This window comes from Branchiostoma belcheri, unplaced genomic scaffold (genome assembly GCF_001625305.1).
Source record: "Branchiostoma belcheri isolate BF01 breed outbred unplaced genomic scaffold, Haploidv18h27 scaffold28, whole genome shotgun sequence".
NCBI lineage: Eukaryota > Metazoa > Chordata > Leptocardii > Amphioxiformes > Branchiostomatidae > Branchiostoma > Branchiostoma belcheri.
In genome coordinates this window covers 2,196,084-2,266,295 of record NW_017803887.1, presented here as the reverse complement: position 1 = coordinate 2,266,295, position 70,212 = coordinate 2,196,084, and the positions used below count along the sequence as shown (strand labels likewise).

The 70,212-nt window shown below is 40.2% G+C and overlaps 6 protein-coding genes across 7 annotated transcripts in view; 3 read left to right on the top strand and 3 right to left on the bottom strand.

Moving 5' to 3' along the window:
• LOC109472564 (ATP-dependent RNA helicase DHX36-like) overlaps positions 1-9,501 on the bottom strand; it is a 25,386-nt gene extending 15,885 nt beyond the window's left edge. The window contains exons 1-16 of the mRNA XM_019772348.1: positions 9,215-9,501; positions 8,656-8,810; positions 8,053-8,183; positions 7,512-7,689; positions 6,971-7,218; positions 6,602-6,640; positions 6,343-6,417; positions 5,949-6,044; positions 5,484-5,563; positions 2,531-2,605; positions 2,112-2,213; positions 1,700-1,764; positions 1,438-1,519; positions 891-1,031; positions 330-432; positions 1-48 (exon numbers count right to left, since the gene is read on the bottom strand). The exon at positions 1-48 is cut by the window's left edge and continues 40 nt beyond it. Of these exons, the coding sequence (XP_019627907.1) occupies positions 1-48; positions 330-432; positions 891-1,031; positions 1,438-1,519; positions 1,700-1,764; positions 2,112-2,213; positions 2,531-2,605; positions 5,484-5,563; positions 5,949-6,044; positions 6,343-6,417; positions 6,602-6,640; positions 6,971-7,218; positions 7,512-7,689; positions 8,053-8,183; positions 8,656-8,810; positions 9,215-9,309 (1,713 nt within the window). The 5' untranslated portion in view covers positions 9,310-9,501. The remainder of the gene's footprint in view (positions 49-329; positions 433-890; positions 1,032-1,437; positions 1,520-1,699; positions 1,765-2,111; positions 2,214-2,530; positions 2,606-5,483; positions 5,564-5,948; positions 6,045-6,342; positions 6,418-6,601; positions 6,641-6,970; positions 7,219-7,511; positions 7,690-8,052; positions 8,184-8,655; positions 8,811-9,214) is intronic.
• Positions 9,502-9,545: 44 nt separating this feature from the next.
• Positions 9,546-11,473, top strand: LOC109472709 (U6 snRNA-associated Sm-like protein LSm4). The gene is made up of 5 exons (XM_019772562.1): positions 9,546-9,636; positions 10,102-10,143; positions 10,271-10,369; positions 10,687-10,858; positions 11,297-11,473. The coding sequence occupies exons 1-5, from the start codon at positions 9,634-9,636 to the stop codon at positions 11,359-11,361; spliced, it is 381 nt and encodes a 126-aa protein (XP_019628121.1). The 5' UTR covers positions 9,546-9,633; the 3' UTR covers positions 11,362-11,473.
• A 5,168-nt stretch (positions 11,474-16,641) lies between these two features.
• Positions 16,642-30,651, bottom strand: LOC109472622 (arf-GAP with coiled-coil, ANK repeat and PH domain-containing protein 2-like). 2 transcript variants are annotated; one of them, XM_019772444.1, is made up of 30 exons: positions 30,467-30,651; positions 29,267-29,324; positions 29,053-29,111; positions 28,735-28,795; positions 28,511-28,564; positions 28,258-28,316; positions 27,695-27,878; positions 27,267-27,311; positions 26,936-27,031; positions 26,516-26,590; positions 25,872-25,987; positions 25,715-25,766; positions 25,324-25,436; positions 25,105-25,165; positions 24,844-24,894; positions 24,626-24,729; positions 24,225-24,286; positions 24,013-24,076; positions 23,682-23,751; positions 23,436-23,530; positions 22,713-22,939; positions 22,156-22,233; positions 21,272-21,355; positions 19,701-19,823; positions 18,978-19,081; positions 18,515-18,624; positions 17,748-17,808; positions 17,421-17,470; positions 17,259-17,317; positions 16,642-16,902 (listed from the first exon to the last, which is right to left on the bottom strand). In XM_019772444.1, exons 1-30 carry the CDS (start codon positions 30,517-30,519, stop codon positions 16,793-16,795), a joined length of 2,538 nt encoding a protein of 845 aa, XP_019628003.1. In that variant the 5' UTR covers positions 30,520-30,651; the 3' UTR covers positions 16,642-16,792. The 2 variants fall into 2 exon arrangements, with proteins under 2 accessions (XP_019628003.1, XP_019628004.1); XM_019772445.1 differs by lacking the exon at positions 21,272-21,355 and having other exon boundaries at positions 16,644-16,902.
• A 10,707-nt stretch (positions 30,652-41,358) lies between these two features.
• LOC109472563 (protein polyglycylase TTLL10-like) lies at positions 41,359-49,713 on the top strand. The gene is made up of 12 exons (XM_019772347.1): positions 41,359-41,473; positions 42,030-42,222; positions 42,672-42,790; positions 43,167-43,287; positions 43,410-43,495; positions 43,676-43,847; positions 44,574-44,745; positions 46,407-46,547; positions 46,849-46,965; positions 47,895-47,988; positions 48,439-48,599; positions 48,991-49,713. The coding sequence occupies exons 1-12, from the start codon at positions 41,359-41,361 to the stop codon at positions 49,465-49,467; spliced, it is 1,968 nt and encodes a 655-aa protein (XP_019627906.1). The 3' UTR covers positions 49,468-49,713.
• A 2,686-nt stretch (positions 49,714-52,399) lies between these two features.
• Positions 52,400-53,551, bottom strand: LOC109472562. Its single transcript, XM_019772346.1, has 2 exons — positions 53,428-53,551; positions 52,400-52,680 (listed from the first exon to the last, which is right to left on the bottom strand). Exons 1-2 carry the CDS (start codon positions 53,549-53,551, stop codon positions 52,454-52,456), a joined length of 351 nt encoding a protein of 116 aa, XP_019627905.1. The 3' UTR covers positions 52,400-52,453.
• Positions 53,552-59,987: 6,436 nt separating this feature from the next.
• Positions 59,988-69,927, top strand: LOC109472561 (kinesin-like protein 3). The gene is made up of 12 exons (XM_019772345.1): positions 59,988-60,159; positions 60,829-60,931; positions 61,433-61,632; positions 62,154-62,299; positions 62,725-62,861; positions 65,287-65,452; positions 66,025-66,163; positions 66,492-66,684; positions 67,173-67,269; positions 67,408-67,456; positions 67,647-67,721; positions 69,835-69,927. The coding sequence occupies exons 1-12, from the start codon at positions 59,998-60,000 to the stop codon at positions 69,925-69,927; spliced, it is 1,560 nt and encodes a 519-aa protein (XP_019627904.1). The 5' UTR covers positions 59,988-59,997.
• The last annotated feature ends 285 nt before the right edge of the window (positions 69,928-70,212 follow it).

Here is a 70,212-nt window from a genome sequence, read left to right as displayed (position 1 = left end):
CTTACTGATCTGGTCCCAGCCTGGTAGAAACACCAGGATAGCTCCATCCTATAGTCAATATAGAGTTAGCAGGGACAAAACAGATTGTAGAATTTACATGTAAACTGCATGTTCAGGCAACATTCTATTATTCAAAATGGAGGAAATGAGATTTGATATACACGTAATGAATATTTTGCAACTTACAAACAAATAGTATCTTTAATTATTCTAAATCATAACGTCTTACTCCCAACTGAAGCAGGTTTGTTAGATGACAGAAACTTTGACTTTAACAAAAAGGGAAAAATAACTTGGCAAACAAACTGATGGTAGAAAACTGGTCTCACAGGCTTGTTGTAAGTGATGTACTTGATGAGCTCCATGGTCAGGTTCAGGTCCAGGTTCTGATGGTCCATCCTCTCCAGGGAGTCAAGTGTCCTCGAGGAATATCTGAGGAGGGTTCAAGGTCAAGAAATTAGGATATTTAAGTACGTTATTGTGTTCCTAAGGATACATTTAAAGTCTCTTAATAATATTTCAACTCCATGAGTTACATGTATCCTTTACCTTACACACATCTAATCTATAATTATATTGTTTGATAGACCTACAAATAGTGTAACACTTTTATTAGTTTTAATCTAACAAGCAAATTTTTCCTACAGACTGTTGTGTTGTCCCAAGCAACAAATCCTTCACACAATTAATTATCAAATTATCAAACAGTACAATGTATATCATACAGATTAGTCAGAAGTATTGGCTAAGGCATCTATTCGGACCTGTAAATTCTGTAGAATTGTAGGTAAACCGAACAAAAATTTTGGTACTTTTGTGATGTCTACTTACAATGTTTCATGCAATTATCATTTGATGTAATTGAGGTTCTCCATAAACCAGCATGTTACCTTCTAGATATGGTTTGTAAATATTCCCTCAGCTCCTGTCTTTCTTCCTCCTCTCTCTCCATCCTTTCTTCCATCTCCTCTCGTCTCTTCCTGCCATAGACTCTCCTCTGGGGTTTGGACTGGGCTTCAGGGGGATCATATCTGAAGAAAAACGTTCATAATCAAGTTATTTTTCGAGAAAAATGAGTGAAATGCACAGGATATGATAAAGCCACACCAATTCATTTTCTTGGTTTTCAAAAATGTACAAGTAAAGATGAGTCAAGGGCTGGTAGCAAAACTTGAACCAGAAGTTCAGTTGCAAAACTGTTTTACCAAGGTACAGACTTTTCCCTCAGACCCTGTTTCATGTGAATCCTTCAGTTCAGTATTACAAATAAGGAGAACCAACAAGTTAAATTTGTGTGGCCTATGGTCAGTTACAATAATTGTATTGAATATACACCAGACAGAGCACAAATTCGGAGATGGCCCAAAATCATGAATCTCGCACAAAAACAAGACACTAAACAGAAGGTCCTTGTGCAGGTGTTGTTCATACATGTACCTGGTGAGTTCCAAGACATCTTCTAAGTACAAGTCCTCTACAGGGAAGGTGAACCCGGGGATGTTAGACATCGGACTGTTTCCTGATGAAAGGTATAAAAATTTCTTATTAATATTATACTTAGTAATACATGTAATACATCAATGCATCACCACATGAACAACAGAATAGTTTCAATCAGGAATTCAAATCAGAAGAGCAAAATCATTATGATGTATAACAAAATTATATACAAAATGAGACCTTATTTTCTAAAGCTTACCAAAGTATGTGGAGAACTGGTCAGCATTCAGGGTTGCACTCATCAAAACCAGCTTCAGATCAGGTCTGCTTGGAGGAATATGAAATGATATTAAAAGATTAAATGAAGAAATGGATGAACAAATAACGGAAAGCCTGGAATTGTTAGAAATAGAATGCTAAATGTAAGCAAAACTGCAATTGAGTGACAGAGAAAATGACAAATTTTGGGACTGATCTATTAGAGTATGTCATGTGAAATGTAAATTGTAGATATCAGAACAGTACTATGAATCTGATCATCTGACTGTTGTTGTTGTTGTTTACCCATACATCGTACCTCGTACATTTGTTATGCAATTGAATTTCATACAACAAATACTAGAATACTATATCATCAAAGAACAAAAAAGAAGAAGCTGCTAAGAACTCACCTTTTCTGTAACAGGTCCCTGACAATAATAGTAAGGAAGTCTGACAGCAGGTCTCTCTCATGAACCTCATCTAAGATCAGGTGAGACACTCCTCCAAGGTACCTGGAAGGAGGAAAGGGAATTTTAGACAAGACCAGGTAACCAGGAAGTGTCATTTCTCCTTATGGGAAGATAAAACATTCAACCATTAACCAACAAGCAAACATACATGTATACAACTATAGCTTCATATCAGAGGAGATATACATTGTATTGTGTTTCATTTTTCTTATGCCTCTAATGCTAGACCAAGTATTCCTACCAAGACACAGAAATTGTTTTGGATAGTTATTATAAAATATACTTACAATGTACTTAAGTCTAAGTAGTGAGTTAAACACAGATAATTTTTTATAATTCAAAAGTAGCTCTAAACTCACGGATCAGACAGCAGCCTTTTGAGGATGATACCAGTGGTGCAGTAGAGAATAGAGCCTTTGGGTCGGGGTAGTTTACTGTGGGGAAACAAAGTTTAACTAGAAAGGCCAACATTTGCTTCGGAGCAAATGTAGGAATTTCACTCCATACCCTTCCCCAAACAAAAATGAGAGATTCTAAATAAATCATACTGCAATTATACAAGGACAAGCTGTTTGAATCTCGACAGGTATTTACAAAACTGGCACTTGGCAATTATCTCCCTTTTTTTTTACAAAGATACAACGACACTTTAAATCTCGACAGCTTTACTTTACACTTTTGACGAGATTGTAACTACTACTAACGGAAGCAAAATTTTCACGGCCTGAGAAAAATGGACATGTTCACGGAAGTATATATTCACGGTGGTGACAGTTGCAGGAAAAAGAAAGTCCAGGAATTATTTCCTAACTGTAATGATAAGTTCACAATACAGAGGTGACAGTGAAAACCGTGAACATTGACCCCCCGCTTGCGTTGCGGTACAGGGAAAAAAAATCGGGAATTGCAGCAATCAATTTACTGAGTATGTTTGCTTAGTTTCCAGATGTTTTGTACTTGTAGTTTTTAAATGAACGAAAACCGATGCGCGCACAGATGTTACTTTTGTGACAACATCAAAGTGATTTTGGTTTGTATGTTGAAAAAATACAAAAGACTAACATTCGAAGTTATTGAAATTCTTGAGTAAGAACAATCAGTTTTGGAATGTTAAAAGCAAAGCAATGGATATTAAAACGAAGATGTTAAAATTAAATGTTGAAATTGTTAAAATGTAAAATGGTTAAAATGGTTAAAATTGTTGAAATTGTTAAAAATGTTAAAATTGTTAAAAATTGTAAAAAGGATAATTAAAAATATCCAGTGTACCGGGGTTCGAACTCGTAATGTCTGGACTTGCAGCCCTGCGCGTTACCAACCGAGCTATCTGGACACGTTTCCATTACTCCCTGCATTGTATGTCATATAAAGTGAACAACATGGCGGTAACGATCGCTTCAAGTACTAGTAAGGGACTTTCTAGGAGATACACTCTACAATTTATCAGGTTCGCTTTTGAACCACCGGTACCTTGATGTAACGTAACTATCAATCCGGCTAGCAGAAGCCGCCGGCTCCCTGTCCAATCTTTGAAAACTGTCGGGCATGCAAGCCCTCAACGCTCGCTTTAGGAAAATTTGCCAGGAAGCCGTCTTGCGATGTTCTCAGCAACAACAAATGAACGCCTGAGTGTACACTCTACAATTTTGGTGATTCTTCAGAAATCGATAACAGAATATATAATACTAGTCGGTGAAGATTGTAGGAAAATTGTTGATACCGTGGCGCGCGCGCGAGCGCTACACATTACGTACCGTTGTTTACAGTACTCGCGGGGCGCAGGTCATTGACCTCCCGCTTGCGTTGTTCCAACAGAGAAGAGCAAAATATCTGCCAGTTTTTGCGTCAGATTTTCAGTGTTTGTTAAAATCATATACAGGCATCCATGCAGCTATAATTCTTCCAAGTAGTTCGTAGTTAGGTGAAATGTTTATAGGAATCACACGAATCGGTATCCAGTATCAGAGTATCATGGCCCACGGCCGAGACCGAGACCGCGTGGACCAGCTGCGCTGGTACGTGAAAATGGTAGTAAATAAATTAATTAGCCAACAGCCAATCAACAGCCACATCTGCAAACATGACCACACCTGCTTGTATGCCCATATTTCGGGCCTTCCCCCGAATTCCTTTCTTATTACGTCACGCGCGTACGCCCCCACAGTACTTTCCTATGGGGACCACTAAAAAGCAAATAAAACGATCATTGTAAAAGCTTGTATCAAAAAAATTAAAAAAACGCCTAAGGGTATTTACCCACTCTACCTCTATACGAAATTACAGGTAATTTCGCCCAAAAATGAAGGAGTTGAATCAATTTAAAGAAGTGGCAGGAGGAGGAAGGAGAAGAAACATCAGAAAAAGCAATATGGGTTCACCACCACTTCGTGGTGTGGTGAACCCATAAATACAAAACTACGACGTATTGCGGCAAAATACTAAGTTTGGCCAGTAAAATGAGGGCAAAAATGTCTAAATGTAAATGTAACAGTTATGTCTTACCTGCCTATTTGGCGGGTATCGCCGCTGGAATGTAACCCGAACCTTTTGTTGTATTGTTGATAGCAGTTTCGCCGTAGCGGGCATAAAATATGCATATTAACACAGGGTCTTTTCATGGGAGAAATTGGCTAGCTGGATGAAAAAAGCCCTGTAGCTGTAGCTAGATCATGTTTCCACCGCTTTTACAACACTCCTTTTCGCTGGCCAAACTTGTAAACAAACATAAGAATGTGCCTACCAGGCGTAGGTGGTAGAAAATAAATCAATTAGCCATCAGCCAATCAACAGCCAGATCTACAAAAATGGCCACACCTGTTGCATGCTTGCATATGCCCATATTTGGGCCCGCCCCCGAATTCCTTTCTTATTACGTCACGCGCGTACGCCCCACAGTACTTTCCTATGGGAACAGCTAAAAACGCAAATAAAACGATTGTAAAAGCTTGTATCAAAAAAAATAAAAAAACGCCTAGGGGTATTTAACCACTCTACCTTTATAAGAAATTCCAGGTCGTTTGGCCCAAAAATGAAGGAATTGAATCAATTTAAAGAAATGGCAGAAGGAGAAGAAGAAGGAGGAGAATCATCAGTAAAAACAGTATTTCCCTCCATACTAAAGCATGGAGTGAAATAACAAGATTAGACTGTAGGGTGGACAGAAAGCTTTATACTAGTCAAAATCTGTTTTCTAGAAATAACTGCAGTCTTGTAGAAATGTAACTCAACTACATACGTGTAGCCTACATAATGCTAAATATTACCGATTTCAAATTGACATTACTAATAAGAACAAAGTTTGCATCCACTCACTTCTCCAGTCGTATCGAGTATCCAGTACTGCCCCCCTCCCCACACCTCTCTCCTCTCTCAGATGCTACTCTTTCTGCAACCTGGAAAAAAAAATCACTATACATGTAATAGGTAACAGCCATTGTCAGGTTATTTTCTCCCCTAATTGACACAAAGACTTCAATTACTATCATATTATGAGGTCAGTGTTTTAAACAAAGCTGGACCACGTGACTGCCCTTGTCAGTAGCTGAAGAAAGAGTTAAATAAAGTTTTTACACTTTTACCTTGTAAGTTATGCATATAAATCCAGACTGACCAGTTATTATGAAATTTGTTATGATGATGAAAGCTGGACCAGTACCAACTCATAACACACAATCCGTACAACATAATTTTACAGAGATACATAAGAAAACATCACATTTCCCTAGAACTGAATGCAGGCCCTTTAGTTTAAATGGTTGGTGTTGTACACATACTCACCCCAACAGCACTTATTCTCCTGGGCTGGGTACAGATCACATGACACAGTGACCCCTGACCTCTCTCTATCATGTCATCCAGGATGAACTGAGCAACCTGAAAACATTTTTTAAATGATTTTTTAGAACTGTGTATTATTATTACATTTAACGTTACCTTTACAAGCAATTTACCTTCTACGATCTTAGAAGGGCAAACATCCCCTGGGAGGAGGCGGAGACAGCGGCTGCTGACAAAAAGAAGTGGAAGCTTGCTGCCCGATGTGCCACCAGGCACAGGAGGAACTAAGGTCTAAGGTAAGGTTAAAAGCAATTGAAAAAGGTCCTTGAAGGAGGTGAAAAGTGAAAAGGGAAAATCATAACTTTAAGGAAGACATCAATTTAAGATGCCTGACCTGTGTCGTCTTGCCACATCCTGTCTCCCCACTGATGACAACCACCTGGTTCTTGTGAATCAGCTGGAGAAGTTCCTGTGTGTAAAAAAGGCAAAACACTTATTTGCATCAGCTTAAAGACTAGAACTGCCGCTTACTGAAAATAACATTAACACTTATCCAGTCTAGTACGTTTATCTACATCATGTAAACAACGGCTGAATGGTGTGTGGATAAGACAGTAAGATTGTTTTACAAACTGGGACAACATAGAACCAACCTGTCTCATGTTGTAAGATGGCAGCTTTTCTCTGAATTCCTGTAAAGACAGAAAAAATTTAATTTGGCACTGACATACATGTGAATAAAATTGGAAGTTAGCAAGCACTGTTTACTACATGTAGCAGTTACATAAAAAAACATCAGCCTCGAGCTCCTACTCTAAACATTTCTAAGAGTTCAGAAGGCTGGTATTTGCCTTAAAATTGATGGACTACAAAAACAAGCCACTGCCTAGGTGTCTTCTACACTTCCTGAAGCAGCTAATTAATAATAGCTAAAATGATTATATATAGGCTCATGTAAAGTTAGTTGAAATTTTTGGTGACAAGAACTAACTACTAGCACATGAACAAACAACCCCTTTCACCTGCATCCTCCTGTACTGGTTGTTGTTGCTCCTTGTCTGGTCCAGTTCCACCTTCAGACGTTCATCCAGTGCCTCATCCCTGTTCTGTACAGGCAGGACAGCATCAGGACTAGCACAAGACTCCTTAGGATCACCCCAAGACGTCTCAGAGGCCCAAGACTCCTTCTCAGAGTCTTGAGGGTTTCTACCTGTTGGTGGCGCACTTGAGGAGTTCCGACCGCTGCTGTCAAATCTTTGTGAAGATGACCCTGTATAGAAACACAAAAAAATGATTTCACTGACCTTCCACCATCTTGAATTTGGAGGTCAGAAGATATATGTCTATGGATAAACTTGATTTAAAAAAAAATAAAATATGATGATGTGCAAAATAAACACAGCTCAGTTAACAATTCTATAAAATCAAAATTATAATAAACCTAATTTTCACATTAAAAGTGGTCATTAAAAGTGTTTGATTACATAAGGTAAGCTGGAGAGAAAAATACCAAAAGAAAAACATGAATTTTCACTAAATTGCAACTGAGGGAAATATAACTACCTGATCCTGAGTTATCTGCACCGTCCTGTTCAAACCAGTCCTGACCAGTTCTGACTGGTTGTTGGCTTGCCGCAGAGTCGTCCCTCCACCTGTCCCCAGGTGTATCATCTCGCCGCAGGTGTGTTAACAGCTGGGACAGGTGCTGTTCCTGACTATGGTCCATCTGAACCACCGAACGCTACAACAGTTGCAGAAAATTATTCATCTTGTTTGTTATTAGATAAAGGAATAAAAATACAAAAACACAACAAGCTTTACAGCACATCTTCAGTCTCTAGACTGCATCACATTCAAATGGGAAGCTTTTAGGCTTTATATTGTTGCTGAGTGTGTGGATGAAATGACAAAACTCTCAAGATTTAAATGCTATTTCATACTTCTGCATCAGCTTTGATAGTATAAATTATTTATTTATTGATCTTGGGCACATTTGGCTAGTCTCTTCAGATAAAAGGGGCTGAATTCCAAGAGAAGCCATGAAAAACAGAAGAATAAAACTAAGTTTTTTCCAGTCTATAAAATTGCGACAGTCACTGCTCACCTCTCTCTTCTCCCTGTCTTTGCTTTTTCTGGCGTAGAACAGTCCGATGTCCTTCCCTCTCAGGCCGGAGGGATGTCCCCTCCCCCTCCCTCCCCTACCCCCTCTCCCACCACCCCAGCCTCCAGATCCACCTGTAGGAAAAAGTCAAGGATGTATTATTATATTATTGTTCAAGTTTTCCATTGTGCAATTCAATAGTCAATAGCAGATAATGCTCCACAAGACTGGTTTGTTTGCACACTAGTGGAAAAAGACTGCCCAAACTTTTGGAACCATGCCAGTAGCCAGGATTTTGGCTGGGGGGTTCTAATCCTACTGTCCTAGGGGCCCAGGGATCCCCTAAAAGACTTGAAGGAAACGGAGCAAAAACAGTCTGTTTTCCTTCGGTCAGAACATAATTCTTCTTCTTCTTCTTTGGCAGTTCAGTCTATGATAGACTATCTGGGCGCCTCTGGTGACCTCTCATGTGGCTTGAAAGTCTGGCCTTCGTTTTGCAGACCCTGCTGCATACTCCACATGTGTGATGTGTGGTTAAAGGTGCAGTTTGTGCTGCAGCCTTTTGCAGTCTCCGTAATTACAGACAAACAAACAAACCCCTGGTACCTGATGAGAAGCTCCTCTCTTCCCCACCTGACCAGTGTGACCTGGATGACCCCTGGTGATGACCTCTCCAGCCACGATGACCACCACCACGACCTCGCCGACCGTGACCTCCCCTCTGACCTCCGTAACCTCCATATCCTTCCGCCATGACTGTCCTGGTAGAGACACAGTGAACCCACACATGGCATTTGGCACAAATTATAGCAAGGCATTTTAAAATAAGGTTTTACATGTATGTATAGACTATAGTAGCAAGAAGGTCAAGATGATTTTAAACCTCCTTGATAGTAGTTAAACCTTGGATATCCACTCATTCTCGGCCATTTTGATATATAAGAAAACTTCAGACAAATCTTTAGTCTCTAGGCCTGTCTTGTGCATCCTACTATCTTTTACTCGACGTAAAATCTGTACATCTAGCAATAAAAAAAAACTGTAGTCACAGTAGGTAGTATAATCTGAGTGGGAGGGGGGCATCATAATTTTTGGAGGAACAAAGCAAAAAAGTGACCCGATCACTGCTTCATTCAAAACGGATAGACCACAGAAATAGACTTACCCTCTACAGTTTGCCGACTTCGCTAAGATGTCTCGGAAAAGTCCCTTTGAGTAATTGTAGAGTCTTGAAGCTGAAGAAACTGAAGCTGTGTTCATCACATGTCAAATTTCGCCCAAGCCGTTTTGCTCTTCCTTCTGTAACTACAATATCTGAGTGCTGCTGTTTCCTTTGCTAACTTGAACTCTTAGAATGTGTGTATAGTAGTGTTATCTAATAAAAGGATTCTTGACAGATTGATTGTACGAAATAAAATCGACGTTTTTATCTTTTATACGCGAGAAACGTGTAAACTTTCGATAGACTCATCATAGAGACTGTTTCGTACCGTCCCACAATGCACCACGAGAAACCGGAAGTAGCTGGTTTCTGCAGTGCGGGACGTTTTGAACAAATTTGGTAAAAAAAATCGTCCTGGAAAAATGGTGAGTTTGTTGTAACTGTCATTGTGTGAAATAGAACTGTGTCTAATGCTCCAAAGAATGTATTGGAGTTGAAAAAATAGGTTTAGCGTTTTTAGTGAAATTTTATTTGGCGGTTTCGTGTTGTTATGAATTTGGATGGGGGAGGGGGGCGTCAGAGAAGTCCGCCGTCCGCATGGCGAAAACGTAACAACAACGTAACGTTAGTAACGTAACACGTCTAGAAGAAAGTTTTGGTGGACAAAATGCATGCTTAGTGTAGCCTCAGGTCAACAAGTGAGCTACAAATGTGCACACAATTCACTTTTATATGGAAATTATAGCCCGTACACAGTTATATAATCCATAACGTTAGTACCGTGTTTTTGTCAAATTAAGGTTTTGATATTTTTTAAATTCTTCCTGAACCTGTTTTACTATCAAATGCTAATGAAATGATTTGCTTACTGTTTTATTCCTGTTCTACAGCTACCTCTATCATTGCTGAAAACTGCTCAGAACCACCCCATGGTAAGTTATTAAATAACATATTAAGATTAAATAACATATTAAGATTTTCAATGTCAGTCATTCTGTGTCTGTGATTTTCACCATCATTGTCTTTGCCTTGATGTGAACATTTTTTTTTTATTAATAGCTGGTGGAGCTGAAGAATGGTGAGACGTATAACGGCCATCTGGAGGCCTGTGATAACTGGATGAACATCAAACTCAGGGACGTCATCTGTACCTCACGGGTAGGTTAACTTACAACTCAGCTGCAAGCAGATATTTGCAGTCGTCAAACACACTCGTAGTCATACACACACACAAATACACACACACACACATGAATACACACACGCACACATGAATATACACACACAAATACACACACACACACACACACACACACATTAATACAATATACACACACAAATACACATACAAATACACACGCACAAGCCCACGCAAATACACACACACTAATACACATTGTATTCATACACAAACACACACACACACACAGATACACATGAGTACACCTCTAACTCAGCTCCTTTTTTCCCATCAGGATGGTGATCGTTTCTGGCGTATGCCTGAGTGTTACATCCGTGGCAGCACCATCAAGTACCTACGTATTCCTGATGAGGTCATCGACATGGTGAAGGAGGACATCGTCAGTAAACAGCGCACCAAACAGCAGGGCACCAGGGGCAGGGGACGTGGGGGGCCGGTACACAGAGGTTAGTATGGAATGGCGTTTGTTTCAAAATCTCCTTCTCGCTGCCAGGGCTAGGGGCTGATTGGGTATCCTTCTTAAGCTTAAAGAGCCCTTGGCCAAATACCTCTAACATGAGAGAACCATTCCCTGAACTACCAATAGGAACTCAGGATTCTTCATCTAGATTAGTCTAACAGGAGTTTAAGATTCTCTGTCACTGTGGAAACCACTATGGTTACAGACAATCTGACAATAATTGGTACACATCATACATGCATATTATTAGTCAACAGGATTAGTAGTAGAACTTGTAGTGGAAGGGCTGCTAGGAAGTTGATGTAGTCGGGCTAGTCTAAACAGTCATATGTAGTCAAAGCTTTTGCATTTTCTACTTTCATGTACTACATGCAGATAAAAGTAACTAAAGAAGTTTTTTAACTGTGGCATTTGACTCTTGCAGGAGGTTTTGGCAGCAGAGGCCGTGGTGGACCAGACAAGAGAGGAGGGAGAGGAGGACCCAGATAGATGATGTTATCTTCATCTTTCTGTTCTTCTACTTCAGTCTTACATCATGATAGATGAACAAAGAGTAGACATGTCACAACTACTTAAGCCTAGTGTTAGGGACGTGACCTGACTTTTTTTTTCATATTATGTAGAAGTAATAACTTAAAGATACTTTAATTTTGTGCTTGTCAAAATGCAGAAAAGAATTTATGACGTATTGGAAAATACCTGCAGTCAATTTCACTTTATGTTTAGTACAAAGTTTGTGACATGCTTTATTTGAGTGACCTGAGGTGGGAGATATTTATTTTGAATCCCAACCTGTCTACTCTGGAAGTCTCTCAAAGCTCATGACTGTGTATCTGTGGTATCTGATACCAGATCAGAAATAAAGAACTTCAACAACTTGGACAGGCGTGTTTGCTAGTGTTGGTTACTTTGTGGTGTGGATGTGGACAAAATATTGCCCTTCATTCTTTAATATGATGATGTCCATGCACTGTCTTTTCAAAGGACCTTGATTTCAGTCAGATTTCATCCATTTACATAGCTGCCAAGGCACCAACATACACATACATGCATGCACGTGTGTACATGCACTCTCACACACTCCTGCAAACACAACACAGGCAAACAAGACAAAAGGCACACACCAAACACTGTGCTTAGGGATTTATTTTACATGATACATTTTTACGTTATGTCAGAGGCATCTTGTCAGATAGGCTATAATACATGTAGCATCTTTTTATGTGCGATCCAAAATATGCCCTGAAATTACACAATATTTCTGTAGGCAACTACAGATAAATTAAAACCTTTAAGCAGAGTTCAAGAAGATTTTTACACATAGAGCAATGTACAGGAGGGGGATGTAAGGCCACACCAACCTAATTTGCTGATTCTCGGACTGACAAATATAAATACTGAACAGCAGAATCAACTTATGGTTTAGACTCTATATAATACCTTGGTACATATAGATTTAGAGATTAAAATGTAGTCTATGGCTCGGAATACCACCTGCGTAATATACATGTACATTTTGTACTAGTTTATTATGCAGGTGCACTGGTCCATATTAACCTGCACTGGTACGTCCAGGTTTAAATATACAACTAGATGTAAGTGGTTTTTCTTTGCTGCACTAAAAGAAGATGAACTTTAAAGAAATAATGGTACCGGTAAAGGTTTCTGATGGTTAGTATCATTCCACCTAACACTTTCGAAATTCTGTGTGGTGCAGGTACATGTACCTAATACAGTCAAACCTGCCTATAGTGGTCACTCAAGGGACTGGCCAAATTTGACCACTATGGCCAGGTGACCACTATAGAGAAACAGCCGGTTAGTTGACCCCCCCCCCCAAAAAAAGGGACACATGCTTTGAGTACCAACAGTGATGTCTTTATTCTGAAACATATGAATACATACATTTGCAAAGGTAAACCCCTTTTATATGTACATGTGTTAGTTCAATAATTTGTTGTTCTTTTGCTTTAGTTGTACTTTATTTTGTACTTGCTTGAAAAAAAAAGAAATACAGAAATATTGCATGGAAACATTAAATCAAAGATACATGATACACTCAACATATTCAGTTAATCTATTCTGGGACAATGAAACCATTCACATAATTTAAAACATACAAAATCACTGGTTGTCATTTACTGTTCTTGTGTACATACTAGTACTACATGTGGCTAAAGAAAAGAAAGCAAAGCAAGCAACAAACTTTCAACTCCAAACAAATTTCTATCGACTGCAAAATCATTTAATCTAAGCTCAGCTTTCGACGATTTCTTCTCACTCTCTCTGCCAGTCGAATCACTTCCACCTTTTGGAATAAGTTTGGCGTCCGTCTTTCCGCTTTCGCCATCGTTTCTCCGCAATCGTCACACCCTCCGCCACGTTACTAGTAGTTGTTGTTGTTAGTCGAAAAGTGGAAGAGAACGACATCGCCATGTTTTTGTTCTTTGGTGAACACTTGCTTCGCGCGACCGACATACGCCACAGCGAATTCCAACCACGTAAATAAGTTATTTTGTACCAAGATGCTGTCTATTTAGTTAACAGCAAAATAATTGTTCGTCAGTTGCCAGTTACTTTCCGTTTTTGGTCGTTTTTGAACATGAAAACTTAGCGAAAACTCTCCTTTGTTTACGGCTTGGGTTTCTCCCCGCGTGGGTTGTCTGCCTCTACCATTATGCCAATGTGGTAGTCAACAGAAAATTTTCAGAAAATTTTCAGAAAATTTACATCTAAAATTAATTGTAGTAATGTATTTCAAATGTTTTCATAATGTAATTACGTCATTTGACGCTAATGAAGTTAAATAAAACTCAGTGTATCTACCTCCATAACAGTGGAGTCTTCCGATGACCCCAATTGACCTCCCTCTGCAGCTAACACATGCGCCATCTTGGAAAAATACGAAACGCATTTTCGAGCCAAATTTCTTTAATTATGCCCATGAAAAACGGAAGCTATGCACATATCTACGCATTTCAAGGAATCGAGAAACCAAATATGGATATTCTTAAGTTTTTTTGTAAAGATAATTTGCCGTAATCTTCGCCGAGCGGCCGAGTCCATTGAAAGCTCCATGCGGCACGCACGGCACAGATATCAAAGACACCCGCGACCGCAGAAACTTCGTGTCAAAAGTCAGTTTTCCTTTATTTCATACACATATGGAGTCTAATTTTCAGTTCACATTTTAGTAATGTAGCGATCGGAAAATTATCACAAGGCTCATAACGGTCGTAGCCCGAGGTGGGGTGGTGTTACGGCCGTGGTGCTTAGCGGGTTACGGCCAGCCGCGACCGCTATCGGCGGTGTTGACATGGCGGCGGGACCGGAATGGGGTGACCGCTGACCGCGTTGAACAGTGACCGCTATAGACACGATTCTTAATGCTTACGTCAATGGGAAAAATTCAAGGGACCGGCAAAAACTGACCGCTATGGCCGAGTGACCACTATACAAAGGTGACCGCTAGTACAGGTTTGACTGTAGTGTAATTTCAACTGTTACCTGCACCAGTGCAGGCAAGCAGAAAAATATTTTGAGCCCTGTACAGTGTAGTCAGATTAAAAGTTTCCTCCCATCCCCCTAAATTTTTACTAGATGTCTGAGAAGAAAGTTTACTAAATAAACTGGTGTAACCTTAAGAGCAACTTCCACCACCAGTACTAGCTGTTACTGTCAACTCCAGGCACTGGTAAATGGCATAATTAAGAAAAAATTAAGTAATCTTTGATTAAGATTGGAGAGAATTTTATCGTCCCGTAAATCTTTTTAAAATTACGTGTTGAGCTAAAATGGTAGCCTCTACCAGGCTTCAGAGGTGGCTGGAAAGAGTATAAAATGGCCAAACAGAAAGATAACATACCAGGGGAGTTTATCTGCTGAATGCCTTTAGTGGACCAACTTCCAGGTACTTCTGAAGCCTGGTAAAGGCTACTAAAATGGTGCAACAATTCTGTGGAATGGTTTCCTGATGTACATGAATGCTTCAAGCATTGGTGCAGGTACACCTACATGTACATGTAGTGCAACACAATTCTAATGGTATTACATACAATTAAGCTGGACTTCTAACATAATATATAAATGTATGAATTATGACTGTGTATAAACAAATGCCCTGCCCGCAATGCATAACAATGTTACACCATATCAACAGACATTAAGAGACCATCATACTTACACATTACAGTATAACACTAATTATATGCAGAATTCCACATAGACTGGCAAGGAACAAATCATTACGCCCAGTCTTCTTTCAAGTCTATTTAGCGTCAATATAATACATTCATGAATTTCATGTCCAAGAAGGTTGTAAGACTAAGCACGGTGGTAAAATCTGGGCTGCAAAGTTCCCACATGTCATAGAACCCGAACTGTGTTCGATCGTGTTCGAACTGGGCAATTCGAATCGAACCCGCGTTCTATTTCGGGGTCACCTGCGGTCATTTACAATAAAGCGGCAAAAGAAGCCTTTCTGCCTCCGTGCCTTGCAAAAGATAAAAAACAACACTTTTCTATAGATACAAACAGTTTCCTGGACGATACATGTCCGCTATCATTTTTTGTGGATCTGTAACATGTAGCGAATCTACTGTCGTATCCTTGGGTGACCTTGAATACTGTAATGATTCTTTACACCAGTATGAATAACACAATGCAGACTTTTGGTCGACATGACATGTCTGCAAAACTCGTTTTAACCTGCAAGCATTGAGAGTCAAGCATACCCCATTCAGAGCTCAAAATGACCGTTACGGTTGTCCCGAAAATCGTGTTTTAGGGATTTTTGAAAAATGGCCTCAATTTTGAATTATGGGTAATTTAGTGCGAAAAATGTAAAAAAAATCATTTTTTCACCAATATGTCGACAAGAACTAGACTTCAAATCAGAAATTAAAAAATCCCTAAAACACGATTTTTGATCTTATTCCTAGTCGTCGAAAAATATAAAAATCGGAGATCTTGGGTGATATACGTAGCCAGGTTAAAACGATGTTTGCCTAAAAACATGACATGACTTGTGGTCGAAAACCCGAAAAAATCGTCTTTCGGAGCGAAATTTTGAAAAATCAATGATTTAACATAAACAGCTAATATTAAAAGGATGTTAAGGCAATAATTTCATTTTAATTTGACGAAATTTACCATTAAATCCTTTTTGTTTATTTTCAAGTGTTTTACTGGTAGTCCAAAATAGGCCAAAATAGCGTCTTGTAACCCGATACCTTTTAGAACGCGCCTAGCAATGGGAAAGAATACCGTAGTGACAGACCGCCGTGAAGATACTGTCCTGAAGGCACCTGCAGACTGATGAGAAGGGATATGTTGAGTCTAAAATTAAAATTCTTTTAAATATCTAGCATGTTTTGAAAGATACATGTAACTATTGATAGACTCTGGGTAGAGAATGTATTTCAGACACTATTATCAGAGCTGGAAATACCACCTGCATATGCAGATTAGTGTGGATAAAATTGGAGCTGAGCAGGTATTTCTGATGTCCACCTGTACTGGTCCATATAATGGGTTTATATCTATACATGAATTTTCATAAGACTGTATTATCTGGTATCACCTACATTTTGAATGATGTGTAAAAGAAATACTGTCAGTGGTTTCTGAACAGTTTTAGTATGATCCATACTTCCTAAATTCTAAGTGGTGCAGGGGACAAATTTGTCTGGTGTAGGTAATTTTCAACGTTACATCGGTAAAGGTTAGACATCCAGGTAATAAAGTACACCAAAAACAGTTACTCAAGCAACTGGATATGATTTTTAATGTTACCTGCACCAATGCAGGTATGCAGAAAAAAGCTTATTTTCCAGCCCTGATAATGTATGTCTTACAGAGAAACAACTGATGTTTAGAATAGCCATTTTGTCGTCCCGTCCAATCCCCCGTCAGTGAGTCTTCAGGTCTGGTCGGGTGCGTCTGTCCTGTCATCTGCTCTCATCAGTCGGGACGGGTTGTTTGAAGCCAGCTGGGAAAAGTCCTTAAAGACGTCTGAGAAAGTCTCATCACCTGAAGGAAGTAACAAGAAGAAAAATTAAGGACTTTCAAAACTACAGTATTTTCCCCCCACTTCACCACACAAAAGAACAGTTGTGTAACACAATTTGCACTTTTGATAGTGTCATTTCTACATTCTTATAACTACATGTATCAATGATTCAATGTGTACAATGCTACCACTTGTAAAGAGAAATTCCTTGATAAAATTGATAAAAAAACAGTACATGTACCAGTACATGTTATGATACTTAATAAACTTTCCCCAGCTAAGGTAGCCATTTGGCAGCAACTGTGCATTTTGCTACAACTAACTTAAAGGTTACCTAAAAACTTACTAACTACAAAATTACTAGTACAGTACTTACCAGGGTTGCCATAACCCTCTGACTCTCTCATTTCTTCATTCATTCTGGCAAGTCTTAATCTGGGGACAAAGTAGAAGTTTCAGTACAGGAGGAAGGGAAATTTCACTGCTGCAAACTTTCAAAGGATTACAAGAATGTTGTGATGAAGACATGGATACTTACAGGGTGACAATATCAGCATTAGTGGTACTGAGTGCAATGGCCAGGGGGTCCTGAAAATACAAAAGATATCTTGCATGTATCAACAAACAATCTACTTGCAATAATATTCATGGCATATGAACATGAACTTAAGTTGATATTTTCATGGTAGAAACTCTCCTGACAATATCAAAGTTTTTTACTCCACCATGTTTGTAAAATTGGTGTTACGCTGAAGGGCAGTTATACCAACTATACAGATGCAGCAAATTGGGTCACTGCAACAAAAATGTTACCAGAAGATTCTGCAACAGTACTGGTTTTCTAAAAGTATCAGAAATATCTCACCTGACCATCCTCATCTACAGCATGTTGGTTTGCTCCTCTCTTCAGGAATAAACACACTTGTCTGGAACCAGAAAATGTTTAAACAATTAGATGTAGCTTGTACTTTAAAGAGTCTATGCAAAGTATTCTTGTACATGTTTTAGTGGCAGTTTACTGTTTTGTAACGTTACGTTAAAGGCCTGACAGGGACAATAGGTTGTAAATCCACTGTGTCTAGGACATGGTATCTTCTTTTGCCACCTTGTACCTCCCTAACTGAACTTAGGTACATATTTTAGAGTTTGATGTTAGGAAGAGCATCCAGTCAGTAAAAACCTTGCTTCAAAAAAAAGTCTTGCACAGGCTTGCTGTTGTGCACCTCAGCATGCTGAGGGGCAAAATGACAAGCCCAAACATGCACCTGTGCAAGCACGTCTATACCCCCGATTTGGGGAATCAATGGACGTAAAACTCGGATAAGAAGAAGAAGATTTTACACCTGGATGGAGTGAGGAAAGTCATATAGAGTGCCTTTCACAAGGACAAAGGGTCAAGCCAGGGATACAAGGGATCAAACCAATGACCTCTGGTTTCCATGTCTGCTACATTGTAGCTTAGCCACTGCACCATTTGACACTACTACTTGAAAAATCAACTCTTAAGAAAATGCTAAACTGACAACACTGAAAGCCAGTAATACTTGCTGGCCAGGCTATATTTTTTGCAGTGCTAATAAGTTGATAGCATATTCAGCACCAAGGACATAGCCGGTAGATGTAAGTTCTTACCCAGTGTTGCCCAGGATAGTTGCATGGTGAAGTGGTGCTCTCCCCTCGCCATCCTTCACGTCGATCTTAGCACCATTCAGGAGGAGAAACTCACATGCTCCTATAGAACCCTGAACACAGAGAAAAGTTGTTAAAAAACCTATGAAAACATCACCTTTCAAATGTCAAAAGTACTACCAGCTGAAGAGCTAATGTTTATAGGTTTGAGGATGTAAAGTTTCACGTTTCATGTAAATTTGTAGGATTTCTGTGATACATGTATTTTGGACTTGAACTTTTTCTTGAGATAGGACATTTCTACGCAGTAAATAGGCTTTAGAGAAAGAAAGAAACTCTCTAAGAAAGAAACGATTGAACTTTGGTAAGAACCACATTAGGAACCACAGATTGTGAGAAAATAGAAACAATCATAATGGAAACTACATGTATGATGCAACCTTGACCAAAGTTCCTTGGTACTTACAGACTCCACAGCCTGGTGCAGAGGTGTCTTGTTTGTGTCCTGTGTGTTAACCCAGTTCACATCAGCACCATGTGCCAGGGCTGCTGACAGCACAGGGAGATTTCCTGGGGAAACAAAGTACAAATGTTAGTATATAATATTTTCCCAACCAGTGAGAACACCTTGCCAGTTGAGAATAGTGCAAGAAACTGCCAGTAGAACTAGGCATTCAGAGATGGCAGACTTTTTACAGCTGAGTCATGAGTTGATGACATGTTCAGCACCAAGGACAGGGCTGAAGGACCAGTCACATTTAGACAAATCTAAATTAGAGCAGTTGTAACAAGAAGTCAGGTTACTAGTCTATAGTCTGTTTGCAACTTACACTTTACAAATGTTACGGCTCTGACTGTCTACTTAGTCTGTCATTTTTTATTTTCAGAATTATGTAAATTCTGCATTTAGATCTAACCGTTACATTAAGCTCAAGTATACCTGTCAGCATGTAGTAACAGTCGTCCTCTCCATAAGAACTACCACTGCCTATGAGGCCACTTTTTGGTCCACTATGACTATTTTCGTCAAATCGTTTGCATGGATACTATAAGCCCTGTTTTGACTGTAACAGTAACAGTTTTTTCGCCATTGGCCCAAGCATCAAGAATCCTGTCTATAGTGACCACCTGTCTACTGTAACTATTCTCTTCAAGTCTCTTTGGTGTTTAGGCTGATGAGAACACCCACCTGCTGACGCTGCCTTGTACAGCAGCATGTTAGGGTCCAGCTGACTGAGTTCTAACACCTCCGTCATGTCAGCAGACCTCCTGGTGGGGATGTTACAGTCTTCAGACACGTCTCCTACTGAACCTACAGGAGACAAACAGCTCAACATGGTTAGCTCAAGGAACAATAGTGAGCTTGAAGGTGGTAAGGAACTTGTTAAGAATTTGTTATTGATATCAGAATCAGTGTTCCAGCCAGGGACTATCTTTCCCTCATTTGATGGAATTGATACTCGTGACGGACAAAATGTTTTGCCCAATTAATCATCTATCTTTGGCGGACAAAAATTGCAAAGATATAGAAAGAGATGTCATTAAACTAAACTTGGTCTTCCCACAAAATTTGTCCTCGACATTCAGATAAAAGGGTTTAATTCAGACTCAGAGGCTCAAAATTTTCCCACTGGAAGCATGACGTTACGTCACACAAGGTTGAGATGCCAAAAAAAGTTCAGGCTGGCTAGAACACTGATCAGAATGTCAGCTAGTTGTGAGTTGGAGGTCATTGTCAAGGGGGAGGGTAGATGCTGGAAATGAGGGGAAGGGCAGGCTCAAGCACTGGAACCTTTTAAACTTATCATTTTGTTTCTTGAAATCTACTACATTCCAAAACAGAGGTGCAACACACCTTTGCAAGTCGCTATATCTTGGGGAATATTTTTCATACACCAAATTAAATGCAAAGATTTTCAAGCATACATTACATTCATGAAGTCAAGATACCGCAGAACCAAAAGAACATTTGCATTCTTCAAAAACCCATTATTTTTGTTTATTTATTATGTCCTGCCACATTCATGTTCATGACAACCATTGGCCATGTTATACATGTGTACTTATAGTGCATGTATAGCATATTCATGATCACATGCTCATTTTATAGCCTTTCAAACAAGCAGTTATGAAGACTTTATAACAACTCTATGTATTCCAGTGGGTTGGGGTTGGCTAGGAGCAAAGTCTTTGAGGGGAGGGGGGCAGTGTAGTTATGATGACCTTCATGCCAAAGGTCAAGGTCAAATCAACATAAAACCAGGAACCTGCTGCATAAAGCCACCATATTCAGCATAAAGTATTCATGAGGTTACTGTTATTTAATATGTTATTAACTTAATCATGTTATAATTAAATCAAATTGAATTTTAATTTACAAAAGTCTGATACCAATATTTATGTCATAGATGTATATTATGTTGATTTTTTTCTATCATATCTGAACTATTTTCATTATGACATTTAGGACTAAATTCTATGTTGGGAAACTAAACAATGCCACACAAACATGATTTTATGAATGACATTTTTTTAGAGGGAGGCCTAAAACACATAATGATGTATAAAATTATGTGTCCTTCAAAAAACCATGTTTGTGTGGCTTTGATAAATTAAAAAAAAAAAAAAGACTGTCATGTGTAAAGTATTAGTCCTTAGCATGGCCGGGCACCAGGCAGGGTTTTTGTTAATGAGTCAGTTCCAACCTTCCGCACACCAGAAGCGAGGGGAGTCAAGTAGAAACGGGCCGTGTTTTTTTACCTCTGAGGAAGGGAAATTCTTCCAGGATGTCAGGAACAATCAGAATGTGGGGGACGCTAAGAGGGGGTCTATCCTCCTCCAGGTCTAGAAGGGGTCAGAATATCACAGCAGGAAAAGTTGAATTCCCATGGAGAAATATTACAACAGAGTGGTTTGTTATCGTCTCCAAGTCTGTAGGAGAGTTGTATATGTCCACAGGAAAAGTTGAAATGTACAATCATGTAGAATGTTAACAGAGTGGTTTATCCCATCCCATAGCATCATAAGGCATAGGAACCAAATGTTGTGTTTCCTGTTTCCCAACCGACCCTAGAAAAAACTACCAACCCTAGCCTTTAAGTGGACCCCTGCAAGGGACATATTTTTTTTAGCTAATTGACCATTTCCAGCTCCATGATCTGACATCTGAGTGATGTGCAATTGGTTTTCCAACATTGACATTGAAAATATGTGTCCCTATGCAAGTTTAACTTTTAAATTGGATCACTAGAGATCGCTAAAGTCTAATAAAAAAGATAATCCCTATCTACCAACCCTAATTTTTTCAGGACTGAAACTACAGGAAACACAACATTTTTTCCCAAGCCTAAGTTGAACTCTTTGTTTCTGTCCTCAGTTAGTTCATAAACTAATGCTAAAATTTCTGGACCAGCAGTTGTTACATGCTGCTTTCTCACAGGCACAGATACATCTTTAGTGGATGGCAAGCAAGTTTTTTTTTGTTTTTTCTTGTAGATCTTACATTCTCTAAGGAAAAGGGATAGATGGAAATTAAGTTGTTGAAAAGAAGAATCAAGACTGTCTTCAAATTACTAAGTAGCTCGGTCACCACTGGCAAGTCTAGGTAAGAACTTGCATCATGTTAAGGTTTAATGTTTTTATACCTGAGTCTTCCTCTGAGTCTTCTTCTCCAAACACTAAGATGTCTTCTGCTTCTTCAACTCCACTGTCAGATCTGGCACCTGGGGAAGACAGAAAAAATGGTGTCATATAGAAATGATCCTTACGAACAGCCCTTGACATTTCATTCAGGAGTCACATGACTAACAGCCAACTGTATGGCAACATAACTAGGATTTCAACGATCATTAATCGCCATAAGCTGTCGTTGGCAGGAAATGTTATCGCCGCCACAAGGAAATGGTGGGTCTGGTTCACACCCTTCTCTAACTCTGAAGAGGACACAGGTCTAGAGGGTCATTATGAACAAGATTAACTGTGATTCAACCTTGTTCATAATGACCTCTACCAACACAGATGAAGTTTCAAGCCTCTAGAGGGTGATGAACTGTGCTCAGTCATGCAAGACAGGAACTTGTGGACACTTCATGGCGTCACCTTAAAAAGGATGAACTGAGCTGAACTCATGGACAAACTAAACAAGAATCTGCCCCACCTGAGTGAAGAGACCCACTAGACATGTAACATGAATCTGCCCCACCTGAGTGAAGAGACCCGCTAGACGTGGACCTGCTGACAGCCTCCCCCTCCTCCTCCCCTGAATGGACAGATTTGAACCTCTCCGGAAACTTCTTCACGCTCCATCTCCGGATCACACGCTTACGACCCCGCGCCGGCGACGCGCCGTCAGCGATCACACGACCTGGTAGAGGCTTCAGGAAGTCTTTCTTCACGTACTTGGACTTGATCCACGATTCTCTTATCGATCTGTGAGGAAATTTACAATAAAAATTTCGAGCAAAACCCTCTGGAACAAGAGCCAGTGATGTGCTCCACTCAAATCACTTATGGATTCTAACATTTTATTCACATTTTGTAGCATTGTTTGTGATAGTGATGTCATTTCACCATTGCATCACTGTGGTGCATTAAAATTTTCTTTTGAAGTAACAATGTCACTCCAAAACCATTACTAAAAGCTTGAGAGGAGCTGGAAAACATAACTGTATATCCTGAAACTTTGAAACTTTATTTGACCCTGGGGTCCACCGCTAGTCTTCCTGGCATTCATTCATACATACAATACATATATACATACATAGTTAACAGAGTCACAAAACAACATCTAAATCTATAACATAGTTACAATATACAATTATTTAAAAAAACAGACAAACAATCCTGAAGACATTAACCCCTAGAGTATTTAATCATTTCATGAGCGTCTACAACAGCTGAAGGCAATACAACCACAATACTGTACCTAGGACAGTCTGGATACGCCCGCCTGTCTGCACACTCACTAGTGTTGGCCTCATAAGTTTTGTTAACAGCTTCATTCCCCAGTAGTGACATGACCTGTGAAGTATACATAGAATACATGAGAATATTACTGGTTATCTGTTCAAAATTGATCCTTAGAACTACATACATTCAGAAAATTATAATGTGCAGTTTTTCCACCCATTACCATGAACAAAAACTGTAAACAAAATAAACGCATGTTTACCCCAAGGATTTCAGGCTCCCAGGCATCCAGAGTCAACGATCTCACTTTGGACAGGTGCACTCCTAATGATCTGAAACACAAAGGGGGAAAACTATATATTACTCAAAGTAAAATACATGCAATTTAATAAAGGCAATGATTTTTTTTAATTCTGTCTAGTAAGTAGTAGTAGTCTAAAGCAACAATTGCACTGTTACTCTATCAGTAGTGTACACTTGGAATTTACCATAATCTTGTTTCTTTTTCTATCTAATCAGATATAATTTTCTCATGAAGGAACAACAAAGATATGATCAACAAACGTGGTGTGTAAAGTTTATTATCTACTGACCTGTGAATGCCAGAACACTCTATACACAGGACAATACCCAGGTTGATACTGGCCCACCTGGGCTCTGAAACAAACAAGTAACATTCAGACAAGTGTGATGAAAATATTAGCACTGAATGATGTTATAATAATAAAAATGCTTTACATGTATATACCTAGGAAAATCAATATAAATAAACAAGTGTGTTATAATTTTGAAATTTCCCTCCCACCTTTTTGTCTACAGTCACAACACACACTGTTCCCTGGAATCTGAAGAACTTGTCTCAACATCCTGTCAGAAAAAAACAACACAAACTTAACACATGTATACTGTATAGTTGTGCAACATTTTATCCTGTCAAATTGAATGAATATTGAAGTCATACCAACTGAGGTTTCTACCTAACAGTATAACCAGGATTTGAGCCCTGAACCATGTGATCCAAAACCAGGCACACCACTCAACTGCTATATCATACTGCTATCACTTACTAATTCCTTACAGACATACATGTCACATGACTGAACAATAATTTCGAAGAACACTGTGAGTGATAGAAAGTCCACTGCTACCACAATGTGACTCCATTGACTTCCTGTGAGGAAGTCAATCAAGGACACTTTAACTCACGTGTTCTTTGGCTTGGCATCAGACTTGACAGGTGGTAAGGAGTTGAGCATGGAAGGGACGGTAGAGGGAACGCCTGGACTTCTGGAGTCGTCTTGGAGACCTTCCTATAAAGTCAGAAGAAAAGGAAATACTTCAGTCAAGAACTGACAAGAAAATAAACATTTCCTGCAGACTTTTGAGTGACAAAACAGCAAGAGATGACAACAAACAATCATTACCTGAAAATTCTCTTCTCTGTGACCTTCTCTAAATGCAGTTGCAATGCTGGCCTGTGAAGAAAAAGAGAAAGACATTTTAGAAACAATCATCATTTTGACAGTTACTGTTAGTAGTTTAATATTTGAATACTATATCATTATCATTGCCAGAGTGTTAATAAAAAAGAGAAAAAGAAAATAAGTCTCTTAGAACTGTTAATAACAAAACAAAACCAAATACTTTTTGTTGATTTAGAACATTATTTGCCACAAAACACTTACCTGTAGAGCCTGTATCCAGACTTTTCTCTGGTTATCTGACTCTGCTTGTAATGTGTAGCTCCTGAGGAAAGGAAAAAAAATAAATTCAGTCCTACAAAATTTTAATTACAAGAGTCTCTGACGATCTCAATTGTTTCCTCAAAGCAATAGCAGTAGAATAATTGTATGGGCTATATTCAAGGAATATCAACATAACAAGACTAATGACACAATGCTTACTTGGTGGGAGAAACGATCTCGAAACAGAAGTTTCTCTCGATCTCCTCAGCAGGTTTGACTGTGCATATTCTCAGGTCTGGGACAACCACTGTGGTCTCATCTGGATAGGACGACTGGGGAACAAAATATCTTTATTTAGTTTTTGCTGTTCTAACAATGCTGTCTACTTTAAAGTTTAATTTGCATTTTGTATCTATGGTGTTGTAGTGTTTACATTCAAAGAAGACTCAAACAACCAAACAAATGTTTATCTCATTTTAGATGGGAAAAAAACTACATGTAGGTACAAGCCTGATAGATGACTTTCCTTCCCATTCATAAACAAATTGTCATTTTACAATTCTGCTTACGTTTACATTTTACAAAACCAGTGCACCAAAACATTGCTGACCTTCACTCTTTTCTGATAGACCAGCTGGTTACTCTGGATTGTGAACCACCTCCTGGAAAACAAGATTTTCTCATTTATAAGAAGGCTGAACCAAACAAGATTGTAAGATCTTAAAGTTTCTCAGACAAAATCTGTAATTATAAAAATCTTTACCCACCTGACCCATGTCTTAAAGGCATTTGTTGTTCTCTTGAACAGGTAACCCTCCATCACCACCTCTGAGGAGTCACTCACAGAACTGGACCTCATTGGGGGAGACTTCAGGGAGTTTTCCTGAAAAACAACAAAAATCGTTTCTAAAATTCTACACAATGTGTCATGCTCTTAATAGAAAGCAACTGACATGTACACTTTACAGACATTTGCTTAATTATCAAACATAATGTACATCAAACAAGTATTTTCCTTGTCTCTTGTCATGTGATTATCCCATCAAGTCACGTGACAAGAGAACTGCAAGACGAGATCTGAATCGGGTTGATGAAGAGACAGAGTACGTCTCAAAAGTCAAAAGCTCCCCTGCATAGCTGAACTTTCGTTGTGTGTTTATGTATAAATATTTTGTCAAAAGTAAGTATTTTCCTCTCATCGAAAGAACCATCTGACTGTGCTCAATCAAACCCCATACCTAGAAAAAAAATGTCCCAAACCAATTTCCTCACACGGGCAGAAAAATGTTATCCAACCTGATACCATACAATATTTTGCATCAAACATAAGTTGTACCAATTAAACACTACTGGTAATACATTGTTACGTGACCTATGTGTCCACACTAACATTCCTCCATGCTTTACCTACCCTTTCCTGAACTAACAGATGTCTTTCTTCCATCTCTTTCTTCTCGGCTGCTGCCTGTTGTGTCATCTTCTCCAGCTGTTACACACAAAAATGACTTGGTTAATATTTTTGGTCATCTAGTGGCAAGACAGAAGGCACAAGTCTCTATACACCTGGCACCTGTCCCCTTACTCTTCTTATTAAGTGTGCTGGGTTCATAAATGTGTAGTGATTTGATACCTGAGTCTCCTCATTAAAAGCGTTTTTTAGTTATTCCTAATTAGCGTTTTAACATCTTCTTTGAAGGACAACTTAATTGGTAATGTTGTGCATTACGATGAATTCTGATTTGCATCATGGAAGTAACAACTTCTTAGCCCTTGGTAAAAATTGTAACAGTAAGTTTAAGTTTTGGCAATTGTAAAAAGGCAGAAATCTGACCTGGGCTGCTACAGTCTTCATGTAGGGTTCAAGGTCATTTGTGAGGTCGTATCCTTGGTGATAGAATGTGTTCATGGCATACATAAAGGACAGCATCTGTGGAACAAGAACAGGACAGGTCAGGTCTATGTAACACGATATCTACAATCTACGAAGAATTTCTACTAACTGTTAATTCTACGTGACTGATGAACCTCTTCAACGATATCTACAATGTTCTTATGCATAATCTTTTTGTGTGGCAAGTAGCAGTTTTCTTTCATACACAAAAGAGTAAAACAAGGATACTGGTATACAACATTGTATTTTAAGAGTACATGTATTTCCTTACCGTATCCATGACTTTGAAACGTTTCTTGGACTGTACAACATTGATCTGAAAAAGGAAAAGGTTATACATAAGTCATAGTTATAACTTATTAACTACTAACAACAAGACAGTAGCAAGGTATTTGAACAACTAGAACAGTTATTGCTGTTATTGCTAGTACCGGTACTGTATTTCTGTTTACATGTAAGACATAGTGATACCAGGAAAACACTGTAAAGATTAACTAAATAAATAAAATAACACTAAATGAAATTTTGATGAAATTTTATTGAAATTCAGCTGCAACAAAAGAGTGACAGTGTAAGCTACATTTGAATGTGGATTTTGTATCCTCACATAAGAAATGGATTCTCTAAAGTAATTGCGAAAATAAAACCAGGAAGCTTACACATGTACACACACACACACACACAAGTGAACTCTGATACCTGGAAGACATAGTCTAGTGTAACGTGTCCGAAACATGACCTCATGGCGGTGAGGATGTTGTTTGTCTCCTCCAGCTCCTGAGGTTTGTTCTTGTTAGCCTGGGCCTGGCGCGACAAGGCTGCGTCCATGTCATCACTGATCTTCTCAAAATGTTTCTTAGTGTCCTTCACTTTCTTCAAGTCACTGGAGAAGAAATATAACAAAACAAGAAAGTCTGAAGATGTACAAAGAAGGAAGTCATTTATGGCACCAAAGAAAAGAAGTTCTATCAACCTCAAAATATGTATATGGTTGACTTGTAAGGTGGATCAATACGAATGTAGAAAGAAAAATAAAACAGATATTGGCTGTTCATAATAAGTTTCTTGCTATACTTTCTAGTCTTTCATTATTCTCATTAAAAATACACCAAAATTGTCCCAAAGACGAATGACAGGCTTATCGCCATTGAACATCAATAGCAATTTCCGAGATTATATACAGGTGCTGAAATATTGCCTGAGTTTGCCTCAAAACACTTGTACGGGTTATTTATGAAACGATATTAAAGATGAACACTTACTTCTTGACGAAGTGGTCAAGGTTTTTGCTTATGGCTCTCTTGGCTTGGTCGAACAGAATCTACAGTAAGGAAAATCACATTAATGATTTAAGTAAGTACAGTAAGAAAAAAGACATTAATGTGATGACACAGTCACTAAAGCTTAAATACATGATTGTACAAGAAATTAAGGTGGTTGATGTTATTTATGGGAGTGGATATTTTTAGGTAATTGTATGTTCCTTGTTAGAGATTCAGTCTATACAGTACTTACTGTGTAATAGTTCAGCATTTCTGTCAGCCCGTCTGCAAACCTACACAAGGCATCCTGGAAGATGAAGCAAATGACTGAAGATTTACAAGATAAAAAAACTCGAATACATGTGTGTACCACTAACATTGCGTAGATGGACAAGCACACAACAAGAAAAGAAAAAAAAAACAAATCACAGTAGTGAGACTGTACATGTATTTAAACAGAAGGGTTGTGTAACTTACATTGACTTGTTGGTCCCCTCTAAAGTAGACAGAGAGCTCCCTTACTCCATTAATAAAAGCCCTGTAAGGAGAGAATAGATGTTACATGTACGATGTAGTAAGTTCATGTTGTGATTTGTGAGTGTGACTTGCACATAAATCATTGACTTCCAAGAGACCAGTAGTAGAACTTAATTTACCCAGAATCTGGCATACTAATCATCTACTCATAGATGTCTCAAATACAAGTTTTATACAGCATTATATATAGTGATGAAGTTAACATGTGGCAGAGGCAGGTGTACTACGCTACCATAAAACCACTGCATATGTACTTACCCATTTGCTGCATTATAGGCCTTCCCAGCTTCCATCATTCCATTGCACAACTTAATAACCTGAAACAAGAAATAAACAGTTCTTTTCTCAGATTTGAAGGATGCCAGTCAATTTCAGTCAAAGAAATTTTATTTCAAAATATTGATACATACACAAATTTCATAACTGAAGCAAAGGACAATGTCTCTTATATAATATGTACATGTACACTGACCTTCTCCAGTTTGCTCTCTAAGTCATGGATGTCATTCTCTACCTGTTCCAAGGACACACTGAAATAACAAGGAGCAGCTATGTTTAACATTTTCATTAAATCATAATCATCAGATCATATTATCTCCAAATTACACTAAGTGACTTTGAAGGAATATTACATAGATGCTAGCCTGGGTACCAACTAGATTTTTACATCCGCTCTTGGGCATAAACTAACTCAGCAAATGCAAGGGCCTTACAGACTTAAGCTTTAAACAATGTTTAGAATTAGAGATAGATGTTCAAGGGTTAGGTGTAACAAGTCGATCTGTCTAATGTAGCCAGCTTCTGCCGCGCCACGTGCCTGTGAAGCTGGTGTGTTATGCTGAAGGGCGGTTATACCGGCTATACCACTACAGATACAGGAACTAGTTAAGCTCTTTATGTGCTTATGTGAATTGTGTAACTGATAAACTGCAATGTAGTATAACAAACCAAGTTTGTATCAAAACATGGAACTAAAATCTTTAAAATAACCTGATCCTGTGATTCAATATCAGAATTGCTTATTACTATCAAAAGACCCCTGTGTGCAATTATAATATTAGCATCATAGTCATGCAAGGCATATTTGTAAAATGAGTAAGTCATACAAAAACAACATAATCTGTGGGCTGCATTTGCATGTAACCAACTTAAACATTTTTTTTTGTTTCAACTCGAATGGAGGTGCAGAATTTGCAGTTCAAGTCCACAAGTATACATATAAATGTTTCCGTCAACTGTTGTGTAATAAAGAAACTGCACAGTGGGGCCACCAGCCTCCCCAGATGGCCAAAGATAGCCTGAGATCTCACGGATAACGTGGAAGGATGCAGGGCCAAAGGGCACACCGGCCTCTTAACGCCCAAGTCAAAAATAGATACAGCCAAACATGGCTTTGTCTTTACTGACCTAGCACAAACAACATTAGAACGCTAATGAACAAACATTAAACATTTAACTCCAAAGAGCAAAGCCAAGAAAAGTCGAGAAAATATCGTAATCGCAGGCAGATAGTTTTAATTTCTAACCATGTAAAATTATGTACATAACGGTTACCCTCTCCCAACAAAATTGTGTGTTTGCCAAAATTTATATGTTGCCCCCCTCCCCCACTTACAAATCGTTGTGATGTTACGAACACGCTATCGTGCGATAAGAAAGTCTTGTGACCTACCGGAACTTGGGAGAATCCTTGAGGCACTCCTCGAAGTCGATGGTGACTCCCATCTTGGTGCTTAAGGTGCAGGAGTAAGTGATAACCGGAGACTTAAAGATACGGATATTACCTCATTTTTCTGCAGTGATGTCAAACTTGGCCTGTCAAACAATCGGCAGCACGTGATTCGCGTACCGATTCGTTCGTGCGGCCGGCATCAGTTACATAGCCATACATTCGGTTTCAGTACATTCGAATCACTTTGCTCGTTTTTCGTTTTTATACTTTTAAACGTAAAAGTCTCCAATGGGGAACATTTATATACGCTGATGTAACATTTTATTAAAAAAAGGTGTGTTTTAAAGCTAAAATTTGTTTGCAGAAAGACTAGATCCGTGAAAAAATGATATGGTGATATTTAGTGGTGTGTGACGTGTGTGGGCATTGGTCTGGAAAAAAGGTACCAAAATTGGTCCAATTTGATTGCAATCTCCTTGAAACTATAGTAATTTTTGAACATAAAATCTACATGATTGCTACATTTGTCTGTCTGCATGCATTATTTGCACAGGGCCTGCGTTGTCATGGTTGTTTGTAACCTATTGCTAAGCTATCGCCTAGCGTATTTTATCAAAACTGCAGCAAAGTTTCACACGATGCTTACAGTTAAAGGAAGCTGAGAGTCAACAGTGTTGATATCTTGCGTTAAGAAATCGCTCTATCTAAAAATTTGGGCTATATTATCAATATCTTGCATTTAGAAATGGCACCATTTTTATCAACTGCATTAAAACAGACAACTCTTTTCTAATCCCAACATTTGACTCCACTCCTATGGGGGACGTGGTTTGCTTATTTTGTTGAAATAGTTACTTAATGTATGATATTTTCTACTAATTAAATGGACCCATAATGTAGACTGAAGGAGACGGGGCGCAAAAGTTTCCCAAATCAAAACTCGTCCCAAGAAATTTGATTGGCCGAAAGGAGGTGACGTAATTCAACTTTTGACCAATGAGCGCGGCCGGCCGGGCCGCCCACCCATGTATGGGCGTGTGTTTTGCTAATCGCCTTGGAGGCAGATTTCAAACAAAACCTGCGACCTTATAAACCGTCAACGCCCGGCACGCCTTTATTCATTAGAACACCACGCTTTCTGCTAGATTTTACGCCGGCATGACGATTTTATCAGGTCTTCAGCATGTGTGAATCCCGGGGAGAGAGCTGACTGCGCCGCCGAACGTGCCAGCGAGCTCGTCGGCGGGGAGAGCGCTTTGATCCCGCCGGTGTCAACTTGAGCCTTCGGCGCTTCAACTTGACTCATCTTGGCGGGAAAAATCAAGGTGTCGGCTCGTCTGTACTCCAGGTGTGAACAGGTAAGCTGTTATAAACACAGGTAAACACAGTGCTAAAGGTAGCCTTAGCTAGCGTGGTCTCTCTCGATCTTTTACGAAGCCTTACGGCCGTGCCCCCCTCCCCCTTCCACAATAGCCTCCTTTTGCAGGCTCTTTGCCGGGAATGTACTTCTAGATTTTTCCAGGTTACGAGCTATATTATGATTGCAAATACGTCCTGATAGCTTCATACTAATTCTGCAAAGCATTGGAGTCACCCAAAAAAAGGATTCAGAAGAAATGTGCGTTATCAGCAAAATACTGCGATATTGTAACGTTGCCAAGGAGTCTGGCATGCAGACTAGAACCTCACTACGCCCACGTAACACACCCTCTCGTGTCCTGGCGCCAATTTACTTGGTAATTAGCAACCACAAAAGATCATTAATAGCCTGCAATCTGTGTTTACACATGTTTTTCCTGTTGGAAACATTCAATTTACAGTGCATTTATTATTTGTGACTGTAGAACTTCCATATAATGATATATTTGTTATCTTACTGGTAATGTAAGTTGGCCTGACCATGATGACTCAACAGTTCACAACTTGGCCCCAAAATGCTTCTTATTTTTTCAGGCATGGCAGGAGGAGAATTTTTGCTTGCCCAACTCATATCATTATAAATTAACAGCATCTTAAATCAATTTATATCTTTTCAATTTGTATTATTTTGATCCCATGTTAATATTTTTATCATAAAATAATTATGTCAATTGAGAAGCATGTAATGTTATATCCATGTAATGAGAAGATTTCAAAACATGTTGATTACCAAAATAAAAACATTAATTTGACAAGTTGTAATTGTTCACAAGGTTATGTCAAACAATTAGTCAGGCAATGAACTTCTTCCTTTGCTTGAAGCTGACAAATTTTGGGCTGCAAGTTTCACATTCATTTTGATACAGTAAATTCATTTAAGTCGATTCAACCTGAATTTTGTTAGTCTAGAGTTCATGATTGAAACAAATTATAGCAGTAGGAACAAAATGTGTATGACGAATTTGCAACACAAACTAAAAAATACCAAAAAATTTCGACTTACAGTACAAATGTAATACTTTTATATATAGCTGTATAACATGGACATTGCAACTTGAGAAAAAAAGGTATTTGCAATTGTCATTTAAATTAATAACTCTAATTGGAAAGTATAGGTTGCACGGGGCAACCTATTTCAAAGTTGTCCCCAGGTTACCCACAATCAGCATGCAACCATGACTGAAAAGATATTCAAAACCTTAATGGACCTTGGGAGTGGTTAGATCTGAATTAAGAGCAAAGGTCAGCATCATATTCTTTTGTATTAAACACTGTTGCCATCTACTGTGACGCCTTTGGTTCAAGCTTCAGTCTGTGTAGACCTGACCTTTGGGGACAATGTCATCTCCATGGTGATGTTTCTAATAATAGAAACCAGCGCAGTCATGGTCTGCTATCATAACATGTCCTGGTCTCCAGATGAAAGGACGTACCAGTAGAATTCCACTCTCCTTTCAATGTCCTGTTCCTGTTTTATTATGAATTGCAGAATAGAAGGCAATAAAAACGAACAAATGAGAGACTGGAAGTGAAAGAAAATGATTGTTGGCTTTTGTGTAATAAACCTTCTTCCTGCTGCCAGTAGCCCAGTGTAACCAACACAAATGTTGTTCTGAAACTTGTTCTGAAAGGTGCTGAAAGTTGTTAATAAAATCAATCTGCCACGCTTGCTTTTATTTTCAAACTGATCAGCCTCAGACAAACAATCTATATTCAGGTACAGCAATTTTGAAGTTTGCAGATCAAAACTTTAAAAATGAATATCAAATTGTAATGTACAAGACGAGGTATGTTTGACAAGATTCGAATATTTGGTTGCAAAAAATAATTTTTTAAGAATATATCCTTCAGGTTTGTATGAATATTATAAACTTATCTAGCTCGATAGATATTCAACCTCGACATTCAAATTGCAACCACACCTAACCCTTGTACTACAGTACTTTAAAGTGGACGGTGAATGAGTCTGAGAGAAGAAATACATGTGTATTCACTTTTGAACTTGAAAAGAAATTTGTACAAAGAGGGCCTTTCATGTAACCTAAAACATGCAACATCACGATCAGCCATCAGAGACAATATAGACCGGGTGGCTGACTCTGTATCAATGCTTTGTGGAGAGAAACAAACACACAGGATTTGCAGACGTGGAAAAACTGTTTGTTGTTTGGAAACTTGAAGCCAAGGTCAACATTGCACGACTGTCAGTGACAGAATACAATTCCCAAGCCTGTTTTTTGCACCAGAAATATTCTGTATCTGTATTCTTTTGCAGGTACATATTTGTATACATGTATAACTGCCTTTCATTGATTATAACACAGGCTTTTGTGGTAGTTAGACTCACATCAAGTGCACTGAAACACCGTATAACTATTCATATTATTCTAACTCTAGCTATAGCTATGGTGAATGAATGAGTGGGTGAATGAATAAAAGAACAAACACTAAGGTTTTACTAGTAAGTGCTTGTCACGTGTTAACAAGCATACACATACATATACATACGTATACATCTACTTCATTCAACTTGCTTGCGCTTCTTGGTAATTGTATGAATGTAGGATGCAGATAGAGTATTATACGTCGACAGATATAGTAATAGTAATACAATTCTAGTTATTAAATCATGCTGTGCTTATTTAATGCTACAGTTCAAATCCCCTGAGGACATACACTACTAGTACTCAAAGGTCAACATATGACTCTGAGTCAACTGATCTACACGTACTCATCTTCACTGTCATAAATATTGTTAATATGGTTATTGAGTTATCCTGCTTTGTCTTGTAAAGTACTACCACTACTCACTAGTACATAGTAGTGGATGCAGTTTAATGAGCCTAAAAATCACAATTCAACACTTCAAGGAGCATGTAATTTAATTTCTGTAGGCTGCAATTGTTGAGATTGTTGTCAGCACTAGTATTTTGATCCAGAATTATCTAATACATGTACTAGTATGCTTTTATGCTGAATATTAATGTATAATAAACCGGATCAAAATCCCTGAAAGCAGAAAACAAAGATATAACTATAGAAGCTGTGAAATGTTCCGCTCTCTGCCTCAGAAGTACTGTAGTACCAGGAAGTTTTGGTTCTACAGTTCCAAAGGACATGTTAGCTTGAATCCTGACATCTTACTTGGCAGCATTCGATGTGTTTCCATATTCAAATACTGCCTGGTAATGATGCCAGTCAAGTTTCCTTCCAGTCCGAACCTCTTGAGGAATCTAACCCAAACACTTGCACAATCCTGCCATTTACATACATGTATATCTTCAGGAATTTTATTCTCATAGTCTGAATATCGCAAGAAATCATCTTCTCCTATATAGTTCAGCACTCTTAGTAGTATTACTGGTAAGACATGTAATTCTCACAGTCTTGAAACTTAACCCTTGTCCTGCTGGCATTTTTTACACAATATTTTCAAGTAATCTGTTAATCAGGTCATAGACCCTTGACTTTTTTTGCCGTGCGGAAGTGTAGTAACTTCGCATCTGTTGCGTTTCACTGCGGTGTCATGCATTGCACAAGAAAAAACCCAATTCATACATACATGTACACAGGGCACTTTGTAGATGGTTGTATGTGCAACCAACCCAACAATTGTTGGGCGCCGCAGGACTAGGGCTTTAAAACTTGTTCTGTATGTATGTGAAAGTTTACTGTAACAGAATGAGTGCAGCATGCCCAAGAGAGATAAATCTTACTCAGAAGTTGACAGGGATCATTCTGGCATATGGCCCAGTTCACGACCCCAACAAAATGATGGTAAGATGAGTGTGGTTCTGATATTTATGTAGCTGAATTCACTTGAAGGTAACAAGTTTATTTTCCTGAAAAAAATCTGTTTGAAATTTTGGTGTATTGTGACATTGTCCACCCAGTTTTTAGCAAACACCCACACTCATCTGGGATCCCCAAAGATTTCAGTTGGTGAAATGTAAGGTTGTCTTGACGTATGGCCAAGTCCACTGTAAAGTGAAAATCTAGACAGTCCAAGAAATCTTATCCAAAGAAATCAAGGCGTTGTCTTAGATTAGAAAAGTCTGACAAAGTTCAACTTCACTGTTCCTGAAGTTCAGTCAGGGACAGAATCTGGAAAGATTGTTATCCAGAAGGTACTGTCTGCTTCCTTTACTATGTACTCAGTGTACATTGTACATTACGTTAACTTTATTAATTTGGAAATCTAGATCTGGTAAACCAGTTTTAGGAAGTCTGTGAGAAACAGAAAAACTATACGTGTGTCTTTTTTGGGGGGGGGGAGAATTGTAGACTGTGTTTTTTTTTTCTCATAGTCATTTTTTTTTTAAATTCTCAAAGTATATGATGATTGTTGAATGTGTTTTTAGCCAAGCCCACCCAAACTACCAAAACCCTTCATTCTCCATAGATCTATCAGTCCCCATTTCTTAATTTCCAAGCAGATCTTTTTTGGGATACAAAGAAAGTAGTGGCCAGGTACATTTATACTAATAAGTATCCATTTGCCAAGTAGTTACTATATATATTTGGCTAGTATAATAAAAATGTATACCAGTACAGTAAAAAGACATCCCGATAAAAAATTGCCTAAAGAACATGTCAAGAATAAGCCAAAGACTAAACCTGACTGCTTGGACTTGGAGAGTATGCAAATTCTAGCTTCTTAAAAACCAGACCATGTGTAAGTAGTTACAAGCTGATTAGTCACCCTTTTATCTCATTACATACTGATAAGAATAGATTTGTCATGGCTGACTGGTGCCCCCCTCCCACACCTACCCACCCTGCCCAGCCAGACAAAAATCTGACAAACAAATGACTCATACACTCCCTTTTGACCTTCAGGCTTGACATGACCTTCTATCACAGTACATTGTAGGTCGTTTGTCTTTGTATTTAACACTCTGGCTGGAGCAGGCTGATTGTCAGTCTGGCCCATTAAAAGAGAATGATGTCTTCATGGCTAAACAAATTGAATTTCGTGGTTGTCAGATTTCAGCAGGAGCTTAATGGAGTGGGCGGGGGACTAATTAAATAGTCGTTTAGAAAAAGGAAGAGAAACAAGCATCCTGCCATAGACCCAGATGCTGCCATTTGTCACTTGTTTCATACAATAGATTTGAAATTTTTAAAGAATAGAAAACTATGAAATAAATTCCAACCTCACTCTTACGTTTTTGACTTACATTTGAGAGATGCTATTCCAGTAATTGGAAATGAAGTTCAGTGCATAGAAGTGTTGTTTTTTTCCGTGCTGTAACCAAGCAAATATATATTTTGAAGTACATTTTTAGACAGTGATTTAGACATAATCATTGTTAAGGGGGGAACAGGTGAAACAATGCAGACATTAACCACCTAGCGGAGTTGTGTCATCTTACCTGGCAGGTTTAGACGATTCTGAGATCTAACACTGTCTGGTAATGATGACAGGACTCCGCAATACTACAACGGCTCAGTGGGATCCGATACCTGGAGTCCAAACCATCTTCTATTCTTCTATTAACTAGTTACTACACTACAGGACTAACCAGTTAAACTTTACTGCTATTCTGAATACTTGAGTCTGCAGGTGCACAGCAGTGTACTATTCCCTTAGGCCACACCAATTTAATTTGTTGGTTCTCGGATTCGCCTCTTCGTTTTTTCTGATTTGCAAAAAAAAAAAAAAAATTGATTCTGGTCCTGAATCAACTGAAAAATGCTCATGTTTTGCCCCCCAACAGTTGAGGAAAGTCCTTTTCTTCCTAGTTGTTACAGTTTGCCCATCTATCATTGCAGTGGTTTGATTAAAAGTTCAAAATTCAATGTTTAAATTTCAACCCAGCCTTTTGTGTTGACTTCATGGCTATATATCTAGGATGCCTAGACCTGTTTTTATTTTTATTTTTTTTCGCCCTGTCGCTTCATATTTTTTCTAAAAAAATCCGAGAACCAACAAATTAAATTGGTGTGGCCTTATGTAATTGAACAGCTTATCACAACTAACTTGGAAGAGATCTAGAAGTGTTCAATAACTGTACTTAACATATTATACACTAGTTGCCCTTCTAAATATAAAAAACTTGAGCTTTCCAGCCACACAAAAATGGTTAGAATTACATAGATGTGTATATACATGTGTGTGTATGTAAATTTATGTTTTTGGACATACATATTGGCCTTCTACAATGGTTTTAGATTATTACTGTTTAACTTTTAGTTAAGAATTTCATATTTAATGTTTTTGGTAAAGGAAACTTAGTAAAACAATTGAGAATTCTTGAAAATGTTGTTGATTTTATCAAACAAATTTAGGACAAGGCATTGAGAGCTTGGCGTAAGGTCTGTGTGTCAAAGTGCCCTCTGTTGAAGTTTGTAGGAACTGCAGGTATAATTACTGCAGAAAGCACACTAGAGACAAGTGCTTTTAAATCAATAATGACCTTTTTGTGTACACACCAGCCTCACAGTAACACGGCAGCAGCTGGTGATATTGAAAATGAGTTCCACTCTATAAGATTAGGGGGGTTAAAATCATCTTTATTCCATACAAGATGAATGACATATTAAATACATAGCTAAAAACCTAGGACAATCCTTTGTCTCATGTTTAGGTAACAAGAGGAGGACGCAAGGTGGACAGACAAAAATACAATATACTAGTCACTGTGTGCATCGGACAAACAGACGTTCTCTATTAAAAATTGCCATATATAATTATAATTACGGGTACATTATATAACAATTACAATTTAGAGTTCTTAAAAAAGACAGCAGCTAAATTTTACATCTAATTTTTACAGTAGAACAATCCTGAAGTGCATTCCCAAGCAGGCGTGTTTCTGGCACAGAATTCTATACAAAGGAATTATATATATTTATAATATAATTTTTAAACATCTGGATTCTGGGTGGTAGCTCTTAAAACTTAAGTGTACTTAAATCCATGGTTGAAGCTGTTTCGTGTTTTTTTTCTTGGCTGAAGTAAGGTTGGTTATCTTCTATTTTCTTTTGTAATTACAATCTTTAGGAACTACGAATTCAAATCCAGTATAATCCTGATTTTTATGATTCATTTAACTTATATTACTTTTTGTATAGAGTGTCACTTGCCATATGTACGTACTAGACTGCTACAAGAAAATTGCCATATCTTGAAAGATATTTTGCAGCTTTTTACACAAATGCTGACATTTTTTTTTCTAAACTCTGCACTCCTCTCTCTTTTACAGCACCTGAATCTTATAACCTTTAAATTCTCATATAAAGGCTGTGTTTGGTTATTTGCCAAATTGCAAGCTGTATGTACCTTTTGAACTTTTTAGGTGAACTAGGTTAAGCCTAAATTGTGTGTAATTGGTTATTGGCAGGGAACCTCTGTAGAAACCAATTTATTTCTTAATTTGATTGAAACTGTGTCATGATGATTCGTAGGAATGTCCCCCGTTGACGTACATGTGAGATTTGTATGTGCATGTGTATCTCTTTCTGTGTGTGTGTGTGTGTGTGGTTGTGTGTGTGGTTGTGTGTGTGTGTGTTAATATGACTGTATCTTCAGTACTTAGTGTGTGTGTGTGTGTGTGACATGTTTATATGTGTGTCTTCAGTACTTAAGTGTGTGTACATGTGTGTGTGTGTGTGTGTACGTCATGTGTGTGTGTGTGTGTGTGTGTGTGTGTGTGTGTGTGCGTGTGTGTGTGTGTGTGTGTACACAATTTGAAGCATTGCTATCGCCAATTTTTAAACAAGAACATGAAATCACCCCTCCTACACAACACCAAGCAATGCTGCACAGTTTAGGATCTCGGCAACATCTTACCAGGCAGCATTTAGTTTTTGAAAGGAATACTAATACTGTCTGGTAATGATGTTGGTGGGGTTCAGACAGTCATCATGGTCCATGTACATGTGGCATTGCTGAGGAGGAGGACAATGATTGCTAGATCATGGATGAAAGAGAGATAATGATGATAGAGAGAACACTAAGATAAGTACTACTGTCTGGTAGTAATGTTGGTTGGTTCTGGTTCAGACAGTCATTATGGTCCATGTACATGTGGCATTGCTGAGGAGGAGGATGTTGATGATTGGTAGGAGGAGGAAGGAAATAATGATATTGGTTGTGAGGTTTTGAGGAGAGAGAGAACACTTATGATTGGATGTGGATGATTGGTAGAAAGATGACTATATAATAGAAGATGTAGATAGTGATGAACAATAATACTGTCAGGAGAGGTAGTGATGTTGGTGGGATCATCATGCTCCATTTCTGAAGAGGAGAGGAATGTAGATGTTTGGTGACAGATGAAAGAGATGATTTTAAGAGCTGTGGACTATAAATAATGAGAGAACACTAGATTATACTGTCTGGTGTTTGGTGGGGTTCATCATGGTCCATTGCTCAGGAGGAATCTTGTGGATGTAGATGATTAGTGGGAGGATGAATGAGATGATGAACTATAGATAGTAATGATCGATGATGACAGAGGGAACACTAATAATAAGTATATTATAACATATTATAACTGTCTGTTAGTGATGCTGGTGGGTTTCGAACAGTCAACATAGTTCATTACTAAGGAGGATGATGTGGATGATCAGGGTGGAATGATGAAAAGATTATGAAAACAATATTAGATGATGTCTTGCCATAAGAAAAGTGAGGAGAGCAGTCTATCATGACTTGAGAAGTCAGATGATGAAGAAAGAATGTCGAACAACAGCTGCATTGTTAATGAAGAGGTGTGATTTAGAAATAAATGGAAACTTGGAAGGTCAAGCTGAGAACTTGGAAGGTCAAGGAAAGAAGAGCCCAGATCTGACTATATGGTGTTGAAAAATGTTATGCCTTTTCTTCTTTTTTCAGCTTTTGTCTGAAGAGACAATCGGATATCTGCTGCAATCATATCAAAATGGTGAAAGCAGAGACCTGTACACAGGAGGATCGTCCCACCAGTTTACACACAGACTCCTACTGCAGACATGGCCAAACTTTCTCCAATTCCAGACTCGCCGCTGAATCAGATTCACTGTGTACAGCAGTGAGGAAGACTCCAGAAGCTTCCAGCACAGAATGCTCGTGTGGTTCTCATATACACTGGCATTCCGACTGTTTTTACGGAAGCCAGACTGGGAGGTTGAAAACTGTTGCTTGCACAGACATGGCTTCTGATACTAGTGCTATGCCAAAAACAGAACTGCCATCATCCACTATATGTCTAAGTTCTGGCAATTTTGCAAGTCAACTCATAGCCAGATGTTTGCGTGCAATACAAGAGCATCAGATAGAGGGCGCCGATGAGACAGAAAGCAGTTCAACTGATTATAGAGTAGACTTTGGACATGTGTTATCATACTTCTTATTGTGGAAAGGAGACAACTTCAGTATTAGAACAGTGGAACCTTCCAAGCAGTGTAGTTTTAGCGATAGTTTATTATCAGGTTTACTTTCTGGAAAGACGGACGGACAGACTTTAGGGTCAGTGACCTTGGAAGGGATGGGAAGGTCATCCGCTGGTCTGCGAACTGCGAGTAGACAGTTGGGAGGACCTGTGACGTGTGCTTTGGAAGGAAGCGACGGAAAACAGGAGACTTCCAGCTCCTCCAGCTCAGGTGAGTATATAGGACAGACACAACAACAAATTAAAGAACCAGTTGCTTTAAATTTAGATTAGTTATAAGTATTTGAAGAAAAGTTGAAGTAGAAGGACTTTTGTTTGGTAACACTGCCAGCACGTTCACTTCCTGAGAGAAATGGTAGCCAAACAGCTACTTCAGTGTGCTAAAGAGTGCTAAATTTTACTAGTACATGTATTATTAAATGTAGATGTTATTAGTTCAGTACCATGGACAGGTACAGTCTGAAGAAATCCGTGCTGACTGCAGAGAAGTACGTCAAATGAATACAAAATGTTTATGATTTTAAAAGTGTGACAACATCAATCAAATAGGGATGATGATTTAAAAAGTGTGACAAAATCAATGGGGATGGATGTCCATAAATTTGAAAACATGTTTGTTTACCCTAAAAGAAGTAAAGTAGTGGGAGTAAGGAACAATGTACATGTATGTATTTACTGGTTTATGGAGATGTTCATTCTGTACTAAAGCCTGTATAAAAAGCAATTTTTAGATGGACTACAATTGATGTTTGTCATTGTCCAATCAGAAACCTCGTCAGATGACAGCTGTTCAGACTCGGCGTCCAATGGCGGCCGGGACTGTTCAGCGCCCAGTCGTCTGTCGCAGGCGGAGGACGGTGACTCCGGTGAGAAGCCGGCGGTCTCCACCAGCCCGCGCCGCCTGAGTGGGAAGGACGTCGGACCCTTCTTCTACATCGGAGGGGGGAACGGAGGCCGCCTGTAGGTTCATTCATTTATTCATCCATTTACTTCATCATAATACAACAGTATAACCCCTTCAAGTTGATTTGTAAATGGCCCAGTACATGCAGAATAAAACAATTTACATTTCATTTTGTAGAGATAGACTTTATAAAGTATTAAGTCAAATTCAAAAGTTCATCCAATAAAAAAAAAAGTCCTCTGAAATATATAAGTTAAGACTATGCATTGTGATTAAGCAAAGTGTGGTCACCTGGAAGGATTAAAAAGTTGGATGTAACAGGGAACTTCAGTTAAGTTTTGTCTAAAATTTTCTCATTCTTTCACCCACTTGACTATGTCTTAGATTTTAGAGACAGCCAAAAGCCAATTAGCTGGCACATGTTGTCCTTGACAAACTATAAATCCAGCAAAAAGGGTAGTTTTAAGATGAATTGTCAATGAGATATTTCACCGTATGTTTCCAGGGTAGAAGACCTGTTGGTGCGGATGGGCTGGCTCAGAATCCACGACAAGAACAGGGAGGACTTCAAACTCAAGTGGGTCGAGACCAAAAACCACATCAACTACTACTGCTTCAAAGAAGGTAGGCAACAGGAATCCCTACATACACTGTAGAAGCTAGAATATATATTTTATACACCAATTCAAAAGGTTTATTATTATTAGTTTTATTTGAAATTTTGAGAGCTTTTCTAACTTGAATTCTGTGAATCACTTGATGGAATAATGGACCAGCCAATTTATTTATCGTGTACATTGTACATGTATATATGCCACTCTTATGCAATAGAATATGTAAGATATATGTGGATGACTTCTAATTCATTTGTCTCTTGAGAAAAGTCAGAGAAGACTGATTCAGATGCACAGGCTGGTAAAGCTTATATTTTACAGTAAGTGTTCTCTACCAGTATTTACACAAAGTGTGGGATTAAACAGCTTGAGTCGTGTTTTTCCAGGAGAGCAGCTGGTGAACAGGATACCCAACAACGCCATCCTGACCACCAAGATCGGCCTGCTCAACAGTCTACGGGAGTACGAAAGGGTCATGGCCAAGGTCAAGAAAGGACGCTACTGCAGGTGGGTTCAGGAAGCTAACCTTGTATCCATTGACCCCCTTGCAGCTTTCTTTCAATCTGCAGCTTGCATTATGATAATATGGGGTTACTATCATTCAAGTCACAAATTGTTTTTCTTTGCAGACATCTGAAGATGGGAGACTTTTTTCCGGAGAGTTTCCGCCTGGATGTGAGAGACGATCGGGACGCTTTCTTCAACACATATCAAGGTGAGATTGTGTGTTTGAGGAGTGTGTGAGTGAGTGAGTGAGTGAGTGAGTGAGTGAGTGAGTGCGTGAGTGAGTGAGTGAGCGAGCGAGTGAGTGACTCGCTGTTAGACAGTGCCAGCACATCCATCTCAGAACAACATATTTAAATTCTTACTCTTTCCATTCCTCCTTTTCCCCCAGAGGGAGAGACATGGATCTGTAAGCCGACCGGGATGAACCGAGGACGGGGGATTTTCTTCATCTCCAGTCAGGAGGAGGTGACGGCACTACAGGAGAGACTGGAGGTGATGACACAGAACAGACAGCGGGCGCGCCTACCCTTCAAGGGACCCATGGCTCGGGTCATACAGAGGTGCGATGCTTTCACTGCTGTTTTTGCTTTGTTTTATTTCAGGGGGTTTTCTAGAAAAATGTAGCATGAGGGAGCAGATCGCAAGCATGACAAGGAATGAAGCGACCGAGGGGGGATTTTTTAACAAGAGTAGCCACTTAGGGTTCAATCTCAAAATTGGTATGAGGGAGCTGGCTGGTTACATGAGGGAGCAGCTCCCTTATTCCCCTGTTTTGAAAAAAAACCAGGCCTGTATTTGTTCGTTTTATTTTTTCATTAATTGTTTTGCACTGGGGGAGAAATAAATTGGAAACATATATCATTAAGAATTGTTTTTTTTTTTGTTTGATCTCTTGCATGCAGTAAGAAATTAGTACACAGTTAATGTAGTTGAAAGTAGCTGAAAGTAGGAAAAGAATTCTGCAGATGGGTTAAGATTGATAAAAAGCTCATCTTATAGCTCATGACACATCTGTCAAAAGATCCTAAATTTAAAAAAGAAATAATTTTTAAATTACCTAATCAAACATTTGACAGCTTTCTCTGGAAGAAAATTGTACACCAAAATCACGAAATTTTTGGAAAATGTTTGATTCCATGGTGTAATTTCACTACTCAAAGAAATTACTGTAACAGAGATTTTGCATAATATATAATAATTATTTAACTTAATAAGATAAACCTAGCTACCTTTTCTACAGTGTGTCATGGTTTGTAAAATAGACTGACCTTTCCCTGTTTTTGTAGGTACGTTAACAAGCCACTGCTGCTGGATGGGAAGAAGTTTGACATCCGTGTGTACATGCTGATTGCCTGTACAAACCCCTTCGTGGTGATGTACCATCCCGGGTACGCACGGCTGTGTACGCAGGACTACAGCGCCGACGACCTTAACATCACAGCTCATCTCACCAATCAGGTACGTTCTTATAGAACTCCTGGCCAATCAGGTACACTCTTACAGAACATCTCACCAATCATCAGGTCCGTTCCTACAGAACCAGTCAGGTAGTACCTTGTTGACAGCACATCTCACCAATCAGGTTCATTCTTGCAGAACACCTGACCAATCACATGTAGATAGAATCCTAGTGCAAGCTGTTGTGGCTTGCCTGGCTTGCACACTACTACAAAAGGTTCTGATTTAAAATTCATGACTGCCATTACAGTGTTCGAAATACTTTTTTTCAGGTACGTGCAAAATTGCACATTGGCAAAATTTTTAGGTGCAATTTGAAAAATTTATGTGCAAAATTATATTAATAGCCTTGCATCTTTAGGTTTGCAACTGTTTTACTGTGTATTAACCTTCTTAGCCTGCCACTGCATATAGAAGTTTTAGTATACATTAAAAAGAAGGGACCAAACAAAACATGAACAATGCTAGTATCATCTGTGTTTATAAAAAAAAAAGAACACACAAAAAAAATTTGTCGGCATTAGCTTCAAAGGACGCCGCTAGTGACTTCCGGCTCTCTCACTCGTCATACCGGGGTATCATGTCACGAACACTACAGTTGGAACTTCCACATCTTATACGGCACATAAAGAAAATTTACCAACAGTATGCGAGCAATAAATTTCATTTATTTTGCATATTTGTTTACCTTGAATATCGTGCATGATATAAGGAAAAAATACTGCTTAGAAAAAAACAACGTAAATTTTTGCTTCTTGGCGCTCCCCTCCCCCTCCTCTAGGGGCGCGTCGTCAACATCGGCCGCGGCCGCGGGATCCTCGGAGACGGTGGACCCGGTGGCATCTCCCGATCCACCGCCCCCGGCTGCACCAGCCTCTGGTCTACCGCCACCGGCTGCATCAGCCTCTGATGCCGGCTGGGCCCGTGAAAAGAACTTGAAAATCGACCCCTTCTTCATGGGCCCTTCTTCATGCTTTACAAATTTCCTAGGTAGCACTGAATGCTGGGAAATCCAAAAACTCTGTTTTTCACCGAATTTCACCGAAAAGTGGACGAAAAAGCCGAAATTACTCTGCCGAAGGACTTCGTCCCTCATCGGGCAACAAGTTTCGCGGGTCTCACCATATTTGGTAAATCAGCTACGTAGGCCTTCGCGTCTTGCCATATTTGGTAAATCATTACGTAGTGCCTTCGCGTCTTCACCTGGGGACGAGAGCAGCTTGTTCCCAGGATGTACAGTAAGGAAAACAATATGGCTGCCATGCGCCAAGCGCGATGCCGACACAGCAAGAAACTTCGGAGATACGCAGTGCAAACATGATATATCGGTATTTTCCAGGTGCAAAATTGCACATTCAAAATATTTTTAGGTGCAAATCTTGAAAATTATGTGCAATTTGCACATTGCACCTTTGTATTTCGAACTCTGCATTATGTAACCCTTTATTCAGAATAGTCAGTAACTAAACCATTGCAAGCTGTCGCAATCACTACATCAGGGGCTAGTCCATGCACTGGTAGTGGTGTGTGTTCAACCATTTTTGAAAAGTCTTGAATGGTATATGACTTGGCCAGGGCTCAAACACTCACGTCTCTAACCCAAGGCAAACATTTTAGATTACTTCTTATTGTGCTAATTTTTTCTATCTTTGCTTCTCCAGTGGATCCAGAAGAAGGACCCTAACTATGAGGAGGTGAAGGATGAGACAGTCTGGTCCATGGACCATCTGAATGATTACATCAACGACACCTGCGCTGATGACAAGGGGCTTCCACAGGACTGGGTCTTTAACGGACTAACGGTGAGCCAACTTTCTGACTCTTTTATATATACAAGGCTTGAGATTCATCTTGGGGAATAAGTTCTCTCATGCTCCTTACATTAAAATCTAGCTGCACAATATATTATAACGTAAAATAACGTATGTCAGCAAAACGTCTTGGTTTTAAAGTTTGAACATTGTGATAAGTATTACCGTTTCTGTTTTTACAATGATGTATGAACCATACAGTCCTGTGTGTTTCAACAATGTCTCATAGACATGAACAAGTCTGTTCTGAATGTATCAAGGCTCTCCTGACTGTCGTTTATGTTTTTTCCAGCGCCGAATGAAGGACATCATGCTCCACTGCTTCCACAGTGTCAGACACAAGATCCAAGGTCGTCTCGGCTACTTTGACCTCTACGGCTTCGACTTCCTGCTCGACGAAGACATGAAGGTCAGTGCTGAAGGTCATGGACATTCGTTCTGATGATAAGAAGTTTTAAATGTGTTTCTTCAAAACTTTTAAAAGTGCCATTTGGTGATACTCCTGAAAACTTGAGACACCATGAAACATTGAAAGGGGTGATCATGAATGGGTAATAAACACTGTCAGTCTTTTCAAGCTCTTCATGTATTTGTCCTTTGGGTCAATTTGCCCTTGAAAATGATGGATTCTGAGTCAGCACCTAATATCTGAACCTTTGTGAGTGGTGTAACTTCTCCCACTTGAAATGCACCCCAAGAGTATTCAATAAAACCTACTCTGTGTACCCTTCACAATTTTTACTACTCCCATGACTTCATGCTGAGTAATTTTGCGTTCCCGCATGTCCTGAAGGTATTGCGTAGTTTCTGAATGAATGACGCACACATGTCTAGTCCCTACAGCACCAAATATGCTCAATGATGCGTTTTTTGACCTGTCGGTGACTAGAAAACATACATTCAAACAGCCTTTCTATAGCAGAGCCTAAGGGGCTTTTTGGTACCTCCCTTACAAAGTTACATGACTTGTTACATACTTGAGATGCAGCTCCTATACATTGTACATGTAAATCAGTTACAAGATAGTCAACAGTCCTGGTCACACTCTTCCAAAATCAAACAAAAAACCAATTGAAAGTTCTTAATTAAAAAGAGATCCTTAATGACTTATGACCTATGAGTTAAAAGCCAGGCGAAGTTTGCTGCATTGCTACTGAAAGTCCCATCAAAGTAACACATCACTCTTATTATCATATTAGCAGAATGTCCAGTAATACAATTACTAGTACCTCCAATGTATTATGAAGTATGAAGCTGCAAGACTTTTAAATTATCATTCCACTCTTTATGGACACCAAGTGTAATGCCAATGTATAACTCCTGTGTGTTGTTTCCCAGGTGTACCTGTTAGAGATTAATGTGAACCCTGCCCTGCACACTAACTGTGAGGTCCTACAGGATGTTATACCTGCTCTGGTGGAGGAGACTGTTCGTAAGTACATGTTATGTTCTTCTTCTTCAGGTCCTTGCCCCCCAAAAAACTTTTGTTCATATAGCATAACCAGTAAACTGCATAAGTATAACACACATTCAAGTTTTGTACAGAAAATATAAGCTGGTTAAGATCAGACTTTTCAGGTTCATATTCCACTCAGATCAGGACTGACCACCACTGGAAATTTATTTCTGGGCAAAGGTGCTTTGGTACACCTAACGGTTTAACGGTTATGATTTTTTTCTTCTGACACTTCTGGTATTTTTAATTTATAGTTCTTGTACATACCTAACCCAAGACAGCTATCAGGTGCACTGGTGCACCCACAGTCAATTTAGGTGCACAGCTCCAATGCTGGTTGGCACAGAAGTGCATTATATTGCACTCAGTCCATTGTATTTCAGACCCTGTTCTGATGTGCTGCCTTTTTGAATGTGTTTTTAACAGACGTGACCCTGGACACATTTGAGAAGAGCCGTAAGAACCAGTCCATCCTGCCGCTCACCAGCATGAAGAACTTCCAGATGATCTACAACGGAGACCCCAGCCTGCACCTTCCCAAGATGCCTCCTGCACGGGGCGCAGAGGCACCCATCCCCAGGTCACAGGTCAGTACAGGGCATAGGTCAGCACATGGCATAGGTCAGTACAGGTCACAGGTCAGTACAGGTCACAGGTCAGTGCAGGTGACAGGTCAGTACAGGGCACAAGTCAGTACAGGGCACAAGTCAGTACAGGGCACAGCTCTGTACAGGTCACAGGTCAGTATAGGTCACAGGTCAGTACAGGTCACATGTCAGGAGAGGTCACAGGTTAGTATAGGTCACAGGTCAGTACAGGTCACATGTCAGGAGAGGTCACAGGTTAGTATAGGTCACAGGTTAGTATAGGTCACAGGTCAGTACAAGGCATAGGTCAGGAAAGTCAAATGGTAAGAAACAGTGGTTTCTACTCAGCCTGGAAATTCACAGAATCAGCAAGAAATTTTTGGTTTCTTAGGTCACACCCAGAAAGACCAAAAGTGCGGCTCCTCCCAGAAGAAGACCCGTCATCACCAAACCACCTGGGGAGGGGGGCACCACGGAGACCAACTCCACCGACACTAAAGCCACCACTGCAACTTCAAACAGTGTGAAAACCACACAACCAACCAAACCTGCAGCATCTTCAACTGCACAAGACACTGCATCTAAGACATCGACAGCTCCGGACGGAAGGAGATCGACGTTTAAACCCGGAATCCTTAAGTTTGCCGCTTCCCCACCCCCGAAAAACTCAGCGTTACCCAAGGTGCCTTCCACGGGAGTTAAGACACGCTACACGACGGTGAACAAGACTGTCTTGTTGCCTCCAGGAAGTAAGACAGCGTCAGCCACAGTTAAGCCTGTTAGTGTATCTAGTAGCACACAGACAACAGAAGAAGCTCAAAACAACACAGAGGGAAGTTTTGAAATAAGTGATAAGGGTGAAGGTTAACGTTAAGTCTGTACATGTTTGTCTATGTATATTAGATATGTTAGGCCACCGTAATTTTATTTACTTATTTCTCAGTTTGAGAATAAAATTGTGCTAAACCAGATTAGATTAACTGAAAAAGTTAGTCTGAGGGGAAAGCTTGTACTTTGGTATATGAGTACCAAAAATATGGTCAAAACTGCCCAAGAAAACCACTCAGGAGACCAATAAAATTTTGTCTATATGGTCACTATAGACAGGATTCTTATCATGCTTGTGTCAATGAGAAAAATTATCCCAAAAAGTGATCAAATTGGCCAAGTGGTCCTTTATGTAGATGTGGTCACTTGTACAGGTTTGACTATACATAATCCATGCAAGTTTTCCTCCCAGCCTTTTGTTTTCATCTTGACCTTTCGATATTTTTTTTTATTCTTGAATGTTTGAGAACCAAGTAAGTGAATTGGTGTGGCACTGGGGTTGACTGTTAATAGGTTAGTTAGTTACATTAATCAAGTTAGGATAACTAACTTGGAGAGGTGAGGTGGGGTGAGGTGAGGTTGTTGAAAGATTTATCCAGTAACAGGGTGTCATCTAAAGGTGCTTAATATATATGTATCAATCAACAAGTTCACAACAATTCTGAAGAATCATGCAGTATTCCACTGGAGTGGATGTGAAAATAGCTCTGCAAAGTACGCTGATGTATGTAAAGTGTTATTATTCTGTGTCTTCCTTTGCTGCTTGGTCCTTGCAAAAATCTTACAGTCAGTTTGGGTAATCAGAAACAAAACAGTTTAGTAATATGTACTGGGTAAAGATTGCTATATTTATGGAGTTAGAGGATAGCTGTTTTTTTTCAGTGTTGAAATATGTTTGATGGGTGACTATCACTGCTATTATATATTGATTTGCAATATGGCAATGTTGTATATATTGTTGTGTCGGACGAATTTATTTCAGGAACATTAAGTATTGTTATTTTATGTGTACTGAGATTGAAAATAGATTTCGTGTTGCTGCTTTCTTTCTTGAAAACATCAGGAATTGCTGTTTTTTTATTCCTTATTGCAATGATGTAGCCCCATGACAGAATTGATGTAAGGATATCACAGGTGTGAGAAATATGTGTGGAATTGTTAAATCATATCCTGGGTGTTTATGATATGATAACATAGAAAGTATTATTGGAAATTTTATACATTTGGTAATAAAGATTCTTTGGTGGCTGCTGTAGATATTTTGAGATTAAACTTGTGTGCACAATCGGATGACATGGGGTTCAGAATTTGATAGTCAACTCAGATGTTGTTGTGAGATTCTAGCAGTAGATTTATATTGTCAGACTTTCAAGCAGTGTTATTACATGTACAAGAATTCTGACGTCATTCCAATAAAAGATGTTTTTGTTGCCAGTCAATCTTTTCCTGCCAAAATGTGTTTATTGTTTTATTAATTTTTTTTGCATGGTCCATGGGTGGACGCCAGTAAAAAAAAATAAGACAGCTTTAATTTCCAGGTCAATTTTTAAACCAGAAAATGATGCAAGAACTAAAGGAACACCATACAGCAAGTTGTGGTTGGTCAAATCCGTGCCCAGTAGGACAGGTTGTTTTATTCAGCGAACGTTGCACCAGTGACGCCTAGATTGTACATATAATGGTTCCGGCCCATTTTAACGTGCAAGGAAAGATGGGTTCTTTACTACTAACTACTCATGAGAGACAACACAGCGTCCTTCAACTTTTATGAATACCGGAACTGTGTTGCACTGCAACGGCCACCTCTTCTAGTTAGTTGGGCTCAGGAAACGGTACATCTCTTGTGACAGAAGAGGGACTACATATACTTGCACAATACATCGAGTATTTTCTACATACTTTGTAAGCACGTGGCTCTGCACAGGATAGACTCATCCTTTATAGAATCTGGTGGCACTTGTAGTTTGGTGACAATCGTGGACAATCTGAAATATAGATTTATAAGTGTTTCATTTGACACTGAACTTAAAGCTGATCCAGAAACACAGTTACAATCACCATAACATTACCTGTATGTTCCAGTTTTAAGTCTGGGATAACTCTTTTTGATAGACTCGTTTTATAACTCATCTTAAAACAGTTGTGTGTCAGTAGGTTCATGATATATCTATGAACTTTAGAAGATTTGCACTAATCGAAAATACAGTAGTCATCCTGCAAAGTCATCTGAATGATCTTGTAACAGTGAACACAAAATGTCTAGCATTTTACGTATACGTTTCACCTACATGTCATTTTACATAATATAATCTGTCTTTCAAAGATATATTATGTTTTTCCCTGCCATAACTCCTACACAGATTCTGAGGTGGCGTTGGCGTATCTTTTCGTAGACGTATTTTTGATGAAGGGTAGACATCCACGTATTGATATACTCATAGGCAATTCAAACTCTACTACTAACAACAACGTTGGACCGTTCCCAGTTTCTTTTACACAAGTGTTTTTGCCGGTTTACTGTAGTGATGCTGAAAAAAGGGATGGATTTCAAAGACGTCCAGAAGTAATCTCCGTATTACAAATATAGAAATAGTACATTCTGCAATTTTGATATAATATGAAGTTATGTCAAGTTATGTTTACCCTTTTTGCAAACTGATGGCCCCCTATAACAACAATGTTGCCTGGGTTTGCTACTGTATTGCGTTGTTACAATTCCAGTAAAATAAATAATATGAAATCAAAATTTTCGTATTTCATCCAGTAGTAGGACTACACCTCACGACAGGACAGTTGATTAATTTGTTTCTCTGTGTTTTTGTACTTTGATTCCGTATGGTATGTTTTATGTGTATGATTGTTACTTTGTTTTGTTGTCTTCCTATATCGTATGGGACTTCATGTATTGATGTGGAATCACAGAAAGAGTAGCAAACAGTCTAAGCTGAAGCTTATTATATAGTAGTAAGTCAAAGTAGAGTTTGAATCGTCTATGAGTATATATGATAGTGTTTTGGTAACTGACTTCAGTCGATGAGACTCCGCTTGCCCCAGGGCTGGCCCCATGAGTTCATGTTGGGGGGTTTCCTGGCCCGCTTGTTGAGAGCGCGCGCCAGAGGCCAGGGCAGCCGGACCAGCAGCGGCCGGCGGGCGCCCGGCTGTTCCGCCAGCTGTGCTTCTTGACTTTCGGTGGACAGCGCCTCAAGAAGCGGCTCATGAGCATCTATCGCCAAGGAGTTAGAGCTTGTAACGTCTGAAGGCAAAGAAATGGGGAAGAAACCAGTTCATTGCAAATAAAAAGAACGAAATACGAAACACAGCGCTTGAGATAGATTTGATTTGAGTTGACTGATGTTTGTGCTCTGTCCTTGGTGCTGAACATGCTATCAACTTATAACACGACCAAAAAGAGCTTCACCAGTTAGTATTTCTGGGCCTTTCGGTATATGAAAAGAATCAAGAAACGATTTTAAGACTATGGAGATCATAAAGCGCTCACTGAAAAACTCTTAAGAGATCTTTCACATTTGATTTTGGACGCTCAAGTGGCCTTTTATACAAACACAGAAGAAAGAGGTTGTTTCTAGTCGGTAGGGCGTGATGCCGAGGAGTTTCCAAGAAGAAAGCTGTGACAGAAACAACAGCCGACAAGGATCTAAGACAGGCTTTCATGTGTAGACAGCTGAATGTTGCTGCACGACTACCTGAAGAACGCCCTCACTTTTCTATTGTATGACGATCGTATGTCAAGCCAGCTGCAGATTTTTGCCCCTAGCCTGTCAAATCGAACACTACTTGAGGATTTTCAATATACTTGAGGTAGGAGGTGGCTGTTCGTGCTGTGGAGACTAAACCTAACCCCAAACCTAACCCTAACGCGAACAAAAACCGTAAGTTAACCCTATCACAAGTATGAAACCCTACCCCTAAACTTTAAGCACAATTCCCCAGAGTAAAACTCTGACGGAGCAGAAATTTGGCGGGAAGCCGGGGCTCTTACCTTCACGTGGATCCCGGATGTCAATTTTGGCGGGAACTGCGCAGCTCACGACGTGCGCGTCGAGATGACTGGTCGCCATGGAGACCAATAAAACCGCCACAATCATCTGCCTGTTAGCCACCATCTGTTCAATCTAGAGCAGAAGGCATTTTGAATGTTGCTTTTTTGAAACTTACCGGAGGCTCGCATTACCTTCAGTGCATCTTTGAAGCTTGGTAGCTATGTTTCATCATAGTCAACTAAAGGGGCTAGAAAGGCTCATAGAAAGCTCTTAGAAGGTTTTTGCTCCTCTTGTATAGCTTGTCAGACAGTAATGCTGCGTACCTAAGGCCACAGCAAGTAAATTCTATGGATGGCATCCTACAAATCTTATGCGGTAGTGCGAAAAAAAACCAGGCGGGCAAAAGAGATGATTCATTCACTTTCAAAACTGTGAGGTCATAAGCCTTGACATGACATATATGAACTCAACAGGTCTTTTATTCTTGTATTCAACAGTATTATCTGTCCTATCATAAGCTTGTAACTTGTGCATATAACTCAATTAGCCAGAACAGTTCTAGCAAAACGGCTTGTCTACCTCGTCTGCATTCAGAAAAATTCCCTTAGCCTTAACCCGCAGTGGCGCTACCCTGTAGAGATCCTGGTGTGTTCCGGCGGGCACCCGGGAAATTTCGTTCTATGCAGCTGATCAGTAATGTAAAAACAAATGCCTGGTGGACTGCCGGACACATGGAGGGCAACTGACGATGTTATCACGATGAGGTTACGGTGTATTTTTGTCACCGGGCCCCGGGTCGATTTTTAACTCCCACTTCCGACCCTGATTTGATTCATTTGATTGTTTGATTTATTGAAATTGCAACAGTGCAATACACGCGGAACAGAGGCAGTTGTTGCTGGTGTTTTTTTCCCGCACATAGAAACTAATACTGGACAGACAATACTCATTTTCACTTGAGTCTAGCGGGGAAAGTCGTGTACTTTCCCAAGGGCACAAGATCGATGGCATGTCAGGACTCGAACCCTGGACCTCTTGGTTCCAAGTAGCGCACTCTGCCGCCACACGACCCCACTGTTCGGCAGTGTTCAGGAGAACATATTTGGCTATGTGTGACAGGGGCCTAGGTCCCATGTCTCAATTAGATCAGAGGTCATAAAGGAAATAAAGACACATAACCATAACAGAGAAAAGGCGCTGTCCGTCACCAGACATGCTACGCTTTTCAACCATATGGCAGAAAGAGCTTTCAATATGGTGACCGTGAAACTGAGAAAACGACTTTTTTAAATTCAGAGTGACAAACGTAACGCTGTCTTTTTTCTCTGCATTTTAACCAGAATTTTATAAATAATTTCATCAGCAGAGCTTCTCAACAGAAAAATGTACTCAACACAACACACTTATGGAAAAAGTCGGGGTGACCCGATGTGCTTATTGAAAAGCACGAGCAGTGACGCAGCAAAAATGCACTACATGAAAAAGCATCACGTTTCGCTTCATTAGAAGATACCTACGTTACCTCAAAGCATCTGACTGGTGTTTTTGCCCTGCCCTTGGTGCTGAACATATCATCAGCTTACAACGCAGCTCAAAGACGAGCCTGGTAGCTGGTATTACTGTCATTCAGCGTAACGCTGGGGCTGGTTTTGTTTTATCTAACATTCTGCTACACCTGAACGCTGCATAAAAACCCTACATGTATTGTCTAATTACAGGTTGCGTTTTTCTCATCTCTTAGAAAGAAGCTAATCTCCAACAGATCTTTTGGTGGCTGCAAAGACAGTATCAAATTGGCCAGGCTGTATCCACTTGCTGGGCAGTTGCCATTTGCCACCCGAAAAGCTGGCGTAAAAATGACACCAGTACTAGAAAGAAAATCCGATTAAAACACCTAAACACGCGTCAAAAATATGCCAAAGTTAAGTCTAAACGTCCGCTTAGAAGAAGCCTGTTCGCAAATTTGATAACAAGGGTATCATTGTACAACACAACAGCTCCCAGGAAAAATTAATTTTAAGCGCTTCGATTCTGTTTTCACGTTACCTCCTCTTGCACACGACTATTAAAACACGCCTTCCTTCAAATAAAAATTAAGTATACAACCTACATAGTACGAAAATGAACATTCCTTACCGTAGTACGTTATGCTGACTCTGAAGAAGCGGAGACACCGAAGTGCGCTCAGGGAGCCGACCAGCAGGCGAGTGAAGTCCTGCCCAGACCAGCATTCGCCTAAAAGCCTCGGATAGGGGCTTTTACAATGACTGTTTCGTACGTTTGTAGTTTCTCCATTCTGCAGCAGGGCCGTGGATAAGGTTACCCGCCGTGACGAAGGTCCTTTTGTCCGCCGGACGATGTTTTCCGCCTAGCGCCCAAAACATGCGTCCGTCCGCCGACTTGCGTAGTTAACCAATTAGCCTCTTCGTTAGGGTGCATTGTGCGGGCTCCCCGCTTCCTCCCCTCACCGGCAAGCCGCTGCCACAAGATAAACACAGTCCAAAGCCAGATTTATTTTTGGCGGGACTGTCGGTGACAGCGGGTCTAATTAGTGACGACCACAAAGTCCCGTGTCGCCTGTCCCTTGATGTTTTCAACAGAAGGGTGGTCCATTCGGCTGAGAGACGCTCCCGGCTAAGAAACTTCCGTCTATTAGCTCTGTAACTATACCGCCAACTCTCGTGATTCCGCTGGGTACCCTAACACAGGCACATCGTGGAAAAAAGAAACTAAAAGCGAAGTTCTGTTGCAGTACCGAGGAAAGCGGCCAGGGGGCTCGTAACTGACCTTGACCTTTTCGTCCCAACACCTAGTCACATACCAAATATCATTACAACCCAGTTACATATACGGAGACACACACATAGACAGTGCAGACCCAAACAGTTTTTTTCATGGAGGCAAAATGGTCTTACATCTCTCTACACTTACACAATTACTAACAAATGAAGCCGAAAGTGCTAGTGCATATGAAATATTTCTATGTGTATTTGTATATTTGTAAACGTATGGCCTGCTATTCAATAGTCCCATGGGGAGGGGGGGGGGCAAAATGTAGAGTAAAGCCCCTGTGTAGCCGAATATGGTATCATGAACATTGCCGAACTCCCCCCAACCATGGTTGGGAGTAGTTCGGGAGCAATGTCGGCTGTGGTTGGCTGGTGGTCGGGGAGGTCGGCTAATTGCGCAGGTACCAAAGACACGGGAACAAAAAAACAACGGATTTTAACATCTACATTCTATGAGATAAATTGTCCAAAACTACATTGTGGGGTTTTAACTTCTTCTATGTAAGCCGCAAAAGACATAATGCCCCACCCTCTTCCAAGATTTGTGGGTTTTGAGTAGTTGTAAGAAAGCTATTTTTCATTTGATCTTCACCGTTAATGTAGCGGTAGGTTTGGTTCTTTGCAGGTTTTGCCAATTACAGTTCGTGCCCATTCGTGACTGGGCTGAAGTTCCATAGTTAATGGAAGATGCTACGTGCCGCATAAACTAATGTACGGGTATGACGCATAAACTAATGTACGGGTATGACGCAAGGGGTTCGCTTTTAAGCTGGGCACAACAAATATCTAAGGCCACACCGCCTTAGTTTTATCGATGACATCCGCGCGCGCATGGATTTTCGCCTGTTCTCAAGAAAAAAAAAGATCACGTCCTCCGAGGCTCTAGGCCTGGGTAGTCCATATGGTAGTTAGTGACAATACAGAGAATCAACAGAGAATTGGTAGCTAAGCCGCTACTTCACCGGGTGCTTAAGGTACAACTCCGAACCATCATACCGTGTCGTCCATGAACAACACTTTCACGTAAGGCTCACATGAGTTAAAAATGTAAGAACGTGTATCAAGTTTGCTCTTGAGTCTAAGACATTGTTGTGAGACTACTTGAAACACGAATGTCGAGTTTTCGCCTGTTCCCTTCGCCGCTTTGGTTCGCAGGACCTTCACCTTAGACCCAATGTCAAACAGGCGTACGGTGTCCAGTAATAGCGCCCCTGCCTCTGGAACAAGAGGTTTGGAGTTCGAATCCCAGCTGTTGTCGCTCACCCGACAGGCACGCTACTGGAAAGGGTCGCAGTTCTTGGGACAAAACGTTAAGCTGTGGTCTACTGTTCACTGTACTTGTCAAAAAGAGCTAAGGGAATTTCCACGGTATAATGAATCTGTAAATACTGTACATAGAATCTGTCTTCTTTGTCACGACCAGTGGGAGATTAGCTCTTCGGTGAACTAAAACTGGTTCGAGATCACTTTTCTTTCTTTCAAGAAAGAGCAATGCAGAGCATAAGTCAGGAAAATATTATATAAGACAGCAAGATTACATTCCCGATGGAGAATAGTACGTGTACAAACGTGTATGTGGAACTATAAACAAGGTATAGCGTCGCTTCTAAATATCGCTCTGTACAACTTTTTTTCAGTCTTTGTTTTTCTTTGTAAGAGTTGTAAACACCTGAAGGTGCGACTGGATTTGGTTTTGTAATCATGCGTGTAAGAAATAACATCAATCTCTGCCCAGACGATGTAAGACGAGAGGTTAGAACAAGCCTCCTTCCCGCCACGATGAACGGCTGAGAACTCCTGAGACAACACCCTTGTCTTAAGAGTGCGTGGGGTCGAAGGTCAAGACGTCTTGGAGTGGGCGTCTCCATGGTAACGCGGAGGGGTAAGACGACGTGAAGTGTGGGGCTTGATGGGTCGTCAGGGCGAACAAGCCGGCTTAGAGACGTTATGTTTGTAACAACTTGGAGCGAGGAAACAAAAACACAAGGAGAATACATCAAGTCATTTCGGTAAGCAAGGCTGCCTTAGGTGAGTTGTTTCTTACGTTCACTTCTTTTCTCTTTCTTCAGTACATTGTTTCAGTAAATATCGATCTGCAATGTAAAGAGGGACTTCAGTAGCTCACTAAATACAAATCCGGAGACCGGAAGTTAGTTTAGTAACATTTTTGAGAAAGAGAAAGAAAACATTGGATGAGAACAACTCATCCAGGACCTCGGGAGGTCTTGTGTACGTGAGTTATTTGTTACGTTCTCTATTTTGCTCTTCCTTTAGCAGATTCTTTTATTGAACAGATCGATTTTCAATGTGTGAAGGGGAGGGGTAGGAAAAGGCGGTGTACCGGAAGTTATTTTAGTACTTGTAACAAAAATAACATTAGCTGGTAGCTTTGGAGTCATTTGGGGACATCACGTCTAGGTGGGTCGTTTACAAACAATATTACTTAATTCTGTCAGTAGCCCTTTCCAGTATCCTGAAGTTAAAAGATCGATTTTGCTATGTGTACAGAAGAAAATGTCAACAACCTGGGTTTTAATGTTACTGAATAATTATCAAACTGTATTTTAGGTGAAGCTGTCAAAATGATGCGTAAAATATCAAATTACTTTTAGTAGCTATTCTCATGTGAACGATATATGGCTGTAGCTACGTACACTCTTTTGCTTCGCAACGTTTTTTCTAAAAGTAAAAGGAATAGCAATCGATACAGGGTCAAGAAGTTCGCTTAGTATCTGTTATTTTTAGAAGAGCTTGGTTTGAGAATAGGAAACAAGGGGAGGGGGTCAAGTTATTTCTAGGAAAGTAAAACTAATGTCTGTATTCAGGTATTTCCTAACACCCGAAAAATGATGATTCAAGAGTTGGGTAGAAGGTAAATGGGCCTAGGGCGGATTTATCTTGTGACTGGTTTATTAAAAACGTTCATGTACAAACATCAGCATTCCAGACATAGCTGTCATTTCTAGATGAATAATTTTTCTCTAACTAATTATAAGTAGCCTTGATGCCAGCCTTTTCGGCTTTAGTACTATGCTATCTCATTTTGCAAGTAAACGGCCGAGGAAGAGTACCAAAGCTATTAAAAAGACTGGCTACCAGGCTAAGACCGTCACCCTAAACGACTCGTGTTTTTTTTTCAGTATCAGCTGTCAGAGGAAACATGACCGCCAGTGCTAACAGGCCGGTGACTGTGGGTAGGTATCCTTCAGGCTTTCAGAGATGGTACGGTTCCCCTACTACCAACACATGTGTACATGTACATGTAAAGAGACAGTTCTCACAAGTAAGAAACATAGATGGCACAGTTCCCCCAAATAAGCCACTTTGGGTCCCCAGCAGTACTGATTAATAAAATGGCAAAATATTAGACCTGCTGTGAAAGTTGGAGCACATTGAAATGATATTTTGTATCGATTATGAATGTTTCGTGGTCTTCTTGTTTGGAAGTATACAGTTTTGAAGCTCTATGATCAAGGATTTTGTAATATTAGCGGCTTTATTTGAAACTGCAGTTGTGTTTTTATGGGTGAGTTTGGTAATAGTTTTGTTAATTCGATTAATTGATTGATTGGTTGATTAATTGACTGATTGATTGATTGATTGATTGATTGATTAATCGATTGATTGATTCGTTGATTGGCAGGTGGAAAAGGAGACAACTTCCGCCAACTGCAGTTGTGTTTTTTTCATTGGTAATTTTGGTGATATTTTTGTTATTTTGATTAATTGGTTGATTAATTAACAGGTGGGAAGAGAGACAACCTCCGTGTGGTTGTGCGCATGCGTGGTCCGCATGCGCAGAAGACAGAAACATCCACAGAACACGAGAAGGTCACAGTTCACGACAACAGGACGACCATCGGTGTCGTCAGACCCAGCAAGGAGACCATAGACGTCCCCGAGGAAAAATCCTCAAGGGAAAAACTTTACTCCTTTGACAAAGCAAGTAGTCCTTTTTCTATGAAGAAATTGTGTAGTTTGCTCGTTAAAATGTTCAGAAAAAAATCTGCAAGAATAACTAAGAATAAGATCGGTGGCATGTCAGGACTCGAGGTCCCTGGTTCGAGTCCTGACATGCCACCGATCTTGTGCCCTTGGGAAAGGCACTTTGCACGACTTTCCTCACTTAAGTGAAAATGAGTGTTGCCCTGTCCAGTATTGGTCCTCTGCGTTGGTGGCGGCATAAAATAAGTTGATAGAAAAAGCTTGCCGTCACCATGTCTAGTCATGGAAAATTCGTTCAAGGAAAATTTTTACGTCTTCGACTGAGCAACTTGTCTTCTTTGATATTATTATTATTATTAACTATTGCAATTAAGCAACTTTATTGGCTCTTTGGTAGGGATGAAGTCTGCTACCTTTGATAGCGTTGTTTCTCCTATTTCCTGTCATTGAATTACTTACTAATAGTCACTAGTATTAGGTGCTAGCTAGTTGGAAAGCTAAAAGGCAGTGGAAGGAGAGGGATGGGTTCCACCTTCCAATACCGTGTCCTAGACATAGTGTGGATCAATAACCCTTTACGGGCTCAAAAAGGCTATGTATGAGACTACCTTTGAAATTACTTTTTACCTACCCATTATTCAATGTAATGTTTTTTTTATTCTCCAGGTACTTCTAGAGGACAGTAGTCAGCAGGACGTGTATGACGCCACAGGTGCCGACCTGGTCGGAAAAGTGTTCCAGGGGGTCAACGGCTGCGTGCTCTGCTATGGTAAGCAGGGGTTTAGAACAATGGTGTTAAACTTCAAGGACATGGCTACATTACTCGTACGATCATCGTACGATCGTAAGCTTGGGGCATTCTTGAGATAGTCGCGCCTGTATCGTACGAAATTCAGCTGCCTTGTCATCGAAAAAGTGGTTACTCTCTATTTAGAGAGCCTCGTGGGCGGTTGGTTCTGTGGCAGCCTGTTTGAGTAGCCTCCTGTGCAGGCTCCGGAGCGGGTGGGGATTTTGATACAGCGTTTTGAAGAGTTTTTAACGCGAACGCGTTATTTTAATAGCCGGCGGTAGCTGGCTATATTACACCGAACGACTTGTTCATGTTACACCTAACCCTTGAACACCGGTACCTAACTCTAAACATTATCTGTAGAACCTACAATAGGGTAGTGCGATGCGCCGTAATAGTGCAAAAGTAGAATTTTGTTGCTCAGTTACAAGTCTCAGTCTGCTATCATATGTGTCAAAATCATATGTCTCCCTCTCTCAGGCCACACGAGTTCGGGTAAGACCTACACGCTCCTGGGTCCGGAGCAGGCGGCGCGCAGTAAGACGGACCCGGCGGTGTCAGAGGGCCTGGTGCCCCGCACGCTGGTGCACATGTTCGCCGTGAAGGAACGGTTAGAACAGGCGGACCCCAGCCGCACGGTGGACATACACATGCTGGTGTATGAGGTCTACATGGAGAAGGTAAGATGTCTCAAAGTTTGTTCGTTTTGTTTGCTTTGCTTGTCTGTCTGTCTGTCTGTCTGTTTGTTTGTTTGTTTTGTTTGTTTGTGAGAGGATGAAGCAGTCCAAGCCAAACAGAAATGCGGAAATCCATATACTAGTGCTCGAGGTGCGCACGGGAACGGGGAATGTGAGAAGGTCTTTGAGCTATCTGTCTGTCTGTCCGTCCGCCTCTTTCTGTCTGCCTGTCCGTCTGTCTCTGTCTGTCTGCATAAGTATGTGTGCTGTGTTTGTGTGAGAATGTGTGTAAGACAGTGGGGCAGCAGAAAGACGGAACCCTTACAAAACTTCAATGGATTCTTTATGATTATCGATTACACTCCTTGATTATGAGCTATCCAAAGTCTTCTTTTTATTTTTTGGCGACGCCTGAAAAGATTGACATAACAGACTTAACAGCTTCTCATGATGTCATCCCTGAGACCAGACGGTAAGGACATTTACAACCAAATTCAATTTCCTGCTATGTTCTATTTTTCCAGGTATACGATCTGTTTAGTGCTAACACAGGTAAGAGTCTGGACATCCGGGGTCCTGACAAGAGAGGGTCGTTCTACCCACACGGCATCACTAACCACTACGTGGTGCGCGCCGAGGCCGCCATGACAGTTTTACGGGCAGCCGCAAGGTCAGCACCCAACATTTATCATTTCAACACTTTAAACGTCAATTTTTTTTCATAAAAAGTTTGAAATTTAGGTTAATTTGTGTCTTTTTCTGGAAACCCCGACAAGGGGCTTGAAAAATTATAGGCCACTATGATAATTCTACACATGGCATTTAAGATAGTTCAAGGTTACAAAGTTTTTTTTTTCAAATTTCTAGGGCAAGATGTTGAAGGCCGTTAGCATTAGATATTCTGCTAGTTGCCACAAGGTCGTTACAAATGTCTTCTTGCAAATCAGTCAAGGGTAAAATTCTAAAGCCATAACTTTAACATTTTGTTATTGAATGTGTAATACAGCTTCAAAATTTCTTCATTTATAGATACGGACCACAGCAAATTTGACAAATAAAGAAGCTCATGGCGTCGCCATTTTGTTTCTTTTTAAGGTCACGTCGCGAGCAGAGGACGAAGCGGAACCAGCGCAGCTCTCGTTCCCACATGATCATCCAGATGGACGTCATTCAGACCAAAACCGTCCAATGGGAGGCCTCGAAACAACCGCTGGTCAGACAGGACAGAGCAGGTATTCGATTGAAGTAAAGCTGCCAAAAAAAAAATGCTAAAAACATCGAGTAATGTTGTAAGTTTTCATGCCATGTCCTAAATTATTACCTCCGGGTAGGGATGTACATCCCGAGCGCGGAGGTTTTGTGAGGGAAGACGAAAATTGCGTTCGCACCCGTTTCTCGCGTTTGGGTGGACGGATATGTCTGGGAGTTGGTATACGTGTTGCTGTTGGGCTGTAGATGGTGCACGTTGTTTTGGTTTTTTAGTATGTGTGTTTTAGTGCGTCAAAATGATGCGTTTAGACCGCCGATGGACACCCCTTTCAGTGTGAAAGTGGACCTCAGCTTTTGACCTTTGCATGTATAAGGACGATTGAGGTCGCGACCACTGATCTGACCTTTCACACAGAGGGGTGTCAGCATTGTCGATAAATTCTTTCTTTGAAACTGTTCAGATGTGAACCACATGTGCCGTCAATCAACGTCTCATTATCGTGCCCGTGCCGGAAACGCCGGCAGGCCGGCCGTGTCTGAAACAGGGCTGCTATTCACACTGATATCTAAACAAACACATGGCGGCACGACCTGAATATATCACCGCCACTTGTGCTAACCGTGGCAAATATGTCGCTGTTCTTAGCTGCCTGCCGCGGTTTGGTACCGGTTAAATCTAACAGGAATCAATGAAACCTTGCTGATAAGATTGCGATTTGTTTTCGAAAATATTATTTTGTCTCGTGTTTGTAACGTTCGCTCAAAATGAGGTTCTAAGTTTTAACCGTAACATGAAAGATATGAACACGCTTCTGTGCATGTTTTGATGGGGTTTTTTTACGTGATTTGAACTAGTGTGGGATAAGTGGGGAGGGATGGCAGCCGCGGGGGAAGCGTAGCGGCTTGATACATTTTCGAGAGCAAGTTCCGTTCCGCGCACTGGAGTTGATCGCTGGTCGCTGAGGGTCGGGCAGCCAGATTCGCCACGGGATGCCCCCTGTCCTTTCTATTTTTGGGCTCCAGTCGGCTAGGGGGGATTAGTGATTTCACAGATCATTTAGCCACTTACAAACATTTCGAAACTTTTCGAAAAACTAAAACTGAAACTGTTTTTTATTCACATTGATTGGCAGCCAATATTCATTGCTTGGCTGAATTGCACAAGTGATTACATGTTAAAATAGCTTGAAAAGAGATACACATTAAAAAGCACAACATTGACGATTAAAATTAAATAGATTTAAAATTTTGTAGCTCAGGTCCATTAACAGAGGCGGACTATTTACAAATCTTGATTGCTGAGGCTTATTGCCTGAAACAGAAAAGGTTTCCTCAGTCTTTCAGTTCTGAACTTCGGAACGGAGATGTGGTTTCCATTTCTCAGGGACCGCCGTGTGCTCTGGTGTCTGTCGCAGGGCATCAAAGAATGCAAAGTGTGGCTGACATGCCGCATTTGCTTGAGCAGAGTTTTTGCTGCAGTTTCCCGTCTGTCCTGGAGGGTGGAGAAGGGAGTTGTTTGAGTACTGTTGCCGTAGGATTCTCGCCGCCCTTCTCTGTACAGCCTCAAGAGTGTTGTTCTGTTTTGTGTTACAGCCCACGTACACGACATTTGCATACTCTAACACAGGTCGTATCAGAGTCGTATACACAGTTTCCAGGTCCTCTGGTGGCATCCCGCCCTTCTTGAGCATGCGGAGAAAGTGAAGACGGGTTGAGCCTTTCTTTGCCATGTGTAAGATTTGGCTGTCCCACCCAAGCTAAGGCTGCGGTGACGTTTGAAGCCCAGATACGTGGCACATTCAACAACCGGGACTTCTTTGCCTCCAAGTGTGAGGGGAGGTGGAACAGGTGGAGTTTTTGAAAAGCACAGTCTCAACTCATAGGACTTATCCCCGTTCATAATCATATTGTTCTTGTTCGCACAGGTGTCAAGTTGCGTAGCTTCCTCTTGCATAGTTGTGTCACGTGGTATTCGCGTGAACACACACACACCCAGACACCATTCACTAATTTAAAGAACAGTCCCAACATGCACCCAACATTCTGCAACATACATTACAATACCCGGAGGTACAAAATCTACGATTTTCCTTGTTATTAAGTTGCAAACTGCAATTATATTATGTAAAAAAAGAATCAAATTCAATACAGAGACGAGAGGAATGAAGACTCGGTCACGTTTGGGACCACATCATTGCAACAACGACGCCTTGCGGCAAGGAGTAGCAATGTCCATCCATTCCCTGAGAAAGTAGCCTATACATTAGTAACTACATCACGCTTCTACTAGTCTTAGCAGCCCTTCTACTGGTACATGGACAGGCCCCTAGATCAATCAACCACTAGCATTAAAGGATGGTGTTTCACAGAGGAAGGTGGCTTAGAGGTTCTGCACTAAGAGCCCCATTTTCTTAATCTTCAATACATTTTCTATAATCTCTTTCACAGCCAGCCTGTTCATGGTAGACCTTGCCGGTAGTGAGACCGAGGATGACGCCGCCTTGTCGGACCTCACCCGCGCGGAAGGCCGCAAAATCCGCCTCAGCCTGTACACCCTCAAACGCGTCGTCGCCGCGCTGTCGGACAGAAAGAGAGGAAAGCACGTCCCTTACAGGTTTGGTTTCCCCTTTTTTTTAACCGAAGAAAGGAACTCAATATGAACTTTTCATGCAGTCTCGTGCGGCCTTCATCAGATGTATGATGCCGCCGCGCTGACTTTCCGGAAGCCGGAAGTGTGATGACGTCAGGGGCGCAATGGAAGTGACGTGGATAATACGTCTGTTGAAGGTGAATAACATCGACTGAAGATTCATGATGAGTTCCTTTCTTGTGATGGAACAAAGCTTAAACTTTACATGCAGCTATGTCGGTTCTAGAAATACAGACAGGCTTTCACTAGCTCGAATCTCTTTTAATAAAAAAGAAATATAGATACCTTTTTTGTTATTTCATTCCGTTTATTGCAGGATTCATATTTCATCTTTGGTTCTAATTTACTTACTTTTTGTGAGTCAACCATCGCCAGCTGAGTCTGTTTGTACTCACACGAGTAATTGCATGCGTCATTTCCAATAAATATAAATGGAAATAATATTCTTCTTGGATCCCTACAGAACTGCATGCATAGGAATATGCATATGAATTATAATATTATAAACATATGTGAATTTTCGTCTACTTGTATAGGGAAAGTGTTCTGACGAAGTTGTTAAAACATTGCCTGGACGGGACGTCACAAACGGTCATCGTAGCGACCTGTGACCGGAACAGCGGCAGTGTACTAGAGAACATGTCAACCCTGAACTTCGCACAGTCCTGCAAGAAGGTATTTAAGATGCACTGTATTGAGTTGTATTAAAATACTGCATTGCATATTGTTATGTGATTCTGCTAGCCTCTACCAGGCACCGCGGATCGCTGGAAAAAATAGTAGAAATTGGCCGAAATAAAGGGATAGTATACCAGAGAAGATCCAGGGCCATAGAAGCTCCAATTTGCAAATTGGAGCTTCTAAACATTTTTAAAAAATGTTTTGTTCATAAAAATCCGGTTTGGTAATGTGACCTGAGCATTATGAAGGCGTAGTGCAACCCGACGCTGTGATTAGAAAAAAACAACACATTACTAACCACTACGCCACACACCCATTGCAGGTATCCATCAGTCCGAAGGCGAACCGGAACGAGCTGTCTGAACTGCTGGAGAGAACTATCCGAGAGAGAAACGCCTGGAGGAGGCTGGCGGAGGGACAGGGAGACGCGCTCAAGCTGAAGGACTGTCTGCTCAAGGACATCCTGCCGTATCTTGAAGAAGAGGCGAAAGCTAAAGGAGACGGAGAAGGTGGAGGTAGGTGTCTTGTGTTTACCTGATTCCTTATTTAATGCATTCATGAATAATTTCACCATGTTTGGTGAACGATTGAATAGCAAATTTGATCAAAAGCACGTTTTATTTAACTAGAACCGTCGTTGCGATGACCGTCTGTCATTTTTATCAGGGCAAGGTAATGACTAGTCAATTGTACACTAGTGAATCTAGCTATTACTGCTCTCAAAAGTGAAGTAATTGTGACAATTGCCGTGAAATGAAGGTGACAGAGATGAAATTATTCACAGTTGATCCCTAATTGTTTCCTAAGATGTTTGCAGATGTCAAGGGGAAGCCTTAATGCTCCAGGACAGTTGCTATACTATCGTATCTTGAGCAAGACGACGCTAAAGCTGAAAAGCGGCTACATATTGCCGTATTTGCTTCCTTACTTTTCCCTGACATATTCTGTTGAATGCAGCATGTAGCTTGAAAGAAAATTGGTTCACCTCTTCCTTTTTTTTTAGCAAGAGAAGCTGTTTTCATCCAGCGGATCCAAGCGGCGCTAGGGGGCCTTACCGACCAGTCTGAAGAGTCCGAACTGCAGACAATAGGAGACGACAGGTGCGTCAGTTACAGCGTGTTAACTTAAAATATTCAGGCGATATGATTTTTTTCTTCATTTCGGGGTTTTTGCCCAGATTGAATCCACTCACTTGCAACTCTCGTCTGTCTTAATGTTTTTTATTGTACTTTGAACAGATCTGAATTCGTGCCTGAATCTGAACTGGATCACAAACTGCCCAGAGAGGTTAGTAAGTTCCCCATCCTGTTTCTTCACGCAAGTGCTTTAAGGCATGTTTATAGACGGCGCAGTGCAGTCTTAACGTGTTTCAAAATCGAAGAAGACAATATACTGTGATAACTGCACAAACCAAATACAACACGTAACGTTAATCATAATTGTGAGTCAGCCTTTGAAATTCTCATTCTCCTCGCAGGAAATGCAGAAGATGTTGCGAGCTGTGACTGAACCCATCATGCACAAACAATACTCCGACAGAAGACTTTCGCAGGTAAACAAAAATGCCTAGCTTATAGTAGTCAATAGATCTGTGGTACCGGAACATTATGGTTGACAAGTTATGTTCTTTTGAGTTTAACCCAGTTAGCATGGATGAGGTCCTTGGATTATTACTTAACATACCCATGTCTACAACATGTGGGATTGACCAGCTAGAGAACAAGTTAGTTAGATTGGCTGCACCTTATATTGCTGCACCTGTTAGACACATCTGTAATCTGTCACTGATGGAATGCCATTTCCCAGCTCAATGGAAGACGGCAAAGGTTTGCCCTTTACCAAAGAACGCCAGACTTCCATTGACAGGGAGCAATAGCAGACCCATCAGTCTTGCTTCCAGCCTTGAGCAAGGTATTGGAAAAGATTGTGCATAATCAAGTCTGGCACTATGTTACTGTGAACAACATCATTACACCCCACCAACACGCCTATCGCCCAAATCATTCCACAACCTCTGCTCTACTTAGAATGTCGGATGATTGGCTTAATGCTTTTGACAGAGGCGAGTTGGTGGGTGCAGTGTTTGTTGATTTCAGCGCCGCATTTGACCTAGTCGACCACGATATTCTGTTAGCTAAGCTTAGATCATATGGCTTCTCATCCAATGCCATGTCTTGGATGAGGAGTTATTTTGAGGCCAGATCACAAGTTGTTTACATCAACGGTCACTTCTCTGAACCCTCCTTACTTCAGTGTGGTGTCCCTCAGGGAAGCTGTTTTAGGCCCACTCATCTTCACACTGTTTACGAATGACCTACCTTCGTCGGTGTTAAACAGCACACCTGAAATGTACGCTGACGATACATCTATTTACAAAGCTGGTAGGACTGTTAGTGACATCAATACTGGTTTGCAATCTGACCTTGTACGTTTATCAGACTGGGTTTGCATGAATAAGTTAGTGTTGAATATTCTTAAAACTAAATGCATGCTTTTCGGAACCCCACGTAGGCTCGCTAGTTTGCCTGATAATTCACTAGATCTTGCAATCGGTACTGAGAGGGTACAGGAAGTGAGGGAGACAGTTTTGTTGGGTCTACACATGGATAGGTCTCTCACATGGAACTCACATGTTACTCACATTGCGTTAAGACAATCAAGAAACATTGCCCTATTGAGAAGGCATATGTGGGCGATGCCTTTTGCAGTTTGCAAGGTTGTTGTTTGTGCACTGGTTCTGTCAGTTGTGCAGTACTGCGCACCTGTCTTAGCTAACATGTCAGACTCCAACATGCGCAAACTGCAAGTAGTGCAGAATAGGGCATGTAGACTGTTACTGAAATGTACTCCTGATACTCCTACCAGGCTGATGCATCTACAGAAATGTACTCCTGATACTCCTACCAGGCTGATGCATCTAGATCTTGGTTGGCCGACTGTGAGAGAGAGATTCTTGAAAAGCACTTTGGTCATGTTCTTTAAGATCCTCACGAGTCACGAACCACAAAATATTTACAACTCCCTTTTGCCTGTTCATGCATCTCACAGTCATAATACCAGATCTTCCGCACATAACTTTAGATTACCAATACCTAAGTCCAACAGCAGAAAACGCTCATTCCTGTATCGTGCAGTCGTGCTCTGGAACGATCTACCATCTGACGTTAAGACACTGTGCGATGTTATCAGTTTTAAGAAAGCCGTTTCAAACAGTAGTAGTGTCACCTGATCCTTGACCCTTGCTCGCCACTTTTAAATTGTTTATATCTATGTGTATTTATTGTTAATGTGGTGTACATGTATGTATGTATGTATTTTTAAATGTTTCCACTATGTTGTAATTGCTATAATGTTTGAGCCTTGGAAGATTAGCCCTTCGGGGCTAAAAGGTTTCGAAATAAATAAATAAATAAATAAAGATCTGTCTGATCTTTCGTACTACACACACACACACACACACACACACACACACACACACACACACACACACACACACACACACACACACACACACACACGAAGGATACTTCCGGTGATAATGAATGAATAAATGAAATACCTTTATTGCACATTTCTGCCACACTTGGCTAAGTACAGGTTACAACAGATGAATGGACACGGTTAACAGATACAAAAATTACCATATTCGTTTCCTGACACTACAGAAAACGTTCACGCTGAGTCGCGGGGAGGACAGCGGTGAGGAGGAGCCACAGGCGGCGGGGGACGGAGGTGCAGCCGCGGAACCTGCAAGGTAGGCTTGGGCCGGGAAGCGGGGCTATAAAATGCGTTTAAAGAGATAGGGCCACACCAAGTTAATTTTATGGATGACGTCCGCGCGCGCATTGATTTTGGCCTGTTCCTAGAAAAAAAAAGAAATTCTGCTTCCTGTAACTATGACCAAAGATTCATGACAGTGCCGCAAATCGTCAGATTGACGTGAAACCCGTAACGCGAAAACAGGACAGGACGACAACTGCTGTTCCACCTGACTTATTGCTGTTTTGATGATGAATAAAAGACTTCTTGCTTGTTACACTGTG

Excerpts from the sequence above, each read along its gene's own strand:
- LOC109472562 (XM_019772346.1), bottom strand. The coding sequence starts at position 53,551 with ATGGTGGCTAACAGGCAGATGATTGTGGCGGTTTTATTGGTCTCCATG. Across the intron at positions 52,681-53,427 it reads CATCCGGGATCCACGTGAAG|ACGTTACAAGCTCTAACTCC; the intron begins GTAAGAGCCCCG and ends CTTTGCCTTCAG.
- LOC109472622 (XM_019772444.1), bottom strand. The coding sequence starts at position 30,519 with ATGGGAGTCACCATCGACTTCGAGGAGTGCCTCAAGGATTCTCCCAAG. Across the intron at positions 24,895-25,104 it reads TCTGGATACAGGCTCTACAG|GCCAGCATTGCAACTGCATT; the intron begins GTAAGTGTTTTG and ends TTTTCTTCACAG. Across the intron at positions 17,318-17,420 it reads AATGCTGATATTGTCACCCT|ATTAAGACTTGCCAGAATGA; the intron begins GTAAGTATCCAT and ends CTTTGTCCCCAG.
- LOC109472709 (XM_019772562.1), top strand. Across the intron at positions 10,144-10,270 it reads CTGCTCAGAACCACCCCATG|CTGGTGGAGCTGAAGAATGG; the intron begins GTAAGTTATTAA and ends TTTTATTAATAG. Across the intron at positions 10,370-10,686 it reads ACGTCATCTGTACCTCACGG|GATGGTGATCGTTTCTGGCG; the intron begins GTAGGTTAACTT and ends TTTTCCCATCAG.
- LOC109472563 (XM_019772347.1), top strand. The coding sequence starts at position 41,359 with ATGGGAAGGTCATCCGCTGGTCTGCGAACTGCGAGTAGACAGTTGGGA. Across the intron at positions 42,791-43,166 it reads CTACTACTGCTTCAAAGAAG|GAGAGCAGCTGGTGAACAGG; the intron begins GTAGGCAACAGG and ends GTGTTTTTCCAG. Across the intron at positions 44,746-46,406 it reads CAGCTCATCTCACCAATCAG|TGGATCCAGAAGAAGGACCC; the intron begins GTACGTTCTTAT and ends TTGCTTCTCCAG.
- LOC109472561 (XM_019772345.1), top strand. The coding sequence starts at position 59,998 with ATGCGTGGTCCGCATGCGCAGAAGACAGAAACATCCACAGAACACGAG. Across the intron at positions 60,160-60,828 it reads AACTTTACTCCTTTGACAAA|GTACTTCTAGAGGACAGTAG; the intron begins GCAAGTAGTCCT and ends TTTATTCTCCAG. Across the intron at positions 67,722-69,834 it reads CCGACAGAAGACTTTCGCAG|AAAACGTTCACGCTGAGTCG; the intron begins GTAAACAAAAAT and ends CTGACACTACAG.